Source organism: Haliotis cracherodii, unplaced genomic scaffold (assembly GCF_022045235.1).
Source record: "Haliotis cracherodii isolate W230 unplaced genomic scaffold, xgHalCrac1.p SCAF_4, whole genome shotgun sequence".
In the NCBI taxonomy this organism is placed as follows: Eukaryota; Metazoa; Mollusca; class Gastropoda; order Lepetellida; family Haliotidae; genus Haliotis; species Haliotis cracherodii.
The window spans coordinates 53,095,808-53,156,755 of NW_027266297.1; the positions used below are offsets into that span (position 1 = coordinate 53,095,808).

A 60,948-nucleotide genomic window follows, 5' to 3' on the forward strand; every position below is an offset into this window, starting at 1 on the left:
GGCCCGACGAATCACTATACCAATGTGCTTCATATGGACTAACTAGGGTATCTTGAACCGTATCGATCACAAATGAGCTTGTGTTTTCGGATTTACGATGATATTGAACATTAGATGACCGGTAATTTTGCTTATCGACAGTGAAAATACGAAAGTTATGGTTCATTTGTCGTGGGACTATCTCTCCACGCCTTCAACTTTAACGTCTTCATCTATAGAGTTTAAATTTTTTAAAAATAAATAATGTTTGTATTTCAGTGATAACCAATTGTTCATGGTATATAGGTTTGGCATATCGAGACATTTTGTGGTGTATATAGAGAATCTCACCAGAGTGTCTTTTGATATCAAATATATCAACAAGAGTTGATAAAAGTGGAAAAAGTACGAAGCTTGCCGAGTGTTGATATATTTAATATCAAAGGAGACAAGGGTGAGATTTTCTTTATCATTCAACATCATTCTTCCACCTTTTTCACTTTGTAGACAGAAATAAGCAGTGTCTTAAGTTTAAAAAAGTACTGCTAACAATTTCAGTAGCAGAGCCATTAGTGATGTAATTTGATTGTGACATAATGGTAACCGATGACGTCACAATGGTCTGCAAAGCATTTTGATGCAATTTCATTGCAGCGATATCTACAATGTAGATATCGCTTGATCTCACCTAAGCGATATCTCCTATTATTATGCCTCAAAGTGGGACTGACCAATCAGAGCATAACTACTGAACCCACATGAGCCCGTATACCGTCAGTAAAAATCCAAGATGGTTGTTACTGACTAAATATGAGACCGTATACCGTCAGTAACAGCCATTTTGAATTTTCCAACACCCCCCTCACATATTTCACATGGAAATTCTGGTACAAAAATTCGTTATTCGACACTGTTTTGTGTTTAATATCATTAATCGTGATGAGCAAAGACATTATTTATCAAAGAAATCATGTTCGTGACTTTATTTATAACAAATATTAAAAAGGTTACAACGGAGGTCACTGAGTTACAAATAGCAACGTCATAGAACATACTATAGGGTGACGTCACAAACAAGAAACGTGACGCCAATGAGGTCACATAGCAATAGAATAGATAGTAGCCCGTCGTTAGGGGAAATCGGACTGCTATCAAGTTACAGTGGCCCGCAGATTTCCGTTAACATGCGGGCATTTCTATGATTATTCTATCCATTTCAGCTATAATACTTTAAACGTATATGGCTGTGAACAGATTAAATACATCCAGGATAAGGTATATGGATGTGAACAGATTAAATACATCCAGGATAAGGTATATGGCTGTGTAAAGATTAAATACATCCAGGATAAGGTATATGGTTGTGAACAGATTAGATACATCCAGGATAAGGTATATGGCTGTGAACAGATTAAATACATCCAGGATAAGGTATATGACTGTGATCAAATTAAATATATCCAGGATAAGGTATAAGGTTGTGAACAGATTAAATACATCCAAGATAAGGTATATGGCTGTGAACAGATTAAATACATCCAGGATAAGGTATATGGCTGTGAATAGATTAAATACATCAATGATAAGGTATATGGATGTGAACAGATTAAATACATCCAGGATAAGGTATATGGCTGTGTACAGATTAAATACATCCAGGATAAGGTATATGGTTGTGAACAGATTAAATACATCCAGGATAAGGTATATGACTGTGATCAAATTAAATACATCCAGGATAAGGTATAAGGTTGTGAACAGATTAAATACATCCAAGATAAGGTATATGGCTGTGAACAGATTAACTACATCCAAGATAAGGTATATGGCTTTGAACAGATTAAATACATCCAAGATAAGGTATAAGGTTGTGAACAGATTAAATACATCCAGGATAAGGTATATGGTTGTGAACAGATTAAATACATCCATGATAAGGTATATGGTTGTGAACAGATTAAATACATCCAAGATAAGGTATATGGCTGTGAACAGATTAAATACATCCAGGATAAGGTATATGGCTTTGAACAGATTAAATACATCCATGATAAGGTATATGGTTGTGAACAGGTTTCGTAGATGAAGCACATCATTTATTGAACTCCAATAGACCGCCATGATTTGTAAATGTCACAAGGTCATTTTTGTTCTTTCAGGTCAGTTCCGGACCTTGCCCGATGGGACAGTTTGTGAGGGCAACCGGAATTTAAATGACCAGTGGCAGACCCCCGGCAAGTGTAATAAGTGTACCTGTCTTCAGTCGGGGAAGGTCACGTGTGAAAGGTGTGTACACCTCTCTTCTGAAGTGTTCACAGACCTTGAGGGTCAAAAGCTGGGAGAAATTTCTACATGTGTTTAACTTTTTTTTTTTAGACTTTAGTGCAGAGTTGTTTGCGACGTAATGTTATGGATTCTTGGACATGAAACATGTGAAGGAATATCGTAAAATGTTCAATAACAATCTCATTAATTTAAGGTTGTTGCCTACGACATCATTCCGACACCTTCATAGAAGAACTCACGTGAAACAAGAGAGACTTTTGACCGCCCAATCTAAATTAAAGCTGCGCTGGGTTCTGCAGCGTATCAAATGCTAGATTTCTTAAACGATTTGAATTAATTTCTTTACCACCTCGATTAGAACATTTCGATTTGGGCCAAAAACAAAACAACGCAGGACACAAATATGACTCCGATGGTACACATTTGGGGTGTATATGCCACGGATCGGAGCTCAGACACGACAGGCTGCATACAATATCCACAACAGGGTAATGGTATAAATATGTACAATCGGGAAAGGTCGTAGCAGCTAGTTTTCAAGATACAGAAATGAGATATGTTAGTCTGAATGCTTCGCGCACACGTATCGAGAATTTCGAAGCCTCGACGCTGATTGGCTGATCAGAAAGCTCAGATCAAGAGGTATCGTATGGGAGTAGAAGAGCTGGTTTTAATGAGATTGGTGCAATAAAGACATATAAGATGTTAATAATGTAACGGTTTCAAAGTATAAATATATACTTTGACCTTAGTATAACCATTTAATTCCTGATTGCATAAATGCGAATGGGTTGCACACTTTGCTTTGATCGCATTTCATTTCATAGGGTATGAGACGGTAAACAAGCGCGTACAATATTGCATTATGTTAATCAGAACTTCGGATCCCTTTGCTGCAACTTTACCCTGTTGAGTCCATTCTGATTATGTGATTGTAGTTGCGGCGTCTCAGTGAGAATACAAGATACCACCCAGAAGATCTTTTGTTACCGCTCGGCAACCACGTACCCTGCCTGCTGTGACGACGTCATCTGCCAGGAGGACAAAAGGTTCAGCTTCATGGACTTCCTGAGATCCGCATCACTGTAACTGGGGACTTCGTGAAGAGGCCTTGCAGCGAGGATGCGCTGTCGGTACCGATGTGTGTTGCATGCATCCTCGGAACATGTCATAATATTTCCCACCTTTTGCTAGAATAAACGCATACATGTGCCAGTGGGCTTCGTCTTTTACCGCAAGATTGACTGACCCGGTCTTCATGCAACGGTGTAGCATAAGAAACAAGTTCAAACTGTCCTCCAGTTCTCTCGAAATGTATCTTTAGAGGATATGATGACGGACACAGTTAAAACATATGTACGTAAAATATTCAATCATTTTGTTCAGTTTGCTGAGAGGGCACGTGCACGGTCAGCTAGCACCTTTTGGACTCCTAAAAGGTGTGCCTGATTTGTCAACTAAGAATGAGATGGACAAAACAATTTATCGCAAGAAAATGGTGAAACTATGTGTGAGTGAGTTGGGGTTTAACGGGTTTAACGGGTATGGTGACACAAAATATAATAAAGTGAAACGTGTATGATTGCTGTTCAACTCATCACTCCTGAATGTAAGGTGAGGTAAGGTGAAATGGGGTTTAACGCCAACGTCCAAGATTGTTGCACGTGCATGCACGTGTGTGTCTGGCTGCTTGTACTAGTCCGGACTAATGCCGATGTCACAGTGCTTGCCCACCGAGATACCATGCCGCAGTATAACATGAACACCCTACTCAGACACAGTATACTGAATCCAAGCCGACCAGTCCTCGTTAAATAAAGTGTATATGTTACTCCGCCTGAACAACGAACATTATTTTCAACATCATGCTGTTAACTACACCAACCTTCTCATTGAAACATGTGTCATACGTTAAGATGTATCAATCACAACGATATTGGTAAGCGAACTTAATTTCTGATATACTCTTTTAAATTAGTTGTGTGTTTGGTTGCAATGTGGTATTATCATGTACACCAGATGGGTTCCATAATAGGACTGTTACTAAATCTATGAAGGTTTTTCACCTACTGATATCAGTACTCTGATATCTCTCGGTGTTTTCAGTGATAATATATAATACCTACAGTAAAAACCTAAAGTATGCCCAAACCATATATTTAAGTGGCATTTATACAGGTTGTAAACATTAAGACAGAGTTAACTTATGGATATCAACAGGTGCTGATATTTTCATCAAGTGATCAACAACTTGGTAACTACACACTCAAATCCAGACTTCTTTGTCGTTACATGCTTCGTCATTAAAGCTTCATCCCCTGACATCCAGTTGCTAATGTGTATCTCTGTAATCTTAGTTTCATATTACCATGTCTTCCTCAATTGTTGATCACTTCCTTGATAGAGTTGATAGCACCAGGCTGTCCTGTACCAAAACTTCGCAATTATTGAAATAATATTTCATTTGGTATAATACAAATTTAGAGAAGGATAGCATTTTTCAGACATATTTGTTGAGCTAAACATATTAAACACGCATAAATTTCATGCATAAACACAAGCTATTCTCTCTTTACCTTATGTTTCTTTCCTGAATTCCCTCACGACTGAACTGACACACAGCTGACATGGTACTGAAACAAAGGAGTGAAATGAAAGATTATTTTCAGCATTAATTTATAGTTCTTAGTTTGTAGCTATTAACTCAACATGTGTTTTCGATATAACTTGCTGCATTGTATTAGGCATGAAATGTCAACAGTAGGCGAGTGTTTGATAGAAATGGTTCCATATGTTACGTTTATCCTTTCGTCAATACTTACTGTCCATATACTCTATGCAATGTGCTACAATATCTTGATACACACCATAATGTATCTTACATTTAACTAATATTCCGTCTAATTTAAATGACATATACAGTTATGAAATGCAAGGTTTCAAATGGTACAGACGACTTTATCAATCTCCTAACTATACTTTGATAAACCATAAGTTAACTTCAAACGACAGTCTAAGCTATAGTTTAGGAAGTATGTGACCCTAAAGGTAATTGCGTTTTATAAAATCAAGAGTATGTTAAATAAATTTAGTAGTGAAAAAAATGTTTTCGTGATCGTAATATGTATGTGATCCTAATGTCTTCTCATTGGACATACTCCAAAAACATCCACGAATCTGCAATAAGAATTTACCGGTGTAATTTGTAGCTGGTTACAAATTATTTCTCCTTTTCCAATTTGTCTAAAACGAAAGGACTATATATCACGGAGGGGGCAGCTGTAATATACAGCACATCGCTTCCAATGATCTTTTATGCTTACTTCCATATCAGTCATGACACAGAACTTTGAAGAAGTGTTACCGATAAAAGTACACCATATATTACAACATCTATTAAATCATAAATCTTTGATGATATCTTGATAAAAATGCATTCCTTTTGCCACATGTAAATACTTCAACTACCAGCTCTAAAACAAATGACTGAGGAGGCAGCCCCGTTCCACACTAACATAACATAAAAAGGAAAAATATCCACTGCTGCGCGTTACACAAGCCTTTTACTTGTGTCACGCGCAGCAATAGATATCTTTTCTTTTAAGTATGTCCCTCTTAGCATGTTAGGAACTTCCGATCGGCGCCAAACTAAATGACACAAGATCATAACTTTTGCCAATTCTATTCTATTCTTTTGTGCCCATAATATACGAACACTACCTGCGGTTTCAAGTTTCAAATCCTAACAAACCCACCACAAATTGCAAGAAAAATGATTTCTCCTGTTTCATGTTCATCCCCTCACAACATATTTAAAATCTAGGAAAATCTATGTTGGGGAAAATTGTTTAGTTTGGGTATGATCTTTAGGGGGTAAATCAATGTAAATCAATGTGAAAAGCCCGAAAATGTAAGGTTTCATTTTTCCTTTAACCATATCAAGAGAGATATCAAATGAAAGCTGGCATCACATGCAGTCCTTTTGTATCTATAGTTTGTATCTATTTTGCATAAAAGTAAAATATTCGACCTTTGAAACAAAACAAAAAACGAAATTGGGGGAAAAACACATATATCCATATTTATTCATCTACATACTTTTTGTTAGTCTTAACTATATTTATTTGATAATATCAAAAATTGTTTATTTGTTTGAAAACCTTCATCTTAAAACATTTCCTTTTTAAATCTTATAGGTCAAGGGAGGTCATCAATAAATGTTGATAAATATAAGTTTCCCGACAAGTTACACATTGGCGGCCATGTTTACCAAGAAGACAAAATAACAAGGTCATCAGTAAAGGCAATAAGAAGAGCACATATCTTTGTAGATACCATTGTGAAGGCTTTGCTGGTAGCGAAGGTTTTTCAAGTGTGAGCAAACAAGTATGAACAGAAGTTTGAAGTTCAAGAGATCATGAGAGAACCGGAGGGCACGGGTGGCCTCGTCGTCTAAGGCGCAGCTGTGCAGAGTTGCGTCCCATGGGCACGCCAGAAACCTATGGTTGTGGGTTCGAATCCCCGTTCGCCCCAATTATGTTTCTAGGTTTGTCAGCACCATACCCGTGCTCGTGGGTTTCACCGAAGTGGAAAACGTCTGAGACCTGCATCACTTTAGGCTTTCCTCCCACATTAAGCTGACACGCCGTGAGAGAACCAATGGAGGAAGTGACAGAGGAACCAGTGGAGGAATTGACAGAGAAAAACCTAGATTGCTCATCTGACAATGAAGATCTCACAGACATATGTCATCTATTTGATGATTTGATTCACCAAACTTCAATCAATGATGGACTAAATGAAGAACAGCAAAGCCTTGGGTGCAATCTATGGAGATGGTGGATATCCTAAGGAGTTTCATTCGAGGTGAGAGAACTGGCAATTGGAACCTCCATCTCAAATCCTTATATCATATGCTCCTATACTCCATGATGGCACACCGGCCTCGTGGAATCACTTACAATAATATATGTGGCATGTACTGCAATTATGTGACCAGTCATTATGGCATGCCAACAATTGTCTTTGATGGCTACAACGAGAACCCATCAACAAAGGATATGACACATCTGAGGAGAACCGAGGGTGTAGTTGGAGCAAATGCAAAGTTTGACGGTTACATGATCATTCAGTCCGAGAAGGAACAATTCCTTGCGAACACCAAAATAAACAAAGACAGCATAGGGAAAGCAGTATCTTTGAAAATATTCCAGTCAAGTCCTGACTTCAGGGAACATGCTAAGGTGTTTGACAAGCCGTTGGAGGATATAACCAGAGGACAGAAAATAATAACTGGAGAATAGGCTCTCTTGTGCCTTTACAACAGGAGAAGACCTAAATTATCTACCGTCGGTTTCGTGAGAAGGCGAGAAGGTCACATCAAGTGGATGAAATTGCAGCAGAAGAATGGGGTTGGAGAGTTATTGGTGAACTAATTCCACAGTTAACCGGTGTGCCACCAGCTCCTAAAGAACTCGCAATTATACAATACTACTATTAAACGAGCATGTGTGATTCAAACAGCTGCAGCTGTCACAGATTGCAGTGTTCTTCACTGTGTGACGAATGTGGTGGCATGTCTTGTTTGAAATGCCAACAGTCTGAGGCATTTGAGGTGAACTATGATGTGCATACCTGTTACTATGCATGTGTGTGCTGATAACTTAATGGGTTGTTTCGGTCAGCATATGACCATTTAATGCTGTTTGGAACACGACAGATTACTATTATTGAAAGCTGAAAATAGATTTTTGCTGATTTCTCTGAATCAAAACAAGTCAGAATGTGGAAAGGTATAACATAATGAAGCCTGTATTTGTAGCTTTCATTTGATATGTAAAAGAGTTAACTTGGAGTAAATTTCAAAAATGGAATTTTTGAATTTTTTTCTGTGAAAATGCTAGGGAATCGCTGTAGTAAAGAAGCCTGAATTTGGAAATGTTTGCCCATTTAGATTTTTCTAGATTTTTGATATGATGTTAAGGAGGGCTTATTAAATATGAATAAACTAAAAACATTTCTGTTGCAATTTGTGGTGGGTCCATCGTTATTTTGACCGGACTAGTAATGAATACCATTGCATCGTGACGTTCTATGGAGAAATGCAATAAACTGTAGCCTAATCTTCTCTACAATTCCACCAGCTTGCATTACGTCTAGGAGGCTGGACCACATATATAGACTAAGCGGCAAAAGAAAGTATAGGTTGGCAATTTGTAATTTTCCTAAAAACAGCGATAACTAGTGGAAAGTTGGTATTGGGAATATGACTGCCCAGGAACAGGTACCGACAAAAAAAACCTCACCCGAACGCGCCACCTTCGACGGCGCTCGTGCGGTGACAAAAAATGGTGAAAAGGGTTTCCCGCCTATGGCATAAACTGCACGTGCATATTAGCTGTATAGATGCGTTCGTCTGCAGGGTATAACCACACGTAATGAAAGCACACGAGAGAGAGAGAGAGACATCGGTATGGCAGAAATGGGGGCAACACAGGTCCAAATTGCCAGAAGGTTTGGTTGTACACCATTGACAGTAGCCAGGCTGCTTCAACGGTACGGGCAGACAGGGAGGACACAGGACATGCCTATAACCGGACGACCCCGAGTGACAACAAACCCTGGAAGAGTGTCAGATACGGCTCATTCACCTGCGAACAGATTCGTAACGGCGACGGCGACGGCAGCAACAGCGTTAGCCAACGTACAGTACTACGACGACTTCGTGCTGCTGGAATCCGAACGTATCGTTCTTTCCGAGGAATGGTACTGACTGCTCAACATCGACGCCTGAGACTGCGATGGACGAGGCAGGTTCGACGTTGGCAAGTGAGAAATTGGCCTCGAGTGCTGTTTGCTGATGAAAGTCGGTTTAACTTGTTTTGAAATGACGGCAGAGAACGCGTTTATCGACGCAGAGGGGACGTTTGGCTCCGGCGTGTATTCGAGAGGTCAATCCATTCGGCGGAGGAGGTGTCATGGTGTGGGGCGGTATTTGTGGAGATCAGAAGACTGACGTCATGGATGAGGCGGCGTATCACATCATGCATTGAGACAGCTGGCGGTCATACACGCTATTGAAGGCAACTGTGTCGACAATGAACTTGTAATGCGTCTGACAATTTTTTGGTGACATTTCAGACAACTTTTGAAAAAGAAATTTCTTACCCCACCATTGTTTACCTTGAGCTTACATTACCTGTGATTGCACAATTCCATTCAAACTGTGGTTGATCAATCATTTGTTACCCCTCCCTTGATTATATTATAATCGATCATGGAATTCGACCTATACTTTCTTTTGCCGCCCAGTTTAGTAAATCTTTTGTACAGTTTAGAAGCGAATACGTTTCCAAGACCACTAGGCAAAGATATATATATATATATATATATATATATATATATATAGTGTTCCTGTATTTATCTGTTCCCTTTCTTGTGAAGCAGGGCAATGGCTCACAGTAACTGGCTGCCAAACGTTGAACACAGTATTGGGTCTTTTCAGTATTTCACAATTACAACTGTGCAGATTTGCATATATTGACCCATGGTGTCACCATGGCTTCTTACATTTACAACGAAACTTATGAAAATGTGTAAGAATAATTTACCAAACATGTTCGATGTAAAGCAAGTATCAGATGAGTTTCTGTTTCACATGCCTGTTGCTCTTTTTCATGAAGGAGCTACATTCTTTTCAATTTATTTTTACAATATTGGAGCAAACGCATTTGCATTTCCAGATCGCTTTATGGGACCGTGGAACTGGGTAGGTTACCCCGAACACTATCCTTAGCTCTTGGATCCCTTTTAAGACCAATCACCCCTTTAATGCTCATTAAATCGACACATTAGCCGGGACACTGTGATCCGACGTCTACGTTCCAACAACTTCAGATGTCGCCGACCAGCACGTCGTCCTGTTCTCCAACCACGGCATCGGCAGGCACGACTTCAGTGGGCACAGGGTCATCGCAATTTTCTCTGATGAAAGTCGCTTTTGTGTCTCCCATGCAGACGGATTTGGCGGCGTCGAGGTGATCGTTTCGCTGACAGAAACGTTGTGGAAAGGGATCCATGGGATGGACCTAGCGTCATGATATGGGCAGGGATTGGACTTAATGCGAGAATTGGACTATGTGCTTTCTGAATGTTGGTCAAGGTTGGGGACACGGCGTCACTGCTCAGCGGTATATCGATCAAGTGATCAGACCCCACTTTGTTCCATTTTTTGCACAACATCAACACATTTTTCAGCAGGACAACGCTCGTCCCGATGTTGCCAGAGCTTCCATGGCCTTTCTGTAAGAACACAACATCCGTGTTCTACCGTGGCCAGCCCTCAGCCCTGATCTGAACCCCATCGAACATTTGCGGGATGAGATTCAAAGGCGTCTGCACAATGTGCGCCCAGTCCCTACAACTGCCGATGAACTACGCACAGCTGCTCTGGATGTATACAGGAGGATCCCTAGGGCCTTCACGAATCGTGAGATCCACTCAATGTACAGGAGATGTGTGGCAGTGATCAATGCTAATGGTGGTCACACCAGGTATTGACTGACATTTTGGGTAGTGACCCGAAACTGTGTAAACCCTTAACATTTGAAAAAAACCAATTATACCATCTGCCTTTTTAATCCATTAAACTTTTTTTAAATTTTTGTTGTTGTCAATCTTGCCCTATTAGTATTTCTTGTCTTTACTGTAGAAAATAAATAACATGTATACTGCATACCCGATTTGCGTTTCTTTTGCGTGTGAGTATATATACAAGTGGTTTCATCAGGTGTATAAGTATTAAATATATAAAAAACAGAGTCTAGATATTTGTGCTTGTCAAAGGTCCTTTATTCACACAAGATCTTTGGCCGTTCAATAATCCATTCATCATCCATTGTGTACAACTGGGTATTGACTTTAGGACACAAGGGCGTACTTTCTTACTGCACTGTTATACTTCCGCAGTATCGATCTCTGTGTATATGAACACTCATTATACAAGTAAGTGCCTCGGTAACATCTGGATAGAGCACGGGTTACATTTCAATTTGACGCTTTATTAAAACGAATCAGTCTTCGTATTGCTCACCCAGCGGAACAGGTTGTGGGGACAAACCCCTGCATGAAGAAGCTGTTTAAGGATGGTTACCATCTGATGTTCATGCAATCGAATACAGTACAACGGAATCTTGATGACGATGTAAGTAATCTAAATCTATAAGTTAATTGTTATATCTTTCAGGTGGCAATTGTTTTGCGTAAGATACGACTAGCGGTACAGGCACGTCATCACTTTTTTAACGTAGAGCAAGGTTTCCTGTAGTTTTCAATACGTTGAATTGACTTTGGATGGTTTAAATTTTAAATTGGGCGAAATCTTAAATTATTAGGTCATACAAAGCTAGATCAACATTGAAAACACAGATATTTTATTATGACAAAATAAAACGCTAACTCTTTGGAGTTAGTGCTTGACATTGAGGAATACAGCATATTGTGAGTAGTAGCTCGATCTGAATTAAGAAACTTCGACAATAGCATTTAAACATGGCATTTCGCTGTATACTCGAAGATTGATTTTTACAACATAATCCGTTCTCATACGTGATAGGATTTAAAAGTGTTTAGCGCACATACTGCCTGAGCCAACGTGAAGTGGTCATCCCAGAAGAAGCAAGCCAAGCACGTCATTATTATGTCACATCGTGTCACGCTAAAGATATGACGTCACAGTCGTATATAGAAAAGCGCCAATATTCAAGCTCCGTGTTCTTCTAAAAGCTGAAATACACTCTATTAGTCAATTTCTATCTAGTATTCTGCACTAAATATATTGACATACATATTCCTGTAAACCGAATATGTACCCCTGTTTCAGTTGAAGGATCTACACTTGGCCTCATTCCCAAGACGATTAAATATGGCGTCTCACAAACAAATAATAGGAGCTTTTCTATTGGTATCAATGATATCTGCACTATTAGTGGTGATCGCCATCGTACATGAACATCAAATGAGAGAAGTGCCTAGACATACGGAAAGCAGACACGCCAGCAAAGGCACATCTCACTCAAAGAGTCTTTATTTGCTTCCAGATACTGCACATACGTCTCAGAAATTAATGCCAGCAATTAATCTAGACGATTATGATGTAATGCAAACAGAAAACCAGTCGAGTGTGAACATCCTACCTGTGAATCATAGCTCTACATATCATGCTAGTGCTTTATCCTCATCAAACGATAAGCAACAAGAAAACGATTCACGTCCCTTCACTCCACGTGTGAATGGCAGTTCAACATCTCATGGTAATGCTCATCCTGCCTCTAACAATAAGCATAAAGATCCTGGAGTTCGCCCGGACAGTTGCAGGGACTGTTTCAGACATAATTTCGACTATCTTATACAGAACACTGATATATGTGACAACTCGAAAGGGCAGATAGATCTGCTGATGCTCATCTTCACCAGTCACGCTAACAGACGTAACAGAGATGTTATCCGCTCAACGTGGTCGTCGATCTCAAGAAACAATACCGGAAGTGTGAGGTATGTCTTTCTGTTGGGAATCGTTGAAGATTACTCCTTGATAAAGAGTGTCCAGGAAGAATCACAGCAGATGGAGGATTTACTGATGGAGGATTTCTTTGACTCTTATGCGAATTTGACATACAAAACAATCATGGGGTATAAGTGGGCGAACACCTATTGTCCCCATGCAAGATTTGTTCTCAAGACGGATGATGATATGTGGATCAACGTACCCAACATGCTCAGTGTCGTCAATCATAATGCAGTGATGCTGCAGAATACTGTGATAGGTGCGTGTTATTTGAATGCCGCCGTTGTTAGAGATTCAAAGTCAAAGTGGTATGCGTCCCCCAAGAGCTATCCTCATTCAAGATACACGGGATACTGTTCTGGAACTGGGTATGTCACCAGTATGAAGGTTGTGACACAGGTGTATCGCGTATCGAAAGACGTGCCGTTCTTTCACCTAGAGGATGTTTACATAGCTTTCTGCATTTTTAAACTAGGTTTTAAACTCAAATATCATTCTGGATTTTATAGATATTTTAAACGAGGTACAGCCTGCATGTATAAATCAGAAAAAGTCCTGATAGTCCATGGTCTCTCGTTGACTTACATCGAGAAAATGTGGGCAACAAAGTGCCACGTGAGGTGAACTTGTCAATAAATATATATTGCAAAAACGGTATTTATCTTATGAAAATATATCACATGGAATTACATGTCAGTTGGATGTGGTGAGTATTGTGGTAGTTATATCAAGGTTAACATCATTCATACTGTATTTATCAATTGTAATTAGAAGTGTGTGATATTTGATCAGCGATATTAGTAGTGGTTTATTTCAGTAAATCAGGCCACAGGCCCATTTTACAATATATATTCAAGCATTCAAACATGTTGCGCCACAAGTGCATGTAGTAATATCAATACTAATCAGAACAAGGGTATCTGAGACCATATACATATGGTGGTAGAATTAGTAGTTTATATAATGGACAACTGGTTGCTCCTCATTTTAAGAGCAAAGAATGTAAACTTGGCAAGATTATTCATTGTGAAAGCATTACTGGTGGTAAATAAAGCTTTACATTTATGCCTTGATGGAGATATATAATAATAACTTGGCAGAAAGTTTCTTCTAAGATCGTCATAAAACGGACAAACTAAACAAACAAGGTATTCTGTTTCTACACTTGGAATGATACAAAATGGACAAAGTCTTTCACATTTTGGAATACCTAACTTTCTACCCTGTGGTACCATAAGATCACTGCTCGACGTGCGAAACTGTGAGAGAGTAATCCTAAATGCAGCAATATTCACAACACTTAAATAATTTTCATATTCGTTTGATAGCATAATTGTTTTATACAAATATAATGAAGATAATTTGTCAAAAGATTCAGAGAGACACTGGTTATCAATATGAATACATCTTGTTCTAAAAGCGGATATAAATGAATGAATACAAGAAACTGATTGTCTATTCCAAATTTCACCATATCCAAAGGAAAATAACAGATTTTTAACTTTCAGTGCCCAGCAATCTAGACCCTTTTCTGCCCGGTCATACCGGTACACATACGTGTGATATAATATACTGTTTTCGTTCTGAGTTAATAAACGCAGCCAGTACTTAATAATTTTCAGATGTTGGTTTACTTTTAACGAGTATCTCCCAAATTCAGCTCTTGCTACAATATTAGGAACAGTTCTTCTCAGTTTCGAAATAAGCTTGCAGAATTTATCATGAACATTTACAATATCTTTAGAGGGATGAAATCCACTTATCTCTGAGCCATATAATAATATGGGCAGTACTTTAACATCAAAAATACGAAGTAACATTTTCAGGGGAAGTTTTTGAAAATTGTACATATGTGATTGTAACAATAATATTACCTCCCATGCTTGTTGGGATAATATCTTTTGAGTTTTATACCAGGAACCCGAGCTAGAAAAATGTACTCCAAGATATTTATAACTGGGGACTGTCTCAAGAGGGCTGCCATTAAGAAAAAACTTTTCATAGCTTTTAAGCCTTCCTGCCTTACGAAAAATAATGATTTTACTCTTGGTGGAATTAACTCTTAATTGCCACTTATTGCAATAATCCACCAACTTATCTAAACGTTTTTGTAACCCGAGAACAGTGCTATCAAATAGGATAATGTCATCTGCAAATAAGAGTATGAAGAGATCCAGCAAGTCTAAATTAACACAGTATTGCTTATCCACACTCAAAAACTGTACTATATCATTTATAAAAAATGAAAATAGGAAAGGTGACAACTGGCAACCTTGTCGTACACCAAAAGGACAGTCAAAGAAGGGAGTACATCTATTGTTAACCAAAACACATGACTTCACATTTTGATACATATTATTCAAAAGTTTGTAAACATTCCTCATCGAACCAGTCACAATGTTTTTGTCCAGTTCTAGCTCCGTTACACGGTTTTCTAAATTTAACACAACAATTTTCAAGAGTGTTCTGAAAACAGTTAAAAGCATTATCTACATCATTGTCAATGATTTGATTGTGGAAATTCTTCTTAGTAGAATCCTTGAGATTATTCCATGAATTTACGTATTCACTGTAAAAACGATCAGACCAAACATACCTCTGACTCTCAATGAGATTTTCACGGTAACAGTCAGGCATACTGTTTAAAGCTAATGAGTAGGTTATAGGTAAATCAGTACATTCAACTTCAGCTGACACATCAAACTTTGTAATAAGCTGAAAAAGATTTGGGTTACACAACACATAATCGACAACACTCTGGCCTTCATTGGCAAAACAAGTTATTTTACCAACATTGCTATCTGAGCACAATCGACCATTACAAATCCGGAGTCCTGTTCAATGACCGAAGTTTAACAATGAGAGTCCAAGTTTATTGACAACACTGTCTTGAGATCTGCGTGGTAGGTTATTGTCTTGAATATAATCCATTTCATAATCGATGGGCAGGTAGGTAATATCATGGTTTTCAATAAAATCTGGGCGTGTACCATCACCGGTGCGAGCATTGAAATCACCATGAATAACTATCTCACAGTTTGGAAAGTCTGATTTTAAGCTCAAAATATCGCTTTCCAAAATATCAAATAAATCCTCCTCGGAGTGTAGACTAGACCCCTCCCGAGAGAAATACACAGTGCAGATGCAGATAAATAAAAGCGTTTGTCCTTCGTTATACTTTATCCACAGAGTGTTGCTGGATGTTGATTTAAGTCGAGTGACTTGCGTCTTACTGTCTTTAACAAGAGTGAGTATACCTCCCGAGTTTCGTATTGCCCCTTCGGGTTTTTTTCTCAATTGGCTAAACTGTTGATATCCAGGAAAGCTGAAGACATCATGATAGTTCGCCCATGTCTCCACAAGAGATATGATATGAAATCTGTTAATAAAGTCCATTATACAATTATTAGTCATTTTTCTTTTCAATCCTCCAACATTCCAAATAACTATGTCAATAGCACCAGGGCTTTGTTTACAGCCTTGGCCACACCCTAGCTCTCAGTGTTTGTGTAGTTAGAACGAGGTTTCCATGGTAACATTTTCATTGCATAGAGTTCACTTTCATTTCATTTTCATTTTCAATTTATACAGTTTATTGTCAATTTGAATTTTGTCAAAAAGTAAGGTTGCATATTTACCATCTTTCCGTGCTTTGTCCTGGAATGGTTTTAACTTCCGTCTGATTTGTCGAATCCTCTCCGTGAAATCCTGCGAGATGTTTACATCCTGGTTCCGCAGTTTAGAAGTTGATCTCAGAATACGTGCCTTGGTTTGATGACACCAGTACCGGACGATTACCGCGGGACTTTGTAGACATGCGTCGAGCACTGTATATATCAACTGATTCCTCGATTCCAAGAACATCATGGATTACTTCACGCACTTTTTCTTCAGTGGTACCCGTGGCCTCGTTACGTTCGTCAAGAACATTGTGAAAGATCAGATTATTCATCCTCACTTTATTTTCCATGAAATCAATCTTCTCATTCAGTTGTTCCGTAGTCTTTCTAAGTTCCACATTTTCTTCTGAAAGTCGAGATACATCTTCTTCTAAGGCTTTCATTTTTTCTGTTAAGTCCTTAAAAGTTTTTTTATTTATATCTTTTCGTAAGTCTTGTATTTCTCTGCACATATCTGACTGTAAATTTCTGATCAAATCTGCAATATTTTCGTCTACCTTTTTCACGTTGTCCAGTGTGCTTTGACGTGTACACGGAGTTTTCGGTGGGCCCGGGTTTTTCTCTACATCGCCGCTGACCAAGATTAGAAGTAACCAAGTAAAGCGACAGAGTTTCAATCCTGTCCTCGCGCCTCCAAGCATGCATCGCACGTGCGTTAACATGGCGTACCGTCGTCTGGTTCGCTTCAACATGAACGACACATAAGTTGCCACAGAACAACCTATTCTAGCCCTGGTAACGTTCAAATCACACGTCATTGCTTACTTCTTTCGTTTGGAGGCTTCATGAAAAACTTTCCACCACTTGAGAATCACAGATAAGCTTCTAATTTCACAGATTTCCGGAGCTCTCCGAGCATGCGACTTCGTCTAGATACCCGCTAGGTATTTCTGTTGATCAATTCCAAAAAATATGATTTTTCATACAGAGGCTCCAGATTGTCAGTACACATGCACACGGCACACTATTTCCATCATCACTTAACCTATACATCCAAGTGACAAGATACTTTGGTGTCATGAGCATATGTTTATCAATCACCATCAGATAGTGATCATACCAGGTGTTAGCGAAAAGATGAGTATATCATGCTTCATCGACGTCAACCACCACAAATACATGCAAAGACAAATCAACTGTTCACGTAAAAACACGTGAACATATGGTACAACAGGAAATTGAATCATACGTAATGTTCGTCGGTGCTGCATTTTGAAAAAATAAGGCCTTGAATGTTGTAACCCTGATCAAACAACTTTTGAGCAAAATTCGTATGACGATCTCTGAAATCTTCGTAGAAACAGCATGCTCGATTACACCTCAAAGTTGTCAAATCATTATGAAGACATTATGCTGGAGCGGCTTGAATATTGCTCGACATAAAGGGAAAGTTGACTGTTGGAAAGATGAAGTCATCCCTCATTATCTTGAGGATAGCTTTTTGTCACTCTGAATCTAAATATTAAGCTTGGATTTAAATATGTAGTAGATGAGGCGTTTCACTTTTATTTCAAGCTCAGTATGATAAATCAGTGGAAGGTAAGTTTGGCCATATTCTTTTGTTCTGATTTTGCCAGTCCCAACCATATGCCTAAAGCAACAGAGCAGCAAGGAGGGTAGTACACTTGGATCCCATGTGGATGTAAGCTGGCTTGAATGTCTTGCCGAACTAGGCTGGAATTATGGAGTTATATTTGGCTAGACTGACGAATTTAAATCAAAATCGCGCACCGAACTTGACAGGATTAAAAGAAAGTACTATAAGTGAGTAAAAGGAATAAAAAGACATCAGCATAGGCACAACCAGTACCCCTACCCCAAGTCCGCATGTCCTCCCGTATAGGTCCTCCATGCGCATACTTACATACATACTCCCTCCTCCCACTACACCCGCCAGTCTCCGCTATACCTAACATCCGTCGCACTATAACTACATCCATTCTCATGTATACGTACTCGTGCTTACACTTACACATACCACTATCGCCATATCACCACATCCATATCACCACATCCATATCACCACATCCATCTCACCACGTCTGCATCAGATCCATGTATCCGTGATCATGCTTCCACCCACCCCCAAACATTCACCACACACCATTACTATATCCGTCCTCATGTATCCGTACTCATCATTACATACACACACCCCTCTCACTATACTTCTACATCCACCCCACCATTCCCCAACATCCATCGAACTATAATCATATCCGCCTTTATGTATCCGTACTCGTGCTTACATACATACATACATACATACATACATACATACATACATACATACATACATACATACACCCTCCTACCATTCCCTACATCTATCGTATTATAACTATAACCGCCTTCATGTTTCCGTACTCATACTAACAAAGTACTGTGTGCATCCAATAACACGTTTCGAATATCGTAAATATTTTACCATATGTACATATTACAGATTATTGTAACACAATAGATTTCCTCCGTCTAAATCAGAACGCATTTAGAAATTCATCTGGTCAGCATGTCAAAAAGACCAGAGCTTGCTATAAAATGTACTTCATCCTCAGTAGTTTGATCCTTACGGTATTTGCATACGCGATTTTCTAAAGGTGGTACGGGTCTAGTAAACCTACCAACCTCAACTTCTAATGGCAAAGTCCCACATCTGAATTAAGCCATTATGCCACGTTTTGATCTACACATGATAGTGCGAACGTGGGGCTCCACACAATAGAGAGTAGTTTTAAACTGCTTGTATGTCCTAAGTTTATTACCGTTTACTAAGCCTCTGTCATCACTAAGACCCCTTTTGTGATCAATCTTAACTAGTTTTTCTTTAATATCAGGAAACGATCAATAGTGTATAATATCATATGGTATTTGTAGAATGTTTAACAATTTGATAACACCATTCTCCCTAGATTTACATTATCTTTAAAAATAAGGAGCAAGTTTTTATAGAACTGATGATATGACAAGGCGAAACAGAATATACTCTCCTCCAAAAGACGATTTTAGTCTTTCCATTAATGCTCAAACGCCTTTCTTTGCATCAGTTATCTGCACAATAAAGCATACGCTGAAGAGAGTCTTCATCTGCAGCGATCAGTGCAATGTCATCGGCATATAACAGCATACTCAGCATAGATCCATCAATATTGATACGTGAAGTTTTGTGAACAAATGCGGCCGTTTGATATAGAGAGGTTGCAGTTCACCCAAAAGTCAATTAATACATGACCATATGCATTTTCGTTACAGATAACTTCTCTCTGTGTTACTGTGTCTACACTCCTATGTAATCCTTTTCTGAGCCAATTCGAGAATTAAAATCACCATGGATACTAACAGAACCTGAGTTTTGGTATAAGTAGAGCTGTTCTGGAAGCACTTAAGTACAAAATCTGGATCTACGCACGATGCTACCCTGAACCAACTCATGCCATCTGTTTCATTGTCTAAAACGTCAACATTAAATTTCCTTTAAAACATTTTTAAAAAAAAAAGCATCCACCAAACCCCACCCGACCCGCGTTTCGCACAAACCGAATATGTCGCATTCCGCTGTGACCATCCACCTGCATTTCAGTATCCAAGCCGCACTGACCCTTATTCCTTGGTTGCTATGAGACGTTTTCCGTGGAAACGCAACTTTTTACCATGTACAAGTTCGTTATTTATTGTTTCCATATTCCATCTTGACGTCAAGTCCTCACTTGAGAGTGTGTCATCCAATTACACCCTTGAATAGCCTTTCTGGCTTGCAGATTTTTCTTATTCAGCATCATCTTTGTCTTGTGTTCGACTGCCTCTAGTGTCACCAAACCAATCCCTGGTTTATTATCCTCACGTGTCAGTCGCTATGCACTTGCCGCCCGCACATTGGCAAATATCAAGCCGTCTCGAAATGGTTTGTTGCCAACTTGGATTGGGACCTTTTTATCGTTGGATTCTCGATACTCCCATCTAAGTCACTATCACTTGTCTTTTTCACAGCTGTTAATATTCACCTGGCTTGTAACAGCCTCCAGCCTCTGTATGATTGTCAGCTGATATTGTATGGGAATGTTCTCCTTTCTCATGTTTGCAGTTTCTTGTTTCAACACTGCTGTTAAAGTTCTTTAGTAACTTTGGCCTTATTTTCTGCTAATTTGTCATCTCACTAGGGCCCCTCTTCAATTTTAAAATGGAGTTATTTGTTTCTGTCGATATAACATATTTTCAGAGACTAGGCGTTAGTCAAAATAGACATTACCACTTTGGAATTGGACACCAATTTTCTCCAATCGTATTGGCAATGTTAGTTTTCTCCGTTAATAACCTGTCACCTTCCTTAAGATGGTGAACAGATGATTTTGAACCCTTGCCTTTTATTTTTTGTACCATATTCGACACCTTGGATATGGGTGTGCGGGAATTAGTTTAGGAGACGTAGTTCCTCCAAGACTGACGCTTATGTTGTTTAAAAGCACGTCGTGCTTTGGCATTTGTAATTTTAACCTTATCTAAATTAAGCACTGTAGGATGTCGGCGGAAATATTTTCCCGCTTTCTTTCTACATTTCCGTGCCTGTTTGCAGTCATTATTAAACCATGGTTTACGAATATGTTGATTTGCAGAGGACTTTGGAATTGTTTCATCAGCAGTGTCATTTAGCAGGTCTGAAAACAACTGTATCGGATCTTGAACATGTTGAAAAATGTCAGGTTTTAATTTTCCGGTACATATTAATTCATATAATGGCCAATCAGCCTTTGTAAAATTCCACCTAGTTGATGGTGGATCGTTAGTAGGGTTAACAGTTTTAAGAATAGTCGGGAAGTGATCACTCTCACAGAGGTCATCATGAACTGACCATTCAAATTCGTTGTAAAGGTTTGAATCAGTGATCGAAAGATCAAGTGCTGAATACGTTCCTGTGGCAGGATGTAAACAAGTGTTGGAATCATCATTAAATATACATAAATTATTGTCAGAAATAAAATCTTCAAAGATTTTCCCCTTCCCGGTAGAGGGTTATGCCCGTTCAAATCGCCCATGATGATGCAGGGCTTAGGGAGTTGATCATATAGGGATTGAAGATCCGATCTCTGAAGCAAACAGGAAGGAGAAATATACAGAGAACACAGGGTAAATGTAATGTGCAAAGTCAGTCGCACTGCAACAGCCTGAAGATTGGTATGAAGTGAAACAGGGCTGTGGATCACTCCCTGCTTCACCAAAACAGTAGATCCTCCAGTAGCTTTAGCACCTGGAGGAGAAAATGAATGGTAGGAACTATACCGACGCAAATCAAAGTTGTCAGTCTCTTTGAGATATGTCTCCTGGACACAGATTGCTGATGGCGTAAAAATCTCGGATTACTAAATGTAATTCATTAAAATTGGTCCTGAGACCTCTGCAATTCCACTGAATAAGTTGATTCATGACGTTCAAGTTATAGGTGGATGCACAGGAGATCACCCCCATCTCTCCAAGGTTTCAAAGCGATTATAAATCTGTATTGGGTCGCGGTGACCCTTTGGCACACAATCTGAATTTTTTGAGTAATCAATTTTCTTGCTGGCCTTTTCGACAACAGGGGAAGGTGTTGGAGTTGTTGCAGTCGCCATTTATGGTTTTGACACAGGCGCTGATTGTGGAGCATCATTTGTTTGGAAAGAAGTACTTGACCGTAATACGGAATACTTTTCTCCTGAAATCCAAGTAATATCTGTCCGGCAATGGACAGACGTGACAGATCTAGAAGATGTGCGAGTCACAGCTGCCGAGAATGATACAGCTGTGGTCGCCGAGGCAGATTGTAGAACCAAACGTTTCGCTTTAGGAAAGGTAATGTTTCTCTCATGTTTCAGCTTAACGATCTGAAGCTGAAGTTTGCACATGGGGCATGACTTTGAAGAGGCTACATGATCGCCAGAACAATTTGCACAGTGGGGGCTTTTGGTACATTTGTCATCTGTGTTGTGGTCATTTTCTCCACATTTATGGCATAGTTTCCGATTTTTGCCTGATTGTGCAACATGCCTAAACTACTGACATTTGTAACATTGAAGAGGGTTGGGAATATTAAGAAATATTTCAATAACACTATAAAATAGTTGAATTAAGATAAAATGAGTTAAATTATGTGACATGAAGCTTCTCAGAACACCTTTATTTATTTTCGACACTGACACACGAGTTTTGATGAAAGGAAAATATTTTCGCCCATGGGTCTGCCCAGGGACCAAGCCTTTCTCGCGCACTTGGCGAAATATTTCACTTACGCCATAAAACGGTTGAATTAAGTTAAAATGAGTTAAATTATGTGACATGAAACTCCTAAGAACACCTTTATGTATTTGCGTAACAAAAACATATGAGTTTTGAGGAAACTATTCTCGCTCTAAAAGAGTTGAATTAAGTTAAAATGAGTTAAATCTTGTGCTGTGATACTTGAAGGAATACATTTATATGTATTTGCGAAGCAAAAACATGAGTTTTGAGTAAAGGAAAATATTCTCGCCCGGAACAGCATGTTTAATTTTGTAAATACCTTGATCGAGACTGGGCAAAGACCGTAGAGTTTCTGGACAAATGGGTTTCCAGAATTAAAATGGGACGTTTCTTTCTAGCACACGTGACAATTATGTCCATGATGACCATGGTTCTTTAAACATATCTATGGAGTTAGAAAGCAATGATCAATCAATCAATCATCGGCTCCTCCTTTGAACCAGTATGTTGTTTTTAAATTGGCACTTCACGCCATAATATAAGTGTATTCCGTCTGCTTTAGTAAACCTACACATGTAAACACTTACTTTTGACAAACCCACTGTGCAAGATAACAGTGATTAATGAATGAACGAATTTTCTGTAAATCACTGATCACTCCTTTTGCTGGTCTGCCACGTGCATATTACATAACATATATTTCACCTCACTTCAAACCTGGATTCAGATAAAATAATTACCCCAGACAGAAGACATGCCAAAAGGGAACCTTTGTCAGGTAATCTGAGTGATGCTACCACTAACTGTACCTGTAATAAAAGTTCATTAACTGAGTTTCAAGACACAGGTGTAGGGTTACACCAGGAAACATAAGAGATAGCAATCATATTATCCGCGCAAATTTTTGGATGTTAGGCCGGGGTCCAAACATGAAAAAAACCCATGGGTTTCCAATTAGCATCTTATTGGCTACTTCTCTGCTGGGAAGATCTTATCTGCCTGTGACAGACAGGACTGTAACGGCTATTGGAGCCAGGCAGGGTCAAAGGTGAAGCATGGAATTTACCACAAAAGTAAACACAAGTGGTTCATAGTAAATTTTGAAATGTGAACTTTAGACTAAAATCCAATTTAAAGCATAAAGCATTAATGTTTTCAGTAAAAAGGATAAGGCTAACACAAGTCTCTGCAACATATCATCTTTTAAATAATTAATACAACACATTAGAGACTATATACACTTATTACATGAAATATCACATGTGTAATACCTAAGACCATATAATACATAAAACACTAACACATGGATGTGTGGATATAGTATATGACCATACAAAGAAACATTGAAATATTTAATATCCTATTTTATTAATTTAACTGTTGAAAAGGTCAGTTAATTTCATGTACATGTACTCAATATCTAACATCAATATACAAACATCTCTTCTTTCATATATACTATACATACATTTCCTCTGTTCAGTTATCAAATGAAATGTGGTAAATTTAAATATCTTGACTTTTCATGTAATGAGGATTAAAAAAATAATTCCTCATATCATTTAATCATTAAGCTTGTATTCCATATCAGAAAATAAATGTACATTAAACATAAATATTCAAATGTCTGTGTGAAACTTCCTGGGGAAACACCGCTGTGCGTTAAGATATCATTCCCACAAATGTCCCATATATGGTTGATCATGTTGGTTAGGTAACCAAGTGCGAACTAAAGTTATTACTCAATGTGGCATCAAATCACGCTTGTGTCTGGTTCCACTCCATACATAATGTTGGCGGTTAGCTTGCCTCTCCACTGCCAGTCTTTTTCTGTCTAGGTAACGGGCATTCTTCCACACACCTCTATGCATCAACATTGTCCAAAATCGTCTATAATGCCCCTTCCTTAGAAATGAATTTTGGACATGTACCGGCATTGTGCCATCCTCACACCACATTTGTTCAATGGGTTGATTATGCAAGGTTTACATAAACAATGTGGACACTCTTCCTCATCCGCTCTGTGCTGCACAATGAATTCTTGCTCATCATCATGATCATCATCTGGTGTTGTTGATATATCAGTAGCTGATGGTACAGCCACGACACTGGGCACCTCTATGATGTCCCAGTCATGGTGGTGAAACAGATGGTAAATAGTCTCTCTGTAAAGGGGTTACCATCAATGTCAGGGACTGTAGTTCCGATGCTTCTCCCATCGTCAATAGTTGTAGATCTATGAATGCATCTTAAAACAATCCTCCACAGAGTACAACTGACAATAAATTACAATAGACAGGTGCCATAAGGATGGCAATAATTAAAAGTCTGACAATTAGAACAGATTTCCCACATAACGGCTCCAAATATTTCCTTGGTAGTGATAGGTGACAGATTTATAATTCTTCTGCCTGGTTCGAGATCTTGGTGCCCCAGAGTTTCTGGCATGCCATTGTGAGGTAGAGTCCCGGTCGACATTCTCTTTCCAATGACACACGGCTAACTGAGAACGCATATTATAAATAGTGTCAGAAAATGATAATCTTTTGTCTTGGAAGACATTCATCACATTATTAAAACTCTCAACATAAAAGAGGTATCTTTTGCCAAATTGAAATCATCCGGATATTTGTAGACAAGCGAATTTTCAATAACTCTCGTTAATAAATCCACAGCTTTTTCACTGGTCAAGACAATCCGTGATGCTTCATAATTTTGATCCAATTTACATCTTGAAGACGCATCACAATCGGCATAATTGTTCTTGTAATGTTCCACAATATTTGATAGTGAAGACCTCAGTTTTGGAACTGTCACCATTACAATTCCGCATTGCAAAATGAAAATGAGGGGTAATTGGTTTAACTTTGTCTGACAGCTGCTCATGCCATGTGCTCCCATGTTTGTAGCGAGGCCCAGTGGATACAGCAGTCAACAATTTGGTAACTGATTTCACACCATGCCATAAGTCATTCTGGTTTGTCGTTGATCCAGTGTCTCGAACAAATTTATTAATTGACAAGTTCTGGTCATGGGTGAGCACATTTATTGGGACATTGGTTTCTTTCAAAAAGTAAATTCTTTCAGTCCCAGTGCGTTCATGTCTTTGAGATACTGGATCATACTGGTTGTTTGGTGACATGCTCACACACTAATACTTTGTGACTAGCATCTCCAAATAGCAACAACGCTGCTGTCCTTGGCATTCTTCCGCCAACCATGTTAGGCATCGGACATAATGTTGATACCATCTAAATGTTCACATCCAGCTACTTCTTCCTATAAGGCTGTGTCACAGGAATCTTCAAACAATGTTCTTGTAAGAATTCAGTTGATCCTTCCTATATCTTCGTGAGAGACTTCCAATACCAGCAGCTGAACAAAATCTTTTTATACTCGACAGGTATGAGACCACTGCTGTAAAATGCATGCCCAAGCTTCTCATTAACTAGGAATTTGTTGTTGGGAAGATAAGGTGATGATGCTGAACGGTACTGGTGTGACCCAGAACACCGCACTTTCATCGTGACAATATGTCCTTTGTAGTTGGTCTGCTTCAGAGACAGTTTACTTGAACATTTACGCCCATGCTGATCTGCTACATCTAGGCACATTTTCATGGATGACTCGGATATGACGAAAAACCTGTCATCAGTGTCCCCAGCTCCTGCTCTGAGGTGTGTCACGGGTGGATCTTCTGGGACAGTCAGGCAATGGTTTTGGAGGTAGTACGTCAAGACACGATCGAGGACGGCAGCATTATTGGCAGGCATATTAGATTCTGCCCGCAAATGTATCTTCACCTGTTTAATCTTTTGAAGAATGCCTCTCTTGACATCATCATTACCAGGTACTTCAATAGTGAAGCGCGCTGATCGTCCACTTTGATCCGCCATATTAGAAGATCACTTTTATCAGTTAGATAATTCAGAAACAAGAGATTTGTTGTCGAAGGCCAGTAGTCAATTGGAAACAAAATGATAAAGAAGTCAGTGACTAAGACGGGGGCTGGCCAGAGTCCACTTATTTAGAGGTACATAGGGGGGGGGGGGGGGGGGGGGGGGAGGAGATACATGGCAAAACAACCATGGTACAGAAAATGGTAATTAGAGTGTGTCTAGAATGATCAGTGGTTGAATGTGGGGGTTAAAGGAAATATTTACATTAAATTTACTGACAGATGACCCAATACGAATAACAAATATATCTTGCACAACTGTCTCCACCCCCACTGATATAGAATGAAGGGTCCCCCAAAGTGTGCCATGCTTTCATCACAGAGCGGGAGGTCAGTTTCACTCCCAGCTGATGGTGGTGGTGGTGGTGTCAGTTTCACTCCCAGCTGATGGGAGAATGTAATGTGAAACCATGAATGAGATTCTACCTTCCATCCAGACAAGTTGCTATGGATACTCACCGCCCTCTGGCTGTCGGACTGACAGGAGGGAAATTCAATTTTAAATCACAAAGTTTATATTTCATTTCTAAACTTATTTGACTATCTGTACCGATGGTTTTCACAGTATGTTTTGCCATGTATCTCCTCCCCTACCTCTAAATACGTGGACTCTGGCAAGCCCCCGTCTTAGTCACTGACTTCTTTATCATTTCTTACAACCAGCCAGGTCACACATTGTAACCACGATTATTTACAACCTGCCAAGTCACCTATTGTAACACGGAGCCTTACAACCAGCCAAGTCACACATTGTAACCAAGATGCCTTACAACCAGCCAGGTCACACATTGTAACCACGATGGCTTACAACCTGCCAAGTCACCTGTTGTAACACGGAGCCTTACAACCAGCCAAGTCACCCATTGTAACACGAAGCCTTACAACCAGCCAGATCACACATTGTAACCAAGATGCCTTACAACCAGCGAGGTCACACATTTTAACACGAAGCCTTATAACCTGCCAAGTCACCCATTGTAACAAGATGCCTTACAACCTGCCAAGTCACCTATTGTAACACGGAGCCTTACAACCAGCCAAGTCACACATTGTAACCAAGATGCCTTACAACCAGCCAGGTCACACATTGTAACCACGATGGCTTAAAACCTGCCAAGTCACCTATTGTAACACGGAGCCTTACAACCAGCCAAGTCATCCATTGTAACACGAAGCCTTACAACCAGCCAAGTCACACATTGTAACCAAGATGCCTTACAACCAGCGAGGTCACACATTTTAACACGAAGCCTTATAACCAGCCAAGTCACCCATTGTAACACGAAGCATTACAACCAGCCAAGTCACCCATTGTAACAAGATGCCTTACAACCAGCCAAGTCACACATTGTAACACGAAGCATTACAACCAGCCAAGTCACCCATTGTAACAAGATGCCTTACAACCAGCCAAGTCACACATTGTAACCAAGATGCCTTACAACCAGCCAGGTCACATCACTGACGCAATCAAAATATTAAACTTATATATCGTAGGTTACAAATATAATTGATATGGGATATATTTACATCTCTTAAGAAGATTTTAGGGTTATGTGCCGAAAAAGCTAAATTCTAAAATGTAAAATTGAGTTTAGCTTTCGCGGCCACAGTTCAAGTTCAGTGATTAAACGAGTGACGCTTCCCCGGTACTCAGAGTTAACTGAAGATCAAAGGAATTCGCAGATGCTAATTATATATTGACATCATACCCGTAAAAACAATAAATAACAATGATTTGGTGTATGATAGCATAACAGTGCTTGGACTGTTGGTTACATTTCGTCAACTTATTGCCGTAGGACGCCATTTTCAAACACGATTTACAATATGAAGTTAAAATCTATATATGTGAAAGGGCAGCAACGTGGTCGGTGAATTGGACTCTGTGAAGTTGGCACTGACCCGTTCGACCTTCAAGGATTCGGGTCGTCCTTGCTCACACAAGTACCTTAGAGACAGTAGATCAGAGGCTTGAAGGTGTTCATTCTGTCATGACTGTAGCAGTGTAGTATTCGATGGTTCTGTATTTCTTCTCGCCCAGACCTCTGCATCCAGAGAGCATGTGTTGCCCGCCTCCCACTGTCTCGATGAGTATTTCTCGTAGGTTTGTTTCCAGGCACAACTAGATTAACAATCAACCGTGTTGTTCTTTCAGTAAAATGGAAAGGTTCTTTGCACTGAATATTAAGTATTAACATTTAAATAGTTGTGAGTAAGAGGCCTAAGCACAAACTAACTCATTGTCGCAGATGAACACGATGTATTTCCTGTCAGTTAAACTATGGTTTTCTTGTTATTTCCATTTCTAAGTTTATCGGCGTATTTATGATCATTTGCGTTGATTAAGCGTTTTCATTTCATGCCAAAAGTGTTTTGACGCTTTGCGGGCACTAGTAAAATTTGAAATGTTGCTTTCCCAGGCCGATACCTATGTTTGACGAAGCATCAATTCAGACATGAAAGTGGCAATGTTACACGTATTTATAGATTGCTGTGCCCATAACTTTTGATGTCCAGTTGGTTTTACCATTATCACAGTATCACATTTCTTTACCAAACGCTATCCTGTCAAATTGATTATTTTACATTCACGTTCACATGCAAATATATACATAGGATATCTTCAGCATTTTACTCTGATGTCATCGGTATGATGCATTGTATATATGCATTTTCTGCGAGTAAAAATGTAGGTTTTATATGTACTCTTAAAAAAAGAAACGCAAAGCCAGATTTGTGCGAGGTAGGAAAATACATTTATACGAGGAACCGTACAAGGTATTGAGCCAAAATGTTGTGGAGAGAACACTTGGTGATTGTAGTCATCTCAGTTATCGGTACATAGGAGAGGTTCAGGGTGAAGGTCAGCTACAATCAATAACGCGTATGTCCCCCGTTGGAATCAATAGCGGCCTGACATCTCCTGCCCGTGGAAGAGGCGAGTATGCGACGCAAAAGCCAACTGCTGCAACGTCTGGGGTTGTGTTTGAAATCGGCGTAGCCGTCTATCCAATTCATCCCACAGGTGCTCTATCTGGTTCAAATCCGGCGATCAGGGGGGCCAGGGGAGAACATCAACGTTATTGTTATTTAGAAAGGCTCTTTGGATCCGTGCTATATGCGGTCGAGCGTTGTCCTGCTTGAATACACCGTTGTCGTTGGCTGCAATTGGGAGGAGGGGTAGTAGGAGAATTTCGTTGATGGATATGGATATGGACCAAACCTGACCTGCCATGATGGGAGATATCGGCCCACATCATAACGCTGTCCCCACCAAACCTGTCCACTTTCTGTACGCAGTTTCCGGCGTAACGTTCTCCCCGACGTCTGTAGACCCGTGTTCTTCCATTCCCTCGACGGAGGAGAAATCTTGATTCGTCGCTGAACCAGACATCTCTCAACCGCAGTTGAGGCCATACCCTGTGTTGACGACACCAATGCAGTCGTTGTTGACGATGTAGTCGACTCAATATGACGCATCGAACAGTGCGTCTTGCTCGTAGACCTGCTCCTCTTCAACGGCCTGGTCGGAGATTCTGCGCAGTTCGGGTATTTGGGATGCGGTTGAGGTGGCTGTGGACGTCCTTTCACGTAGGTGGCGCAGTCGGATGTCGCCCAAGCGGGTTTGGTTACTCTTGGTCGTCCCGACCTTGGCCAATCACGTGTTGACCCATGCTGTTGAAACCGATCCCATAGCCTTGATATAGCTTGTGATTGTGCTGGGCGCTACATTGAAAACCCTGGCTACAGCTGATCGGGATTCCCCTGCCTGCAAACGGCCTAAGACGTTGTTTCTTTGCACTTCTGTTAATCTTGGCATGTTGTTGAACTGTCACTGTTCGATTGACGCAGATGCCAGGCAATACAAAACCCTGCCACTAATACACTTTTACCGTTCATAGTGCTGCTGCACGTGCACATTTTGATCCGGGAAATTTGTCACTGACACTATAACACATTCACTTTGCACCTCTTGGTCCGCTAATTTTGCTTTTATGGCCAAACATATCCACATTACGTTTCATTTTGTATATATTTTGTGTATATATTTCCTCTCAGCCTCCATTCCCCCAGTTTTTGCATGAATTATTCCTGTTGATGTTTGTTATATAACAGAATAAAATATCAATTGCATGCAGCCAAAATATGAAAACATATATTAGACATATCAACAATGCATATAATGCAGAATCGCCTGTCTACTATTTATCACGGGGCGGTCAGGCTAGTGGTTAAAGCGTTCGCTCGTCACGCCGAAGACCCGGGTTCGATTCCCGACATGGGTACAATGTGTGAAGCCCATTTCAGGTGTCCCCCGCCGTGATATTGCTGGAATATTGCTAAATGCGACGTAAAACCATACTCACTCACTCACTCACTTAATATTTATCAATGGCTATATTTGTGTGACTTTGATCGCCGTTGTACCCAGCAAAGCTGTATATATAACGACTTGCACCAGGCCTAAGTCAGTACAGGTAGATATATTCACCGTAACTGATTAGTAAGGCGTGCCACAGTAACGTGTCAACATGACCCGGTATGTTTTATACCACAACACTAATGTCTGACCTTCTTTCAACTTGCTTCTAATGTGACGTTCCCCGAGAATCGTACGACACAGGGTTTTACCAGGGTGTCTATATAGACTTCGTATAGTCTCCCAGGTTTTACCAAGAGCTACACTTACACACAGAATAACGACCAGTCACTAGAGAAAAGGGGCCATTTCAATATATAATAATGGGTGCAGTGTTCGAGGCCTTCAATATTTCTCTCAAGAACAATAGGTGCATATGCATTTGATTTTTCGTTGCAGAACACTATCTGTATACATAAAATGACAAAAATATGACGAAAACAAGATATTTATATACATATTATTCATTACTTAAACATAGTTTTTTACAGCCGAAATCTTTCGTACAAATGTTTGGTATCCATATTCGGAAATAAACGATTAGCATAAAAATTAGCTGAGTAAAACAAAATAGATAACACACTTTGTTGCACTAATACAAAGAAGATGACTTGTGTCAAAGGGAGCCGTGGTGTATGGTCGTGATCACGCGATGCACTTTTGGGCCACTCGTTGCCCGTGACAACACATATCTCATGTGACTTACAAGAAACAACTATTACAATCTTGAACGAAGGCCCAACAAGGCCTCGTCCGTCATCAGTTCACTGTCTTAATTGATCATGGGTCTGCTGTTTTGATATTAAGATACTGGGTATGCGGGTTGGAGTGGGAGATACACATTCAACCTGTTGAAATATCATACCTATATTGGGAACAATGGAATATGTGACGTAAGGCATGATATACCCGTTGCACAATGCACACGGACGTTATCTAGCCTTGCCGTGTTACTTATGTCAATTGGTGTGTGTTCTGTGGCTATGGTACATCGGGATATCAGAGACTCTCGCTGATATTGATTCATAGATTCATGGCAATGTGTGTATCACAGAAGACTTTATCGGCATCCTCGTGGAGGATTCAGTGATTATGTGACGAACCGGAATCTCCGTGACAAATAATGGCGAAGGCGATTAAAGCTGCATGTGAGTAAAACAAGCAGGTCGATTTAAGATATATTAATTACAGGAATATATTTTTATTTTCTTGATTGTTGTTGTTGGTGGTGGTGTTGTTGTATAGAAAACACATGTACTTGTTTTTTTATGAAATAATAATACAACCTATCTGGCATCAGACATGACTATTACAGTGGCATGCCATGTACCACTAGTACTTACCCGGGTAGGAAGGCACCGGTCATACTTGAATGATTCTCCGCTCCCTGGGGAGAATACACGTACATTACTCGGAATACATTGATTTATATTGGTATCTGGATGGGTCACATCAGGTTATATATAGAGTTATGTGCATATCACCTTGTATTTATTAGTTCTGTATACCGTGAATATCTCTATATTTTCAGTGATCCTCCTTGGTCTATTTTGTGGTACGTATTGAAACTTTATTTTACTGAGTGTTTTAAACTTATTGATATGTGACATGATATCGTGTAAAGATGTAAATATTATCTAAGTATACTCAAAAACAAAAGTAAGTGTGATCATATGATTTTATTGACAACTGAAAAATGATAAAGTGTTTGATCTATAATGTTTGCTGCTATGTCGGATTTATAGTGTTTGCTATGTAAGATCTATAAACCGCTAAATCTTCAGACTGAGTACACCAGACCACCATTGAAGACGGCAGTAACGTGATGACCTGCTTTAATAGGGATTGGAGTAAAAGGGTACCACCTGACATTTCCTTCCCCTTTGGGAGGACTGTACAGATCCAGTAGTGTACGGACACAGCCAGTTATTTCGACATAACTTTGCATAAAGATTACAAAAAGTGGTAGAAAAAATGTGATTTTTTGAATTTATCATATCTTAATTTAAGCATACGGGGTCCAATTCTGGTAAAGAGTGGACAATGGAACATTGCCTTTGGTTACATGAAAGCTAAGATCTATCAATACTTAACACAGTACTGTTACATATCCTGTTTTATCTCTGTAGTGGATTCAGTACACTCGCAAACATGTGGAGACAACTGCTTCGGCTGCCATCACGGTGGATGTACTGAGTGTATCTATGGGTGGCACGGCACTGACTGTACAAAGGAGTGTCAAGGATGCTGGTACGGCAAATGTGAACAGGAAGATGGAAGATGTGTACAGTGTCCACCTGGATATCACTCAAATGGTTGTGATGTACCATGTTCACTAAACTGTCGTGCAAGTTATGATGGAAAACGGTCCTGTCACCGTGACACAGGGAGGTGCCTAGAGGGGTGTGTCCCTGGGCGGTGGGGACATCAGTGTCAGAAACTCTGCGCTAGAAACTGTGGGCAGTCCTCGTGTCACCAGGATAAAGGAACATGTCTTCTTGGTTGCACCGATGGATGGTTCGGCCAGTTGTGTGATACACCATGTCCCCAAAACTGTCTTGGAAACAGGTGTAACCTATTTCAGGGACATTGTGGTCACTGCAAGCCTGGGTTCGTTGGGGGAAAGTGTAACATTTCGTGTACAAACTGTATTGACAATGAATGTACATACGATGAATTGCTATCATCTGTTAACTGTAATAAAGGATGCGTTGAAGGATGGAGTAACGAGGACTGCTTGACGAGATGCGGCAACACATGTGCGGGCAAGAGATGCAACAAGGATGGCAGCTGCAAGTCATGTAGGAATGGTTACCATGGTGACAAGTGTACTGAGAGATGTGAAGATGAATGTTTACTGTGTGAACAGGAATCCGGATTATGCTCAACATGGAGGAAGGCTATAGTCATCGTTGAAACTGAAGACGGGGAAGATACAAAATCACAAGGTAGGTGAATTAAGGATGTATCTGTTGATAATATATAGCTGATAACTATTATCATACATAAGGCCTAATTTAGCTTTCGAAAGGGAATGTTTTGTTAATGAAAGCAGGGTGTTCACCGTAAAACTGACATGGATTTACGGGACAAATGTAGAGTATTATTGGCAGAAACGTTGTTTTGACATCTGTCTGTTTCATCTGTTCTATATTAAGGGTCGATGCCAGGGCCCGACTCAATAATGTGTGTTTTACTTATATCATACAAATATCCCGCATTGCCTCTGACCAAGTGACAATGTGTGGTGTACAGTCTGCATGGTGTTATAGCTTTCTTCCCGTAGTACTCAAACACCTTTTCTCCTTTATAAGACATAGATTTTTCCTTACAATGGCAGCAGTATCAGTACCATCAGACTTAATTTCTTCAAACTATAGTTTGGAGGATATGTACTGGCGAGATATCCCCGGTGAAAGAACATTTATATCTAAAACTTGGTTTTTGAGGTAACACGTATTTTTGTCTGTCCGACAACACTTTAACAGTCTTTCTTCGTGATTGCAGGATGTGTGACGTTGTCCCCAAGTCTCTGGTTGTGGCTGCAGGTGACTAAATACTGCCTGTTCCATTAGCATGTGTGAAGATGACATGATGCTGTGAATACTCCTACTATTTATTTGTCTTTCTCTTGCTACACGACCATACGGGGTCCCGGGGGGTTGAGAACATTACCTGTATGACGCCAGCCAGTGTCCATTCCTCGAAAGAACAATGGGCTGACTTCAGTGAACGTTCGCTGTAGCTCGACATACGTTTTTCTTCTTATTTCTTCTCATCACCTAATGCGGACGACATCGCACTACTAATAGAATCAGAAGAGGAAACACAGTTGATCCTGGACTCCTAATGGTGCCAACGGAATGGAATCATGTTGATGAGAGAAATCGCAAGTGATACATTAAAAAATACCCTACACTGGATATTTTTTAATGTATCAATTGCGATTACTGAGTTTTATCAGATTGCGTTTTTACTTGTGGTTGATGTCTGTCTGAACACCGACCAGCAATATACTTACCTTGGCCTTGTCCTAACTGAACACCTGGACTAAAGCCGCATGGCAAAACAAATGGCACCTTCTGCAGGACGAGCGTTGGAATTGGTCATATTAATATATAACTGTCTAGGCAATGTTACTTATACAATATTTACCAAATTATACAACTATAATCTACATTCTGGTGAACAGATGACCGTTTATGCATCAATGCGATCCAGAACCGTGTCATGCGACCAGGAAGAACCGCTCCTAATGCGGCACCCATAGGCAACATGGAATGGGAAGTGTGCGATAACGTGAATGCTTCATGCGTCACTGGAGGAGAAACATGGCTATAGCTGTCAAGACTTTATCACAGCGTTTTTAAATGGTCATTTTATATTTTAATAAACAGATGTATTCAAAATGAGTGATGGACACTATTATTGTTTTGAATAAAATGGTAACTAATGTTGAAATGGTGTTGCGCCAAACATTCATATACAGTACTTTGAAGGAGAATATATATACAGAATATTATTGCCAATGCCCAAATCACATGGAAGAGCACTGTCAGTGTACAGATGTCGTACAGCGATGACTACAAACGGGAAGATATGGAAGTCTGGAACAAGCGGAGCGATGTTGTTTTCAGTGTACACAGGACATTGAATCACAAGAGCGTGTCCTTTTAGAATGTCCATTTATGATGATGTTATATACAAATTATGATCTTTGTAATGAAGTTATTTGACATATTCAAGATTTTTTATTGTGTTTTAAGGAAGAAAGTAGTGACTCCTTTTAAACAACACTGTGATCTTAAAATATACTGCCACAAGCTGCAATGATATATTACTTGCACGGCAACGCCGTTTATACGGTTAGTGATATGCTGTAACTTTAATGTACCTTTTTAAAACTATCATTGTGTACACACTTTGATTATGTCTATCAAATCTCTCATAACTCCATAGGACTGTCAAGTGTACATTTTATAACACATGTTATGTGCTATATATACATATGCGCATCTGGTGAGACTATAATAAATATTGGATGAGTCTGTCTGTCTTAAATGAAAATGCGTTATATTATTATATAAAGGATTATCTGTCCCTTGTGAGTGAGTGATGTTAGTTCCCCAGATTCGGGTTTCACAATGTTCATACAATCGGGACAGAACGTCAGGCACTCTTCTGACTTGGTTATTGTCGAAATACCGTTTGTTGTCCGTACTGCATAGTAGGGATTGTTGTGAGGGGGGTAAAGCCTGAGAACAGTGTTCCAAGGATACATGACTCGGATACGCCTCCTTATTGACCAATATTCATTCATAAACCGCCTTGATCGGTGACCGCCTCCGTGGCCGTTAAACGATTGTACGTGTTGTTACCCTGCCTTGCGTTCGGCATTGAGGGTCTAAAACAAGGACTGGTCGGTTCGGAGTCAGCATACTGTGTCTGAGTAGGCTATTCATGTTAAACTGTGGCATGGTATCTTAGTGGGCTGGCACTATAAAAGAGGCATTAGTACGGACTAGTACATGCAGGCACACACAAACAAACATACAGCCTATGAAATCTTTTACTACACAATACACAATCTTGTAATTTGCTTTCATAATGTTGAATAAAGGTAGCTGCATTTGACAATGTTTACATATTGGTCAGATTAAGTGCAGATATTCCACAGCCGGTCTACGAATCAAATCTGGCCTGGAGCCGGTCTGCAGCCATACAAAGTATCTCCCTCTCATTAATGCTGAAATTCTAATCTCTTATAAACAGACTTAATGTACAAACACACTCAACGACCCGTGCACTATAGAACATGCATTTGAAGTATTAACTGCGGTAGAGTATAACAAAACCGTTCCGACACTGCAGAAGGTTAATTACTGTTACCAGTCGTGGGGCATGGAGAGTTGGCAGAGAGTCATAAAGAACATGAGTGTTTGTTTGTTTGTTTGTTTTTTAACGCCACCCTCAGCAAAATTGCAACTATATGATGGCGGTTTGTACTTAATCGAGTCTGGATCAGACAATCCAGTGATTTTCATTATGAGCATCGATCAACGCAATTGGAATACGATGACATGCATCAACCAAGTCAGCGAGCGTGACCACCCGATCCCGTCAGTCGCCACTTACGACAAGCATGGGTTGCTGAAGACCTAGTCTAACTCGGATCTTCACGGGTGAGTGAGTAAATAGAGAATCTCACCCAAGTGTCAACTATATCAACGAGTGTTGATAAAGTTCATATCAAAAGACACGAGGATAATATTTATCATCCAACATCATTCTTCTAACCTTTTCAGTTTGTAGACAGTAATAGTGAGTGTGTGAATATGGTTTTACGCCGCTTTTAGCAATATTCCAGCAATATCACGGCGGGGGACACCAGAAATGGGCTTCACACATTGTACCCATGTCGGGAATCGAACCCGGGTCTTTGGCGTGACGAACGAACGCTTTAACCACTGGGCTACCCGACCGCCCTGTAGACAGTAATAAGCGTAATGTCTTAATAAGTGTAAAAGTACTGCTAACAGCTTCAGTAGCAGAGCTATTAGTGACGTCAATTGATTGTGACGTCAGGGTAACCAATGAAGTCACAATAGTCTGCAAAGTATTGTGAGGCAATTTTATTGCAGCGATATCTACATTGTAGTTATCGCTTGATCTCACCCAAGCAATATCTCCTGTGGGGGCCAGTTTTAGATGATAAATATAGAATACTAAACGAGCTCCCGTTTAATACCAATTTTATGAAACGAGTGACAACTATTCACGAGTTTTAAAAAAATGGTTTTACACGGGGGCGAGTTTAGTATTTTATTTATTACTTTAGAATTACACTGTTGAGTGTGAATATGCTGACACCTACACGATCCACGGCACAATCTAATTGAGTTCAACAGAATATTACTTCAAACACGTCAAAAGTTGAAACGTATAAATTTAATACCATACAACGGTCCACCTTTAGAATTCAGGCGTCCGTTCCACAAAGTTATCGTAGCGCTAATTAAGGTTATCGCAACTCACATACTTTAACTTAGACTAACGACTGACGTTGCGCCACATACGATCGCCTTGTGGAACGGGGCCTTGCACCTCAAAGTTTAGAATCACGTCACCTTACCCGATGACGTAATTTGTGGAATTTTGTCGCAAGATCCAACGGCGAAACAATGCCATGTGACGTCAGCCTAGCAACAAGGTTGCTGGGGTCATCGAGTGTGCATAAGCTCCTTTCAGTGATTTATCATATCCACACGCAATGTCGTTGAATAAGCCAAGGGATGTTGAGAGCTTTCAATATTTGTTCGTGACACGTGTTCCGGGAGTACATAAGCACGCGTTTTGGTATTACACAATGTGTAATACTTCTGTATGTTTATGAAACGGGTGATCTCTTCACGGGCAAGTAATAAATAGAGAATCTCACCCAAGTGTCTTTTGATATCACATATATCAACGAGTGTTGATACAGTTGATATCAAAAGACACGATCGCGAGGGTGAGATTTTATTTATCATCCAACACAATTCTTCCAACCTTTTCGGTTTGTAGACAGTAGTTAGCAGTGTGTTAAGTGTAAAAGTACTGCTAACAGCTTCAGTAGCAGAGCCATTAGTAATGTCATTTGATTGTGACGTCATGGTAACCAATGACGTCACAATAGTCTGCAAAGCATTGTGATGCAATGTAGATATGGCCTGATATCACCCAAGCGATATCTCCTGTGGGAGCAAGTTTTGGATGATAAATGTTGTACGTAATCGAGTCTGGAGGACGCACAAACCAATAACATAAAGAAGGCTATGGGGGAACGAACACATCCAATCAATTAAGTCACCGAGTCTGACCACCCGGTGCTCTTCAGACCTCACCGTCCCCAGAACCAACACGAGGATGTCGTTATAAACATTTTTTTAAATCAACACTAAAACATACAAACATATATTCGGACTACATTTTTGCACATCCTCCCCAATTGCACACTCCTACTAAAGTATGATTTAGTCAAGATATCGTGTTAACAGAAATGTCTTTTAACATGTCTTTTACAATAGTCATAATTTTTTATAAATACCGATAATAGGATTCCATTGACTCAAAGCACGTCCAACAAGGTCCTGGCCGTTTTGAACGATGTTCCATTGACCGATTCGACAACGTGCCGTTGTGTCCTGTTACCGAGTGAAGCACTATTTGGCGCTCTATTTGGATGTTTCAAAACAAAAACAAAATAACACAACCCGTCAACCGAGAGATGCCTGCACAGTGACTACGATAGACGCTGTTATATTTACAGAAGATGGACACGTTCGTTTCCAAACCCAATGCCGATCACTGGCAGAAAGTATTATCCAATTATGGTGAGGTTTTCGCAGCCAAAACTGGCCGAATGAAGAAGGAGAAGGGCACAGAGTTGCAGGATCTAGATGAATGGTAGGTACAGATGAGGACAAGCTAAGGATCACATGCAACAACAGTAGCAGTCTATTTGTCTAAATGTTGGTTCATATTATCTTACCACTCTCTAACGTGGGAGGTAGTTTTAATTGATAATGTAAACATTGTTTGAAAACTTTCACAATGTTTAAACATCAGTTATCCTTCGTACAAACATGCTACCAGTATCTGGTAATATTGCTGTTAACAGGGATATAAGGACATATATCAAGGCAGTGACAAAACATTTCCTTATCATTTTATGTCATATTGACAAGGACAAAATTGGTAATATTCAAAGTCCAAATGGCAAGGTGTCAATAGTTGAAAATTGACAATAATTGCATAGTTTTACATATTTAATGGTTTGTTACATAATTTGACAAAATGTCAACAAGAACTTTTTTGTAAGGGAAATATTGTTTGGTTGTTGTTAAATGCTGCACTCAGCAATATTCCAGCTCTATGTAACAAAGCTATTTTGCGTAACACATCAAACTAGCAAACCAATGACCAAGACCAGACTGACTTATGCATTTCCTTTCTGTTATTGTTTCAAGGCCATGTTTTTTTGTACAGATACAAGATATTTAATAATAGGATAATAGAAGCTTGAATACATATCTCTATCCTGTTGTCATCGATACGTCTTAATTCCAGTTGTTGACATAAAACAATGATGAACTGACTCAACTCACATTTTAAAATAATTTTGCCCTGTAATGAAATCTTGTATCGTCATTACCATCAGAGCTCTAAAATGGTTAGATAGGAATCAGTTATATTTTTAACTCTATTAATGCAACATCATATTTCTGGAGATTTTGGTGTTTTCATCACTGGTTGTCTAAGTGGAATGTTTTTCACTCATCATTGTCTATGTCAATGGGGGCATGGGTGGCCCAGTCGTCTAAGGCGCCGCGATTCACTGTGCAGAGTTGCGCCCTTTGGGCACGCCAGAAACCTATGATTGAGGGTTCGAATCCCGGTTCGCCACGATTATGTTTCTAGGTTTGTCAGCACCATACCCGTGCTCTTGGGTTTCACCGAAGTGGTAAACATCTGAGACCTGCATCACTCAGGGCTTTCCTCCCACATTAAGCTGACACGCCGTGATATTTTGGAATAATGTTAAAAGTGGCTTTAAACCCAACTTACTCACTCACTCACTGTGTCAATAGTTCTTCATATGGGTGACTGTACTGTTGTTCGATTGACAGATCCTACACAGTAATGAAGAAAATAATTACAATTCTCTTGTGTTTTGTTTACAATTACTTTAGAGGATGGTGATTCCAAAAATGAAATAAAATAGTGAGGTCTCCATGTTTATTTTGGATAAAAACATTGTTATCAAAAGTAAAATTTTGAAATTTTGCCAAATGTTTTTCGATGTTCCATATTTTTACATCAAAAGTTAAGTTTTGTATCTTTTCGAGTGTCGGTAAATGACCCTTTGAAATACTGTTGAACGACATCTTGGAGTCTGCCATGTTTACTTCTGTCCTCCCTGAGCCATATTCATAACAAACTGGTTTAAAAAGCTTCATTTTATCAGACAGGAAAGAGGGAATTTATCTATACATGTTCACTTATATTGGTGGTGTGATAGACCATGGGAAACACAACTTGAATACCCTAAATTACCTCCCTTTGTGAATGGACGTCAGATTATCATTTTTCAAATTCTGACAAACGTGGATCTTGATATGTATGTGATACACCTTTATAAATATGTTCTAAATGCAAACATATTTTTGTCTGTTTATTATTCATGAAATACATTGGATATTTAATAGCATGAACAAAGTTGACAAATAAAATGTTTCTGTGGAAATGCGGATGTAGTGTAGGTGTTTTCCCCGGTAACTTTTGTCTAGAGTTTTAACATGAATAAAAACAAATAAGCAGTATTTTTTTTTTGAACATGTATCTTGAGTGCAGAAAGCATCACTATTGTTGTTTAGAATAATGTCCCTTACTTTTGTCCTTGACTTCGTACTCAATGTGACCCTACACACAACACCATGGCCTTGTGAGGACCATTGCCACTGAAAATGCTGAAAATGGTGAGGTATTTTAGCTCATATTGTTTTAATTGTAACTTTTAAAGTGTGGTACCAGTACACTTCATTGGGCATCATATTTCTTGCTTTTGAAAGACGTTACACATGGCACATATACATATCCTGGATTTATCTATAACTGCTCTGAGGCAGATATTCGTCCCCAAGTCTTTAGCAACTGTCAGTAAATGCTCCTAAATTGGAACTACAGATTTTCCAATTCATGTTAATGTAGATATAAACTTTTGTGATGGCTCAGTCAGTTATTTCACTGATCCCAGGATCAGTAAACACCAGGAACCTTCAACGTTCAGTTGTACTTAATCTTTATTGCTGTGAATGCAAGTTCATAAAATGCCTCTGAAATTAAGACAATAAGGACTACCAAACAAATCCAGTTTTGAACAAAATAACCATTTTTTCCACATTTGACTGTCTATGGCACTTACTTTGGAAGCCCAGATAAATCTCTGATATGTTAGGGAGAATGTATCAGTGACAGGAATCTGTGAAATTATTGTCATCTGAAATCATGACATGAAAACTCAATAGGCCATAGTGGCCTGGGAATGTTGAACATTTCTCATTGCACCAGTATATCTGATTGGATGTTTGTCTATTTCCAGGTACCAAACTGTCCTCCCCACTTCTATAGATGACAGAGATGGAAAACATGTCACACATGATGAACTGGTGAAGCTCATGAAGTGGAAGTTGTTGGTGAGACCAGGGGTGGTATTCATATTCAGCTTGTCTGTTACCATCAGGGTTTCCCCTTGTCTATTTGTAGTGCATGGAAATAACATTTTGCTTTGCTTCGAGGTCAAAAATATATTTGTAGTGACTTAGCCTCAAAATATTTTTTTTAAAAAGAGAAAAACTTGTGACTGAACTTTGTGTGAATGATGTGTAGATCTAACTAAGTTACTTCTAAGATGATGTCATTGCATTGAACATGATATTGAAAGAATTAAAACCTGGTAATTTTCATATGTTTTTTTTCGTTGTTGAAAGTTGGGATTGACAAAAATTAGTGGGGACTGGTAATTTTTGGAGTTCCCAGTCCATCAGGACTGGCAGTTTCAAAAGCCAGTGGGAACACTGCAAACTTTGTTGTCACGTTTCATCCCTGGACCCTGTCTGGGATACCGACTTTTACCGGACCCATCCCATCCTCAGTTCCATCAGTGTTTGTCTCAATCAGGCTCAGGTATTTTCATTCTTGACAGATCATGGACTTGTTCTTACTGTAAATGCCCTGTTCCCACCTAAATGGGGCTTATGCTGTACCTCCTGTCATCCCGGTGACCAAAGTGGGAGTCCCAACAGGTTGCCTGTCATCAGTCAAGTCTATTGAACTTGAAATTCCAACAGATTTGGCATTAGGTTGCTCACTCAATCTCATCAAAATCTGATCTTTGTTCTCGCTACTGCTGAACAAAAATCTGAGGCGATCCCATTACAGGTCACGTCAGAATGACCCTTCGGGAACTTTGACTGACCAATGAAAATACTAACAGGAAGTTGATGTTTACCTATCAGAAAGCAGCTTTCTCAAGCTATATGGTGATAGTTCAAACTGGCAACTTCATTTTCAGACTTTTTGCTAAATTCAAAATATTAAAACTGAACAGAATTGTGAAATGTCTGATAGATGGCCAAGAATGTATGGCAGTACTTCCCATGGGCTAGGCAAAGTCTCTTCTATACAAATGGACAAAGAAAAAAATCATTGTACCAAATTCTTGACAAGAAATATAAAATAAAAGTAATTATTAAGTCTTACCGTGCTTACAGTACAGTACACGGCACCATTTCTTTACTTAACAGGACCTTATTATTTCCTGCTGAGACCCTTGAAATTAGTAATTTGTTATCCAGCATAACCTCCCTGTGTGACAAGGTCTGCAACCTTATACAGTCCCACAATCTGTTTGCTGACTTTAGCCTCTGCTTAACAACAGTCCCAGTGATCAATTGATGAACAGTTCCCACCTGGCCTGGGCAGACACAAGGTTAGATGTGGACAGCTATCCTAAGCTCAGTCAACCAAGCAAAAGCAACCAAGTCAAATTCAGAACTTTTGGTTGTACTGTTTGGTCCAGACTTCGATATGGGCCAATTTTGTCTGATCTGGTTTGAATAACCTCTTTTGTCTTCAGTCTGACCTCTGTGGGCCAGATCCCTGAGATTCATGCTCTGGACTATTTGAACTTAACTCTGACTGATGGCCAGTCCTCAGTACCCTTGTCAACAATGGGAGAAATAATACACCCAAACTCTGATACAACTCTGATACATACAGACCTGTTTCACTACATTTATGAGAGGATTTTCTCATTAAGATTATGTGTCTGTCATGTAAGTGACTTTATTTTTTTTAAAATTCATAACACTGTTGGTGCATGGCCTTTGTAGTGGTATTCTGAACTATCGAGGTACATATTGAGGTAGTATTGAGATATGTATCATATTGAGCACTTCCGTGTCATTGCACCCCTATTGTCAACACTTCTGTACTTTATTGTAGCAGTTCTCTGGGGATTTGATAATTATCGACTTTGATATCGATTTTCATCTGACTTGGTGACTAGTGTAATACAAGATGTGCCCTGTTTGTGCTCTACATCCTTTACATTATACTAGAACTGTTCACAGTGGCACGTTTATTTATTTTATGCATCGTTGGATCAAACAAGGAATCCAGTGGTTTCCTTGCTATTGTAGTTTATACAGAAATCCTACCCAATCACACACTCATCGTATAATCTTTGGAAATATGTCGGCCTCCGTCACTGTCGCACACCCCTGTGTTGACAAGTGAGCTAGTGAGTGAGTGTGGTTTTACACTGCTTTTAGCCACCTTCCAGTAATATTACAGTGGGGGACACCAGAGGTGGGCTTCACACGTTGTACCCATGTGGAGTTCTTGGTGTGACGAGCAAACGCTTCTACCACATGGCTACCCGATTGATTATGTTACTGGTTACCTATATTTGAACCTCTATTGACCTAATCCTGAGAAATGTTGTCTTAAGTGGTCAAGATCACTGCCAATTTCACAGCAAGGTCATTAACATATTCATAGAGATGAATTGCCATCTGTATAGCGGTATGTTATCATGTGGGGTGTTTGGAGGATACAGCAGTGAATGGGCTGCTCCTGTCTGCAACAAGCATTTACTGTAAGCAGAAGAAACTTAGTATTAAAGCAGGACATAGAAAAGGTTTAGATTTGAGTGTTTAGGTCATTAGATTTTCAATATTCAGTGATCCATTCATATAATTTCTTTCACAATTAACTATGGGTCTCTGTTTCAGAGGGGTAAGTTCCGACCTCGTCTGCAGCAGCTTGTGACCTCCAATGCACCGGATGATGTGATAAGCACCAGTAAGAAGGCATTCAAAGCGTTGCCCGATGTGTCGTGTGCTATCAAGACTCTGTCACTGCTGAAGGGCGTGGGCCCAGCTACAGCTTCAGGTGAGTACATCAGCTGGCAGTCTTGGCAAGTCTAGCATCCATTCATGGACTTAATCACCAGGTGTTGTCTCCAGCTCATCCCTGTGTCTCTGCTCTAAGTTGTATAAAGCTTGTGACAAGAGCAATGGTCAATATCAGTGTAATAGCGTTAGATTTTCATGACTTACAAATTGGTTGGTTCACAGTGACATATGCCACATTTAACTTGGCCAAGGTGTCATATGTATTTTTCAGTGAGCATAAATTTGATTTCTATGGTAGGGTCGATTTTTTTAAGGAATAGTTTGTTCATATATATGCCCAGAATAAAGAAAATAGCCAAATGTAAAAATAATTGTGTAAACAGTGATGGTGCTCAGTAAATATATAGTTTGTTAGATATAGCTGGGGAAAATAGATGGTTCTCAAATAGATTTCCCACATGCCCCATACAAATCAAATTGATGCTCTGTATCATAATTTCATCATGATATATGTGAGTGACAAGCTAGTCCAATCAGACTTGTCTTACAATGATAAACAAAGTGAATGCAAGATGAAGGAAGTGGCATGTTGTCCATTGTCTGTCTGTTTGTAGACATCTCCTCTTACACGGCAAGGCCTGTTAGAACTGAAACTTTCTATTTGTCTATTTGTAGTGCATGGAAATAACATTTTGCTTTGCTTCGAGGTCAAAAATATATTTGTAGTGACTTAGTCTCAAAATATTTTTTTAAAAAAGAGAAAAAATTGTGACTGAACTTTTTGTGAATGATGTGTAGATCTAACTAAGTTACTGCTAAGATGATGTCATTGCATTGAACATGATATTGAAAGAATTAAAACCTGGTAATTTTCATATGTTTTTTTTTGTTGTTGAAAGTTGGGATTGACAAAAATTAGTGGGGACTGGTAATTTTTGGAGTTCCCAGTCCATCAGGACTGGCAGTTTCAAAAGCCAGTGGGAACACTGCAAACTTTGTTGTCACGTTTCATCCCTGGACCCTGTCTGGGATACCGACTTTGGCTCTGGACCCATCCCATCCTCAGTTCCATCAGTGTTTGTCTCAACCAGGCTCAGGTATTTTCATTCTTGACAGATCATGGACTTGTTCTTACTGTAAATGCCCTGTTCCCACCTAAATGGGGCTTATGCTGTACCTCCTGTCATCCCGGTGACCAAAGTGGGAGTCCCAACAGGTTGCCTGTCATCAGTCAAGTCTATTGAACTTGAAATTCCAACAGATTTGGCATTAGGTTGCTCACTCAATCTCATCAAAATCTGATCTTTGTTCTCGCTACTGCTGAACAAAAATCTGAGGCGATCCCATTACAGGTCACGTCAGAATGACCCTTCGGGAACTTTGACTGACCAATGAAAATACTAACAGGAAGTTGATGTTTACCTATCAGAAAGCAGCTTTCTCAAGCTATATGGTGATAGTTCAAACTGGCAACTTCATTTTCAGACTTTTTGCTAAATTCAAAATATTAAAACTGAACAGAATTGTGAAATGTCTGATAGATGGCCAAGAATGTATGGCAGTACTTCCCATGGGCTAGGCAAAGTCTCTTCTATACAAATGGACAAAGAAAAAAATCATTGTACCAAATTCTTGACAAGAAATATAAAATAGACATCTCCTCTTACACGGCAAGGCCTGTTAGAACTGAAACTTTGACCAATACACGCTATGGCTCTAAAACACTCTCACAGATTCAGGGACTTACCTAGACCTGCTCAAGAGCCGATATTTATCCCCAAGTCTGCAGCAAATGTCAGTGAAACATTCCCATATTGGAATTACTAATTAACCAATTCATGTCAATATAGTTTTAACCAATGTTGTGGCTTTGTTGAGGCATCTTGTATCACTGGCAGCAGGGCCAATAAACTAGAAGAGGTTTTCATGCCTAGTTTCACCTTGTCACACTAAGTACAATGCTAAAATATGTCCACATTTAGGGACATAAAACATTTTAAAAAGATCACAATTTTGAACAAAACTAATGTTTTTCCCCAAGTTACCTGCCATGGGTACTTGGTTAAAAATCCTAAATCCTGGAGAATTCTGCTCCCATTTTGAATATGACCAATATGGAAATGTACGAGGGGTGTTCATTAAAGATTTCCCCTAAACCACTTAGGGTTATCATATTTGGTTGAAATTTCACATGTGTAATGAAGAATGTATCTATGTCTGGGTTATGTCTGAATTTGCAGCACCAAACTATTAATCTTACCACTTTTACAGGTGTTATGATCGAGTAGGGTGTGACAATGGAGCCAGTAGAATACTGAGCAGTGATTAGGTGTTTATATTTGAAAGGTCGCACACCAAAAGAAACTTTCGATGAAATGAAAGCAACTTATGGGGAAGATGCCCCATCATATGACGTTGTTAAACACTGGCATTGCCAGTTCAAGTGTGGTCGGACATCTGTGGGAACAGCTGCCATTCCTGGTCGCCCCCATTCAGCCATTGATGAGAACACTATCCATCAAGTGCAGACCGCCATTTTGGCAGACCGACGTATAACTGTTCGCCAGTTAGCGCAAGATGTCAAGATCCGTGTACAGTTTGTGGAAAAAATCATCCATGACAATTTGAACATGCATAAGGTGTCTGCACGATGGATTCCCATGTTGCTCATACCTTTCCAAAAGTAGGAACGAGTCAATTGCTCAAAGGATCTTTAGGACATGTGCTAAAAAAAACCAGGCAAACTTTTTGGACAGACTTATCACACAGGATGAAACATGGGTCCATCACCATGATCCTGAGACTAAAGTTCAGTCGATGCAATGGAAGCATGTGGAGTCACCAGCCCTAAAGAAGGCACGTGTCTAGCCCTCTGCAGGCAAGGTAATGCTCACGGTGTTTTGGGACCAGCACGGAGTAGTGATGATGGATTTCTTGGCAAAGGGTACCACAATTACAGGAGCTTATTATGCTTCACTGCTGCGGAAATTGCGGGACGCTATCAAGCTTAAGAGGCGTGGCATGCTGACCAAGGGTGTCCGTCTCCTGCAAGACAATGCTCCAGTACGCAACTCTTATGTTGCCCAGACAGAAGCGCGGTCCTGTGGCTATGAAATCCTTCCACATCCTCCTTACTCTCCTGACCTTGCACCATCTGACTTCCACCTCTTTCCAACCATGAAGTCATTTTTGAAGGGAAAACGTTTCACAGATGATGAATCACTGATTTCTGAAGTCAAGTCCTGGTTTGAGACTCAAAATGAGGGCTTTTACAAGCGAGGTCTCCATAGTTGCATAAAACGATGGGAGAAGTGTGTAACTCTTGGTGGTTCCTATGTGGAGAAAGACTAATACCTATGCCAAGTTTCATTCCACTAGGTCCATCGGAAGTGGGTCAGGGGAAATCTTTAATGAACACCCCTCATACTTTTTACCCATTCCTGTGAAACCTGCATGTATGATCATGTATTTTCAGTATGTAATGTGTGCAGTGTATTGTGATTTTTGTCATCTATATCACAACTTCACCCATTAACTTTTGTGTACTGCTGAGGCTAGGAATAGTGCAGTATTGTGTGTTATTATGTAAAAATTATGTAGGTTAATCAACATGCTGTGAAGATGTATGTTTAGTGGACACTTCTGATATTTCTGTTGCTTATATGAGCTTCTTGATCTTATAATATACCTACAGTAAACTACGGTATAACTCAAAGGGACCACAAATTTTAGTTTGTATTAACCGTAGTTTGTCATAAGCATATGTACAGCATAGATACAACAAATGGCTCGGACTAAAAAAAAAGTTTGTTATATCGGTAAGTTCATTATAAGCGTGTTCGTTATAAAAGTAGTTTACTGTATGTGATATTTCAGAAAACTTCTGTTGTATCTGGTGGCTCATTTTGTATGTGACCCTGGTACAAGATTTCTGATCACATTTTTCAGAAAAATTCATTTGACCTACACAGCCTTGTGGCTCTCATTATTGTGGGTAGGTGTGAGGTCATTTTGTTTGTTAGTTGTTGTTTAATGCCACACTCAGCAATATTCCAGCTCAATGACGGCGGTCTGTAAATAACAGAGACTGAAACAGACAATCCAGTGATTGACATCAAGAGCATCAATACATGCTGTTGGGATATGATGACCTGCATCAACCAAGTCAGTGACCTTGACCATCATCCTGTTAGTCGCCTCTTACAACAAGCATAGTCGCCTTTTACGGCAAGTATGTGTTATTGGAAACGTATCTTCACGGGTCAGGTCATTTTGCACTTGGCCCTGGTCAAGTAGACATTTTCGAAATATTTTAGCCCTCCATGTTTCCATTTCAGCCATACTGGCTGCAGGGAGCCCAGAGTACAGCCCCTTCATGGCTGATGAAAGTATGCTGGCCCTGCAGACTGCACCTCTGACCTACACACACAATGCCTACCTAGACTTCCTGGAGGAAGTACAGGCCATCTGCAAACAGCTGAAGCGTCAAGGTATTCTTGTCAAGCCCCTATGGGGGTTACAGGGTGGACCCTGTGTTGATTGTTTGTTGTTGTTTAACACCACACTCAGCAATGTTTCAGCTGTGTGATGGTGGTCTGTGTATAATAGAGTCTGGACCAGACAATCCAGTGATTGACATCATGATCATCGATCTACGCAATCATGACAATACGACATGCAGCAACCAAGTCAGCAAGCCTGACCACCCGATCCTGTTTGTCGCTCCTTACGACAAGCATGGTTTGGTTAATAGGATCAATTCTCAAACCTGGATCTTTGCAGGTTAGCACCTCATTTGAAAGTTGACAGAAATAATGGTTGGTGGTCACGTGTCAATATATGCTGAACTGTCTGAGATAGGTATTTCCAGTAGCGTGCATTCTATTGTGCTGGGTGCACTTTTTAACTATTGTGCCAGCAGAGGAATATAGGGAAATCCCTTACTATGTTAACAATTTGCCAAAAAAACTTGGATAATATTATACTTTTTATGATATTGTGACAGAATGGATAATCAATGATAATAATTTGTGTATCTTAGTGAGCTGGAAACCAATAAAAACATATCAGATATATGTGTTTTTAAAGCTTTCCCTTAATGTCCAACATGCAGCAAGATGCCATTGATCATACAGAGTTCATGATGTCGCAAAATGATCTTACAGTACACCGATGTCATTATTTTAAAAATGGGCAGCGCTACTAGCATTTTCTTTTGCATAAACAATATGCAGCCTGTCACATATTAGACCAAAATTCACTGTGTGATGTGTAAAGGCCTTTGTGAGCACAAAATGAGACCAGCAGGCATCCTTATTGTTTATTGTTCCTGGATAAATATTTTCATGGATGTTTCGGGATGCATCTGTGTTAATTAACTCGCTTCAACCTCTCAAATATGAAAACATTGAGAAATTTTGGTTTCCAATTTAAAGTTTTTACTGAAAGTTCAAATTATCTCATGTCATGACATGTTGTTGGTCGTCTGTCATAAACCTTTACATTTCCTCTATCTTCTCTAAAACCACAAGACCTGTGATGCTGATCAAAACGTTGCATGAATGATCCCAGCAATGAACTCACAATGCCATTTTGAAAGTGGTCATATGTAACAAATGTTATATTTGGGATAGATCTTTCTTCGTAAAGTACAGATTCTAGTACTTTGTAGGGTTGAGTTGGAAGCCACGAGTGCCTGATAGGGTTTTTGATTGCCGACTTTGCGTGCTGGTGATTTGGTTCCTTACTCAGTCAGTGTGGGTTCGAATCCCGCACGGGACTCAACTCCAAAAAGTACTAGAATCCGTACTTTACTTAGAAAGTGTTGTCCCAAATATAACATTTGTTAGATCCTAGCAATGTTGTGTCCGAAACAAAGCTCACAGATCCCTGACCCATTTCATAAATATTAAACATGTCTGAGAGTGCGGGTTAGAATCCTGGAAGGGACTCAATCCCTAAAAGCACTAGAATTTGTACTTTACCAAGGAAGTGTTATCCCCAGCAAAACATCTGTTACACAACGGTCATGTTTTGCAACAACTTGCTAGCCACAGCTGTCCAGGGCAATTTTGTCATTGATTTAAAATGTTCACCAATCAATCAGGAATACCTTTTAAGAAGGTTTTTTTGTTTTACCTTGGCAAAAGGGGTGAATTTAGCATCATGTATTGTTATTTATCACATAAATGAGTGGGTGTCTCGGTTGGATAAAGCCAAAGGATAAAAACAATATTGTGTTGAATATATAGTTTGATTTTTTAAATGTTGTGTCTGTGGTCTCAGTCAGTGTGTCATTTTTTATCGTCACAGAATAATGACCAATTTTCAGCATGGACACCTTCATGAACAAAAGCTGTATAAACTTCCAAGATAACTGTCTTGATATTCCTCCAAATATATTGGGGAGGAAAAAGTACTGGTGAGGAGGTTTAGCATCTGTATTTGTTTTGTCTTGCTGCAGATAAAGGGTTTCACTGGACCCCAAAGAAAGTGGAGTTGGCCCTGTGGACCTACCATGTAGGGAAAGTGCTGACACCTGATACAATCGAAAAAAGTTTCACGTCCAAAACACTGAAGAGAGTGAACGATAATAACGAAGAACACCTACCTAAGAAGAAAAAAAAGTGATTTTTGTGATGAATGACAGAAGCCTGAATAAATTGAGATTACATTACAGATTCTTCAGTTTTTGTTTACCTACTTACAGGTGTACGCACAGAGCTCTAGTACTGGTTTGTCTGGTCAAGATTATATTATTTACAGGCCGCATTGAGCCATTTATTCCTAACTTCTATGGTAAAGAATAAACTAAATGAAAACATTCAGTTTATTATCCCTTGCCACAAAGTGATATGCAACTTCAAAAGTCCTGTTTCCACCCTTGCCAAACTGGGCTGGAATTTCCAGGCTCGATTGTAGCACCAACAGTAGCACCAACAGTGGCTGTTACGAGTTATGTCCCTTCCATTGAAGCTTAAAACAAAATGGCGGTGCCCAGTCAAGACAATCTGATTGATTATCAAGATCTGTATTGTAATTAAACGGGTCCAACCCCCCGAAGTGCATCAAATGACGGGAGCACCTTGATAAAAGACATGAAAATATTTGCGACCCCCAGTAGAAGGTACACATGCTTTGTAAATCCTGCACTCGACCGAAATCAGCATGTTGGCGTCCATGTTGTTAACAAACCGGATTTCTAGTTTGATACGTGATTTTGATTGGACTATGCATAGACTACACCGGAATTCCAGGCTATTTAGGCAAGGGTGGAAACTAGACTTTTAGTCTGTTAACTCCCTTCCCTTGGGAAGATGAATGAAAGGGGTATAGAAGAATTGAGTGCTGTCCGTCTGTCAAGTTTCATTTTCGGAGAAGAACTAAAAAAAACAGACATATCTTAACCAAATTTGGCACGTAGATAGGTGTAGTGTTGAACTGGTGCCTTTTAATAGTTTGGGATTTTTGTAAAAAAGCGTTTGTCGAGTTTCCGTGGCAACGACTTTGACTTTGACGATTGAAAATAGTGGTAGTGCTCGTTTTGGACACAGATCTTGAAAACCGTACAACATTTCTTCACCAAACGTGGCACATAGATAGGTCCAGTGGTAAGCTTGTGCCTTTTTGATAGTTTTGGAATTTTAAAAAAAAAAATTCCATAGCAACGACTTTGACATATACTGCGAAAGGTGGTAGCGCTCGTTCCCATGAGCAAATCTTGGAAACCGTGAAATATTTCTTTCTTGCATTGCACACAACCAGATATGCCATTTTGGCGGGGGATGTGAGTATTTCATGCTCGTTTAGTTTAATGCATATTTCACATGCCCTATAAAAGGTCTGGGACGGGGTACTCGGGTCGGGTGGGTACTGAGTAGGACCCGGGTACCCACAGAACTACCCGGACACGTGGTTTGTCACGTGATATATTGTTTAATGACCAAAATTATCTAAAACTTTGTGGTTACACTACAAGTCACTAATGTTCCCATTTCTTTCTGACTATGCACCCATTCCTTCTGACTTTTAAGTTTGAATAAAGATAAAACTTCATGCAGTAAACTTCAGAGTTTGCATGACCAGATCGTTTTATACGTGTATCTAAATACATTTTGCAAGGGCAGACTTTTCCAAATCGGACGTCATGAGACCTACAGCGGGGAGCCGGGTAGGGTCGGATAATAGGGGGTGGGTACCCGTGTATTAGATTTGGACTCCAGGCCTACCCTTTAATGTTTATATTGATTCAGGCGAACAATGTGGTGGGGAACCCAAAATATTTTAGTTTTCAGACCATACAGCATGTCCAGTAGCTCACAAAGGCTGTATTAGATCATGTTGTAGCATGTTGTCCATCGTCATTAACGTTTTTTCATTATTTTACTTCGTCCGAAATGGTTTGGTGGATTCGGCTGAAATTTTGTGTGAATGTTTGTTACAATAACAAATCAAAGTTTGTTCAGGGGATCTCAATTTGAATGTTACTGGGTTGCCATCTTTTATTTTAATAAATGAAATAAAACAAATCTTCTCAAAAGACTTAAGGGCCAGAGACTTGAAACTTGGCGGATGAGATGGTCACCTTTTGTAGTACAAAGTTTGTTCAAGGCAACTTGATCTAATGTCAAATATTGATGCGAGCAGCCATAATGGAAAATAAACAACTTCTCTCAAAAGCAACTAGATCAATGAAGCTGAGACTTCACATGCTTGTTCCGATGACACGATCACCTAAATTTGTCCAATATTGTTAAGATAGGAACGTTGATATTCCCACAATGGCTTCCATTTTGAAAAAGGTATGTCTTTTACTCATCCATTTTTGTTCAAAATGTAATAAGATGTTGAATATGTTTAGTTATCATTGGGGCTCATCACACGTGTTAAACTTTGATCTAGATTCGACCTATACTAAACCTACACTGTGAGCCGGGCATTCTCCATAGCCTTCATTTACCCTGCGGTTTTTGAGGGGCAAATGTGATATCTCAAACTGGCCCATCAGAGAGATGAGCACTGGGCTTTCAATGACATCTAGTTCAACTGCCACATAAGCAGAGAATAGCACACAATATCATAGCATAGTATTCTGCTACACGCTACATTTTTCATCAAAGAATAACACAAATACAATATGCTTAAATGCTTTTCAATTTAATTATCATATTTAGAATGATACTGTTATACAGATTTTCAGGTGAATGTCTAGGTTACATTTCTTAAATATACTCCAAAACACAAGTGATATATATATATTTATTTATATATATTAAATGCCATTCACCACACCATGCCACGCATGAAGATCCGGGTTAGAATAGAATTAGGTCTTGGGCAACCCTTGCTTGTTGCCAGGGCGACTAACGGGATCGGGTGGTCAAGCTCGCTGACTTGGTTGATGTATGTCATCGATCCCAATTGCGTGGATGTATGCTCATGATGTCAATAATTGGATGTCTGGTCCAGACTCGATTATTTACAGACCGCCGTCATATAGCTGGGATATTGCTGATTGTGGCATTAAACAACAAACAAACAAATGGGTCGTCGTTGCGATGTAAGTGGAATATTGCCGACCGTCACAGAACACTCTCACACCATGACGCATCAATACAGCCATTCTTCATATCGAGACATGTTTGCTAAATATATTTGTGGCAATCGGTACCCCTAACGGGACATACATATAAAATCAAACTAAATTGTTTACAATCCTATCATTACAACGCCTACGTGACACCAACGAAAAGCTGCGAAAACAGCTATAACGCTTATGTAACGCACCAGGAACGAGAATGAGAGATATATTTGGGCAAGTGATCGGCGAAAACACTGAATTGTTGTCCCGCGATATTGCGGGACTCCCCCTTAAATTGGACACTCCACTAGAGATCACCACGTAGTTTAACTTATTGAATAGAATGGTCTGTCAGAATCTGTGTTCCTGGGTGTCCACCGAAGCGGTAAATGTCGACATTCAGCTGCGCTTTGGGTATTGCCCCTACATTTAGCCGTGATATGCCATGCTGTGGAAAGCAGTGTTAAACCGGGCTCATTTATTAAGCCGTGCACACCTCGTCCCATACATGCCGCATAAATGTAGACCAGGTCCTTCAGAGTTTGTTTGTAGTTGCATGTCAGAGAGGGTACGTTGCTCTAAATACATCCATGTCACAAGTAGCGAGGTACGGGTTACTAGTGCACAGTGGCAATGGTATGGCGTAAGATATCAGCCGATTTGCTGGTTTGGTATCTGGTGACTACTGGGACTATAAAGAAAACGACACTGTTGTGTTTACAGAAGCGATACGACTGAAATAGTCAGTAAGTGTGCATGTAAGGTCTTACGTCATTATTAACAATATTACTACGAGGCAACCAGTAATATGTTGCACTATTGTTGCTTGAAACCCTTTTCGTATGTGACCATAACCAATAATTAGTTTTCGGATAACTTGACCTATCATTTCCCTTGAACTCTTTATCCTTTATAGGAAACTAATGACACGTGTGCTCCTGGTAAAGCAGGACATGCGTTCCCTTAACACCTGGTGTCATTACTGGTTTTCATTCATCCATTCATAACATTGTCGCCGCTCTTTTGCCTTTTGCGCCCAATACAATCTGTTTCAGTACATAACCGAGATTAGTTCTTCTCTGAATTTTATATTACACCCATGTCTGTAAATCACAAGTTCGCCGAATCCGAAGAGATTGTACATGTCGTAGTCACATGATGTAAGCAACTTCAGATGTAAGTACAAATATAGAGCCATTTAACGTCATTTTGTTACGTCTGATTTGTATACAACAGTGTTAGATACTAATTAAGAACTAGAACTACCTAATGTATTTAATGATAAATATGTGTTTGAGTCTCAAAGAAATTGAAAGAAAACTATAAAAAAGGAAACAAAAATGTATTGTTTGTGAGCCGTTTTCTTAATGTTAACTTACAGCTTTAAAACAACACATCTATAATGTATTTGTCATATCACTGTAATCATGTTTATTTATAAGTCTTACAACCACCTGGCCTGCACAGCTAGAAACTTCTAGATAAAAGAATACTGCACTCGGTTTACAGCGGTGGGTTGATAACAGTAGGACAGACAAGGACGAAAACATATTCTCTTAATATATATTACGCTCTACTGCTTACAGTTATGGTGGAGAATGTAGGGAGAGGATCATCTAGGTTTAACGGTGACGACTCCTCAATTCTGGGAAAAGAGAGTTTCAAGGGATCACCTGTGAAGAAAGAAGGCGACTATGTGTAAGAGAGAGGGAAGACTGAGATCCTGACTGTTGATACACGCCGGGAAGACAGAGTTAATAGCTGTTCACCTAAGGCTTGGTTAATATATTTTCTACACAGGTGAATTATTAATTCTGATGATCATATGTTTGTCAGGTCCTAGGTTATACAAGTGAGTGAGATCGGTTTGGGCGGGTTTCCGACTCGGCTCTCTAAAGTGGCGGGAAGTCCAAAGTGTCGAAGGCCAAATATGGTTACCAAATTGACAAGGCCAAAGGGCAGGATACTAAGAGACTATGGATCATTATCGGGGAGAATATTGGAGTCGAACCTACGACCAGTGAACAATGGCAGCTAAGGGACACCACTCCGTATTTTCGGCCAGCGTACCGCACCGTGTGTCCTTGCTATACATGCGGCCAGTTACACCTATTTTACACCAGTTGTCTTCTGAAAATACATATTTTATTTTTTAACATAAATAGATGAAACATATGATGTTATACCTTTCTGAGCATTGAAGTTCACCTAACGAGAACAGAGAACATATTATTGATATTATTATATGCATTTCGATTTCAGGTCTTCCATAGTACCTCGACAGTTGACATAATGGTGAAGACCACCTCTGTGATGCCCGCGATGATTGCCTGTAAGTAACACTGTTTTTTAATTGACGAAAGTGCACTTATTAAAGCGCATCCTTAAATGTGTTTCCCTCTGTGTAACACTGTAACGTATCATTTAGACTACATGTAGGTGTTTGACTGTTTGAAGGTGTTCTGAACAAATTAAACAATCGTCGTGTACTATTCCTATGAATGAGTTGTGATTTCTGTTTTCCATTGTATATAATTCAGCAACTGAAGTGGTACAATATGCATTTTGTGATAGAACGCTTTGTAACGAAAGGTACATGTTTTACTTATATTTTCAGGCATTCTCCTTGGTATCTGTTGTGGTAAGAACTTTATCTTCTAATGTCCGAATACAAATTATAATGTCGATGTTTTCCCCAATCAAATGTTCATATTAAACGTCAGTGTTAAGATTCACACTCGATACCCTACATTGGTACAATATTTGAAGCCCATTTCAGGTGTACATCGACGTTATATGGCTGGACTATTGCTGAATAGTGTTGTACAACTCACTCACTCACTGTTTCTAATATGTTGTGTTTGTAGTGAGGTCAGCATATGGACAATGTGGAGACCACTGCCTCGACTGTAAGCATGGTATCTGCAGCGAGTGTATATATGGATGGTACGGTACTGATTGCACGAAAACTTGTCAAGGGTGCTGGTACGATAGATGTGAAAGAGACACAGGGAGATGTGTACAGTGTTCGCCTGGATACTACTCTAATGCATGTAATAAAGGATGTCCACTTGACTGTCGTGAAAGCTATGATGGGGACAGGTATTGTGACCGTGACACAGGGGGTTGCCTAGAGGGGTGTGTCCCTGGGCGGTGGGGACATCAGTGTGAGAGACTCTGCAGCAGCACCTGTGAGGAGTCCGCATGTGACCAGGATGAAGGAACATGTCTTCTTCGTTGTACCGATGGATGGTTCGGCCTGTCGTGTGATACACCATGTCCAGAAAACTGTCTTGGAAACAGGTGTAACGAATTTCAAGGATATTGTGGTCGCTGCAAGCCAGGGTTTATTGGAAGAAAGTGTGACATACAGTGTAGGAATTGCGCAGACAATACTTGCATCTACAACGAACTGCTCTCATCTGTTAGTTGTACCAAAGGTTGCGTGAAGGGATGGACGGACGAGGACTGTCAGTCCCCTTGCAGCAACAGATGTCTTGACGAGGAGTGCAACATCAATGGCACGTGCAAGAGATGTCCAGATGGATATTATGGTGACATTTGTACTGTGGCATGTGAACAAACTTGCCTAAAATGTGAGCAGATATCCGGAGTATGTACTCTCAAGCAAAGTCGAGAAATTGGTCCAAAGGAGGATTCATATGACTTGCCCACCACGCCCATAGTACTGCTGTCACATGGTGGGTCGTCCCGATTTGTTTTACTCGATAAGTTCACACGATATATTGGCACGATTCCATTGGACGAGTGGTCGGTCATATTGATGTTCATAAGTGTATGAACGACACAATTTGACGTTCATACGTTTTCACGAGACCGTGTTCTTGAAATCACTGACGGACTACTTTCACATTCTTGGGGAAGCCCCCGGGAATTCCCTAGCACGAATAGATACAGAAGGGTTGTTTCTCACCATTTGAACTATGTGTTTTAGCATATATTGGGATAAGTCAGAGAGATTGATTGCTTGTCCGTTCAAGAATATCCTCGCTACAACCCAAACACGAACAAAACGAAGAAAAGCATATTCAAACTACCGTTGTATCTATTATCACATCTCTACAATCGACTTTCAGTGATCGGCCAATTTATCAGTGATAACTAAGACTTGTAATGGCCACAGGTTCATTAAAAACTTCGGAAATCTCTCCCGTCACGTTTATCGTGTCGTCCATTTTGACGTCATGGGCTTGATGAAAATGTATTACGACGCGCTGTCATTGTGACTGACCGACTTACTGAGGTAGCCCTAAACAGACTGTTCCCAACTTATGATGATATTGTTTGAGTAAATTGCTTTACAGAAACTATAAAAGTTGTTTGTGTTGAGCATGTTGTGCATACATAAGCTCACCTCTCGTATTGAGAACTATTCTATTCCGCGAGACAGCTGGGAGTTGTATGGCTGGCAGTGTAAACATGACGTCACACGTACCAATTATGATTGTGTTTTAATAAAGTTAGATAAAGGTCTGCGTCCTTTGGGGTACAAATAGTGATATAAACAAGCTCCGACGTTCATGCAGTTTGGCCCTCACTCTATCAAGGTTCATACTCCAATGAACTCACGCAAAGTGAAGGTCAATTCTTAAATACATGAATGTCTACTTCAATTAAATGAGGTCATAAAATCTCACCAAACCACACTATAAAGATGTCTAACATCGATAATTAACACACGAAATGCCAAAGGACCAGGTGTTAGTGTAGATTTAAGCAAGGGCAAACAGTTGTGTACAGGTGTTTCCCTGATACAGTCAAGAAAAGAGGAAAGTAAATAATCCACAGTGGCTTGGTGTGATACTAACACTATCGATATCAGTCACACATTTGCTATTTTGAGAACTGGATGTCCAACACTATAAAAATGTCATGTTGTCCATCCATATGGCCATCTGGGGATATCAGGATGGAACAAGTCCCCAGTTACCTACGCTTTATGATTTGACTAAAATGGATTGGTTGGTCGGGCTTGGTTGATGGTAACGGCGTACGTGGGACTTTGCTCATGATATCTACCAATGGTTTGTCTGGTGTCCGTGATATATTTAGAATGTTTGCTGACTGCGGCGTCAAACAACGTTCACTCGCTCTCTTCTGACATGGCAATCTGACAGCGGGGCCAACACACCGATGGGCCATTTCTATTCTCGCACAATAAGCAAACAGCGCACTAAAGTTTTTACATTATCTATCGAAACCTGATCTTAATACATGTGTTTGTATATGCGGATTAAACACGAGAATGTCATTAGAATTTCAATTTACTACATATGTTGCATTGAACGGTTCCTACGACATGTTTAATGGATTGATCACCTGTTGTTGAATAACTGGTATCAAGGTAGAGAAAATCCTATCCTAAAGCAATGATCAGTTGATTGTTCTTACTTCTGTAATTCAAAATGTCATTTGTGTACATTGTATGTATTGTTTGTATTTGACAGGTTCCCGGATCACCTGTCCACGGATCTGGATGTGCATGTTAGCAACGATATGCTACGGACTCAGTTACGGATGGGGTTGAAATGAACTACTTCTTAACAGGATTCCGTTAAATGTTGTTGGATCGTGTTTATGGAATTTGGAAGTTTAAATTTCAATGATTGTTATTTGGGGATTTCCCAATAAAAAATAAAAATAAAAGATATCATATCATATCATATCATATCATATCATTGGAGTTGTGAGTCTTCATAAGCCGCCGTTATAAAATTGGTGTTTGGTTACTCTATGTACATCAAACAGCCCATCTATCACTTCGATATTCCATAACTCAAAAAGTGTAAAGGCTAAAACTTTAGCTGGTCGTGGTTAAAGCGTTGAAATTCGCTCGTCACGACTGAGGTCTGGGTTCGATTCACCACATCTCTACAAGTCGATTTCTGGTGTCCACCGCCTTGATTTTGTTGGAATAGTGCTAAAAGAGGTGTAAAACCACACTTTCACCCATTTTCTCTTCCACAAATGATGGGTAATTTGAACAGAACAGATAACGTGAATAATACAATTATTCATGTTTTGGTTTTCGAATCTAAACTCGTTGAGTAAAAAAATAACGACGAGTAGCAGCTATATCTTCCCCCCACCCGCCCCCATATGTCCAGAAACGATAACACTCTGTGACTCTATATAAAAGATACACACTATCTTCAGTTTGTCTGACGATTGTACATGCTATAGTTCATGTACGTTTTCTAATACATGTCCACACATCAAGCAGTTGCTAACCTCACTGATTGTGATTCATTATCCATATGAGAAGCCGTCACTGGGATGGATAATGGTT

At 39.7% G+C, this 60,948-nt stretch overlaps 5 protein-coding genes across 5 annotated transcripts in view; all 5 read left to right on the forward strand.

Moving 5' to 3' along the window:
* LOC139480208 (uncharacterized) overlaps positions 1-3,480 on the forward strand; it is a 4,517-nt gene extending 1,037 nt beyond the window's left edge. Inside the window, exons 2-3 of the mRNA XM_071263241.1 lie at positions 2,139-2,265; positions 3,204-3,480. Of these exons, the coding sequence (XP_071119342.1) occupies positions 2,139-2,265; positions 3,204-3,354 (278 nt within the window). The 3' untranslated portion in view covers positions 3,355-3,480. The remainder of the gene's footprint in view (positions 1-2,138; positions 2,266-3,203) is intronic.
* A 7,888-nt stretch (positions 3,481-11,368) lies between these two features.
* LOC139480172 (beta-1,3-galactosyltransferase 1-like) lies at positions 11,369-13,541 on the forward strand. Its single transcript, XM_071263204.1, has 2 exons — positions 11,369-11,467; positions 12,146-13,541. Exons 1-2 carry the CDS (start codon positions 11,390-11,392, stop codon positions 13,451-13,453), a joined length of 1,386 nt encoding a protein of 461 aa, XP_071119305.1. The 5' UTR covers positions 11,369-11,389; the 3' UTR covers positions 13,454-13,541.
* Positions 13,542-31,930: 18,389 nt separating this feature from the next.
* Positions 31,931-36,142, forward strand: LOC139479129 (scavenger receptor class F member 1-like). The gene is made up of 4 exons (XM_071261904.1): positions 31,931-32,248; positions 32,632-32,655; positions 33,230-34,048; positions 34,608-36,142. The coding sequence occupies exons 1-4, from the start codon at positions 32,224-32,226 to the stop codon at positions 34,673-34,675; spliced, it is 936 nt and encodes a 311-aa protein (XP_071118005.1). The 5' UTR covers positions 31,931-32,223; the 3' UTR covers positions 34,676-36,142.
* Positions 36,143-39,297: 3,155 nt separating this feature from the next.
* On the forward strand, positions 39,298-51,704 carry LOC139480301 (uncharacterized). The gene is made up of 5 exons (XM_071263358.1): positions 39,298-39,545; positions 42,241-42,334; positions 44,936-45,095; positions 49,396-49,548; positions 51,522-51,704. Exons 1-5 carry the CDS (start codon positions 39,412-39,414, stop codon positions 51,686-51,688), a joined length of 708 nt encoding a protein of 235 aa, XP_071119459.1. The 5' UTR covers positions 39,298-39,411; the 3' UTR covers positions 51,689-51,704.
* Positions 51,705-53,838: 2,134 nt separating this feature from the next.
* Positions 53,839-60,732, forward strand: LOC139479480 (scavenger receptor class F member 1-like). The gene is made up of 7 exons (XM_071262327.1): positions 53,839-53,859; positions 55,555-55,579; positions 56,413-56,438; positions 56,901-56,970; positions 57,256-57,279; positions 57,506-58,339; positions 60,107-60,732. Exons 1-7 carry the CDS (start codon positions 53,839-53,841, stop codon positions 60,184-60,186), a joined length of 1,080 nt encoding a protein of 359 aa, XP_071118428.1. The 3' UTR covers positions 60,187-60,732.
* Positions 60,733-60,948: the final 216 nt, after the last annotated feature.

What these genes read in the sequence shown, in the direction of transcription:
- LOC139480172 (XM_071263204.1), top strand. Translation starts at nt 11,390, where the DNA reads ATGAAGAAGCTGTTTAAGGATGGTTACCATCTGATGTTCATGCAATCG. An exon ending in AACGGAATCTTGATGACGAT is followed by an intron (nt 11,468 to 12,145) that starts GTAAGTAATCTA and finishes CCCCTGTTTCAG; the next exon opens with TTGAAGGATCTACACTTGGC.
- LOC139479480 (XM_071262327.1), top strand. Translation starts at nt 53,839, where the DNA reads ATGGCTTCCATTTTGAAAAAG. An exon ending in GATGCCCGCGATGATTGCCT is followed by an intron (nt 56,971 to 57,255) that starts GTAAGTAACACT and finishes TTATATTTTCAG; the next exon opens with GCATTCTCCTTGGTATCTGT. An exon ending in TCTCCTTGGTATCTGTTGTG is followed by an intron (nt 57,280 to 57,505) that starts GTAAGAACTTTA and finishes TTGTGTTTGTAG; the next exon opens with TGAGGTCAGCATATGGACAA.
- LOC139480301 (XM_071263358.1), top strand. Translation starts at nt 39,412, where the DNA reads ATGGACACGTTCGTTTCCAAACCCAATGCCGATCACTGGCAGAAAGTA. An exon ending in TTGCAGGATCTAGATGAATG is followed by an intron (nt 39,546 to 42,240) that starts GTAGGTACAGAT and finishes GTCTATTTCCAG; the next exon opens with GTACCAAACTGTCCTCCCCA. An exon ending in TCATGAAGTGGAAGTTGTTG is followed by an intron (nt 42,335 to 44,935) that starts GTGAGACCAGGG and finishes TCTCTGTTTCAG; the next exon opens with AGGGGTAAGTTCCGACCTCG.
- LOC139479129 (XM_071261904.1), top strand. Translation starts at nt 32,224, where the DNA reads ATGGCGAAGGCGATTAAAGCTGCAT. An exon ending in CCTCCTTGGTCTATTTTGTG is followed by an intron (nt 32,656 to 33,229) that starts GTACGTATTGAA and finishes TTATCTCTGTAG; the next exon opens with TGGATTCAGTACACTCGCAA. An exon ending in GGAAGATACAAAATCACAAG is followed by an intron (nt 34,049 to 34,607) that starts GTAGGTGAATTA and finishes TCGTGATTGCAG; the next exon opens with GATGTGTGACGTTGTCCCCA.